The following is a 72,089-nucleotide window of genomic DNA, read 5'->3' on the forward strand; positions in this document are numbered from 1 at the left end:
ACTCATTTGATGTTGGAATGCTGCCCTCTGATTGGAGGATGGTGAGCTCATCATCGTCGGCATAACTGTGATATGGATCATGTGCTGATGTGTGAGCACATCGTGAGCGCTATGAGGCTATTTTTAACCTGTTTCAACACACAGAGATATCTGAAGATGAGCTCATTCCGAAATGTCCTCTGATTTCTGTGTTTTTGTTCTTCTAGTTTGTTTAAAGTTTTAAAATAAACAGACTACAATTGCAGTGAAAACCATGGAAAAAACATGTGTCCTTACTGTGAGCAGGCTTGCATCTCCACAAACCTGACTTTGTGACCTGAAGTGGGGCCACTTCCAGCTTGTTTCCATGGAAATGTTGTTCCTTTGGCTATAAACTTCCACAGTGTGCCATAAAATGTATCTATTTCTATGGAGAATATTCTGAAGTATGTTTTTAAGGGGTTGATGGGTGAGGGGTCTACACAGATCTGACGTGTAAATTGGCCTGGTGACATCACTTGCTTGTTTGATGGAGACACATTTAATGCCATACTGAGGTATATTCCAGGCAGGTGGCAAACCCTCCACCAGACAAATTACATAGCACAGTTTGAAATGTAAAATTGAGGGAGCCATGCTTGGACGAGATAAGCAAAAGATGGTTCATTTCTAAAACCTGATTGAAAGCCCATTATTGTCTAGACTAGTATCACTGTGTATTTCTTTCTACAGAGGGATAACCACTACTGGTCACCACTCCTTCCGTCACACAATTGTTTTTTGTTTGTTTGTTTTTTCAATAATGACCAGACTCACATTTTCGTACAGTATTGGAGAAGTGTGTGTTCTGGATCCAAGGCAAACCGCACTGATGTTCATACTATATTAATGTGTCATATTTTGGTCTAAAAATGTAAAGAATGAGAGTTGACACATGCCACATTCTGATGATGTTTGGGTCTCATCTAAGTTTCCACCTCCGGATTTGTTGACGCCTACGTTTCCATTCTGACGCCTGATTGGCTGACACTGATCCCACATGACCTCACACATCAGCGCTCTGTCCTGTAGGTCACACAGGAGCCCGTGTAACAAACAACAGGATAACACCAGCTGACACGAAGGCCACACTCCGACACCGAGTCTGGTATGGCACTCACCTTTGACCCCTGCCATCTGATCCCGCCCCTCTGTCTTGCGAAGAGGACATCACTGCAGGAGTGCCACACATGTCCAAGACGTTCCTGAGAATATGAGGGGCTCACTGTCTCTGTGCCTGGAAAGAAAAGCATCTGCTTGAAAAAGAGCTGATGTCATGGTTTAGTTCAGTCTTTGAGCACATTTCTTTTTAACACACTGATAAAACAAGATTTTTTGGGAGTGACTCCCACATTTGTGCACATTTGGTGGTGGATGAAAGTTGAATGAACCATATGTCCAAGCAGATGTCCAATTTGGGAGAATCTAGTGTCCAACTGGAAATCTTTAAGTGTGATGTTTTAATCAGTGAACCCTATCCCCAGGTCTTAAAATACTTGAAAACTGAAATTATCTACAAAAACTACAGTCTGCAGGTTTTGGCTTTTGAAATGGTCATGAAATGGTCCCCACATCCACCGCTCTGCACAGAAGTCAGTTATCCACAGGCGGAGCCCTGAGCACGGTCTGACAGACTGGCACTGACCGTAAAGGGGCAGGTGGAAATCAGCACTGCACTTTTCAGATGAAGTTACTGTTGTTGTCTCTGCCATTTAAAATTTTGAAAATATAAAATAATGACCTTTGAGTGTCATACATAATAACTATATACCAGACAGAAGCACAATATGTCATCTTTGTCTACCATTTGTAATTACACTGGCCGGTCCAGCCCTATTGTATTCTCACATATGACCACTAGATGCTGTCTACATCACTGCTGTCTGACAGAGTGCCAGCTTTGGTCTGACAGAAGAAGACCAGAGAGCACAGGTGAGTCTGAACAAAGAGCAAGTGAGGGGAGGGGGAACAGGTTTCACATCTGCGATTTACTGGTTATAAAAAATCAAATAAACTTACTGATGGTAGTTTTAACCAAGCTGGAAATGAAAACTAACAAAATGTTGTGTTTATTAACCACAGTTGTGTTCATAAAAAGCATTGCCAGCTTGAATGACTTTCAACATGATAGCATACTATAACAGAAAGAGTTTTTATTTAAACAAATTGCAGTAAACCAACACAGATTGTGTGGTCTTTCTGTGATGTCACCTTTTGACCCTGTAGGGGTCAGCAGCAGCAGTTGCAGAGAGAGGGGCCATCATTTTTCAATAGAGTGTTAATTGGACACGGTCGAGCAAAGTTGTGCACTTGCTAATTTTCTGTGCGGTGGCTGCAGGTTAACTATGTCCACTACACTCAGTGATAAACCTATATAGTTCTGTTTTGTTCTTTAAAGTAGGGAGCTCTACTTTTCTCTCCATTTTCTTTCCCTTTTCCCCTCTGTGTTAGCACAGTGAAACAAAGATATCAGTTTGTTTTGCTTTCTGCGAGATCTGGGAGTTACGCCAACAGCTCTTTGAAAGTTACGTTTTCAGTCGTCAGAGATGGCAGGGGGATAGGATGGAAGACTGACATAAAATGGGAGTTGTGTACTTTTGAATCAAACTGTGGACACACTTAGGCCTATAAGACAGTCACATTTGGATCACTCTGAGCTGGCCTATTTCACTGCACGACAAATTGCCTGGATGAGCAGTAATCACATAACAGAAATAAACCTGGCAACCCATGGGCCCGTGGTCATCACCGATTCAGAATCCCAGACTAATAATACAACATGAATTTATAGCAATCCAGGCCCCTCCCACACACGGCAGCTAATGGTTTGTTTTCTCTAATTCAATTTTAGACCAGGTTCAGTTTCATTTACATGTCTTTTTTATTTATGAAAACGTTACACTGTATTTTTGAAGGTTTTTTTTTACATATATGAGTCGGTAGTAGTGTTACTGGCACGATACTAAAATTTCAAATACTTTTATTTATACTTTTATTTATTTGATACTAAGGAATTGACTTGATACTCGACACCGATTCCGATGCCACTTTAATAATAAAAAACCCTCTTTATTCAAACACTTGAATGTGATTTTCCACATTAAATGGTAGTACTTTCCCATGTGGCCTTATATCTGTGTAATCCTTCACTATCTAGTATCAATAATAGTTTATCATTGATTAGTATCTGATTTTTGATACTTTTGACAACCGGAGTCTGAGACGTATTTTCATAAGAAATGTTTAAAAGGTAAATTCATAACCTGATTATTTCTATTAGTGACTAGACCTTAGAACTTGCTATAACAAAAATCTGTGTTTTTACTGTATTTATTTTTGATCAATCTGTGTCCTAAGATATACAGTAAACATGTACAAATCAAATATAGCTCTGACTGATAACAATTATAATGCAGATTTATTCTTAATTATAAAAAAAACAAACAAACAAACAAACAAACAAGCAAAACAAAAAACCATTGGACATGTTGACACAGTTGTTTGTTATAATTTGATGTTTTGGTTCTCAAGATGATTATCCAATGAAAAAGCTGAATGAGCCTCACCTGAGTCTCTCATTTGTCAGTTGTCAGTTTCAGTCATGTCCTGTCCATAAACTGAGAGCGTCTCTATCTGCAGGTTAAGGCTCTGGACACAGGTTCAGTCGGCACTGCTTTTTTAAAACCATTAGAGTGCAGGGTACATACAGATGAATAAATAGAATATGAATGTGAATAAATGAGGTGACAGAGGCTCAGAGGTTAGGGCACTTGTCCACCAACCAGAAGGTCTGAAGTTCTATTCTTGCTCGGACCAAGTTCTGTTGTGGAGTGCAGGGTAAATATACAGTAAATAAATAGATTAAAGGTCCTGTATTACACAAAGTGGACTCTTGTGAGCTTCTAGTCATGTTATAATGTTTTTACCTCCTCAAAAACAGACCTGGAGCTGCATTTTGTTTCATTAGCACATGTTTGGATTTTTAATTTTATTTATTTATTTTTTTTTTTTTTTTATTTAATTTTTTTTTTTGTGTGTGTGTTTATTTTTTTTTTTTTTTAATAACACTCTGGTAGAAACGTTCAGAATGTTTGCAAGGCATAAACGTTCAGACAAAATACACTGAAATAAATGCAAACACATGTACATCACATTTCAAATTGATAAGTGATCACATTTAAACTTAAGGCATGTTCCAGTCTAAGGCTTTAAAATGACAAAAAGCCTTCAGCCGATTGAATTAAAACAAACAAACAGTGGAGCACTTCCTGTATTACCACATGACATCACAAGGTGGAACAGAGAGTTTTCTGTTTTAGAGAAAAACACTGTCTAAAAATGCCAGGCTTGTGTGTTAAACATGTGTGAATGAAACAAAACACAACTCCAGGTCTGTTTGTGATGAGGAAACATTATAACATACATCAGAAAATAGAGTAAGAATAAGGGCCCTTTAATAGAATGCTTCAATCGTTAGTTTTTGCCAACATCACTTTAGACTGAACAGCAAAACAAGTCCATATCCTCCTGACAGCGTAAGCCCTACCGTGTAAATCTGTCATTCCCCGCATACGTGAATATAACGTACAGTTCCCGGCGGTGCATCCGAGACCCTGGCAGTCGATAAACAGCATATCAGCCCGTCATGTCATGCCATACCGCAGGGACCACTCACTTTGACACACCGGGACATAAGAATGACACCGCATACCTGCATGACATCTCTGCCCCGGTGACATGCAAACCCCCCTCTCCTCCCCGTGCCCCCGCCCCCTTCCCCCGTGCCCCCGCCCCTTTCCATAGCCAAGGATGGGGGGGGGGGGGGGGGGGGGGGGGGGCAGGGGACACGGGGACAGTAACATGAGCGGGCAGTCACATTTCGGAGGTGTGACGCGGGTATAAAGAGGCCTGTGGGGAAGGCGCACAGCAGACGCACACACAGGGGACAGAGGGAAAGGACTGTGGACGGAAGCTGAGCAAGGGGGCTGAAAAGAAAAAAAAAGGAAGAAAGAAAGCATCCAGGTTCTAGGACGATGGGACTGCACAGCGTGGAAGAGCTGGTAAGATAAGAGAGTGAAACGGCCTCTCAGGTTGATGGGTGTTTGGGTGATGGGTTAGTTGGAGACAGATGTCATTGTCTTTATATAGACCAGTTATGTTTATTCTTGGTGGAAGCTTCAGATCAAGTTTACTTTATTTTTCCTTTTTTTTTATAATGAACTGCTTGATATAAAATGATGTATAGGTTTATTTGGTTATCAAGTAGTTCTATATATTACATTTATGGTGATACTAATTATGATTTGTTGGTTGTAAATTTTGTTTAGTCCAGATTTAGACACATTTTAGTCAATTTAAGATGTTTACACAGAGAGGATATTGTATTATTTTGCTTCTTATACTGGGAATAAGTCTTTTAAAGCCAATAGTCAGATTAATAGCAAATATATACATTTTTAAATACAAATTATCAACAATGCTGAAGTTGGACTTACAATACCAGTATGAATATGAATGAATGAGGTGACACCAACCTGAAGGTCTGAGGCTCTATTCTTGCTTGGACCAAATTCTGTAGTTGTGTCCTTAGGCAAAGCACCTCATCCCACCTTGTCTCGTAGTGTGAATGTGCTGTGTGATTGGTGGTTGTGGTTGGAGATGGGCAGCCTCGTTCTGTCAGTCTGTGCCAGGGCAGATGTGGCTACAATAGCATCTTACCACCACCAAATATGGAATGAATATATGATGACTATACTGTACCTCTTTGAACGACCTCAACAAGCCTGTAAAACACATTATTAGACATTATTGTTACTGTGTTAGGTGTGCACTTCACATCGAGTAATTAGCCTGAGAATAATGAACACGTCTTTGTAATACAGGTTCATTACTGAATTTTGACACAGTAGAAAAGGATCACACAGGAGTCATCAGGAGCTCTGAAGCTGCATCACGATATCAATCATCAGTGTATCATTACAACTCTGCTAATCCGTGCGCCTCCCTGTGGTTACAAATGGTGCTGCTGGCAGGGTCCTGGCACATAAAGCCAGATTAAGGTTTATTGCCTTCAGAGACTTGTTAAACAGGAGTGTGCTGGTGATTACTGTCAGTGTGAGTGAATGATAGCGGTGGTGCTTCAGTGACTGGACATGAGGCAGCTGTGTTAATGTGGGAGCAGTTAGCCCCTGTACATTCTCCACACGACCCTTCATCAGAGCCTGATGAGAGCTGGAGTCCTCCTCACAGGACTGTCAGCAGGGACATAGATATTTACAAAGATTACTTACAATATTATATGTGCTCCAAAGTAATTTCATCATGTGATTTTCAGTTTTAAAGAATATTCACTTTTTACTTTATCTGTGCCATGATTTTTGTAAGTCAAACACTTAAACAGTTGTGAAACTAAAGTTTCAGGACATACAGAACAATGTGCACTGCTGCCACCTAGTGGTGACAATGACACAACACAGTTAAAAAAATCATTACTTTAATTCAATAGAGTTTTTAAAGGCGCTCAAGCTGACTTTTACTGGCTTACAAATATGAAAAACAGTTGGCACGAGTCAGTAACGTAGCGACTGGCGAGTGGCATCGTTCCTGATTCTCCCAAAAGAATAATAACTATAATGGCTTACACTTGTAATGCACTTTTTCAAAGCCTCTCAAAGTGCTACACTATAGTCATTATTCATTCATTTCCACACTTGGTGATGGTAAGCTACTACTGTAGCCACAGCTGCCCTGGGGCAGACTGACAGAAGCGAGGCTGCCTATCTGCACCACCGGCCCCTCTAACCACCACCTATCATTTGCACACACACCACTTTCATACTAGGCAATGTGGGTGAAGTGTCTGGCCTAAGGACACAACGAGCGGGACTCGATCCTCCGACTTTCGGGTTGGGGGACCAACACTCTAACCACTGAGCCTCTGTCGCCCGAATAGGACTCCCTGAACATGAGTGGAGTGACAAGTTTCACATGGATTTACAGGATTTGATAAAAAACACGTTCCAATTCAACAGCGTGACCACAAATTGGACCCCACTGGGAGTGAGGACAGACAAGTTTTGGAGTAGGCTCATGAAATTCAGAACAGTGATACAGCTCCAGGAGACAAGCCTAAAACTGAATCAGAACTCTGCCCTATGAAGAACAGGACATATTGGATTTAAATCCTGTTGTCACTTTGACTGCCTTTGTATGAAATCCAGTCCTTCGTTTTTTGGTTCAAATGAAAATCTATGTCTCTATATGTGGCATGACAAATTTGAGCTCAAGAATTTTCTGGGATACTCCTGATGGTTTCCACGTACCACAAGTGTGAAAAACACCTGAATTCCATGTTTCTTTGATTACTTCTCACAGCCACAGGCACTAGCTCAAATTTCAACCATTAATGCATGATCCCGGCCTGAATATAAAGCGCCTGTTAGAAAGGACTATATTCCCCTCTTGCGACTTTAATCCATTTAAACAGTTTGCAGCGGTCCAAGGTGCTTCCTGACATACCTTATACATTCTGAGCCTCCTAATCATTCACCGTGATAAGTTTGTAAGCGCTTTCAATAACCTTAAGACACCAAACAACTAGCATGCTAATGTGCACTTCCTGATTATTGACTAATAAAACTCTTTATAAAGATATGCAGAAAACACGCAGCTGACTTATTTAGACCTGTGCTTATACAAGCTTATAGCTGGGTCACAGGACAGTTTGCTTTTAAAATAAACAGTATACATCACGTTATCAAAGACTGCATTTTAATAGTACTATTGCCACAAACATTCATATTACTCTCATACTTAAACATGCAACAGTATCTAACATAAACATATTGGTCAGCCATATTTCAGTGATGTAAGGCCCATTTTTGGACTGCATGGACACGCTGGTGGTCAGGTTAATTTATTGCTGTCTCTCTTCTGTCATTCTCTGCTGGCTCAGGTGACCGGGAAGAGGTCAGAGGGCAAGGAGGCGGAGAACTTCCCAGGGGGTGTGTACGAGGCGGCTGTCAATCAAGAGAAGCAGGATGATCTGAAGTCACACGGTCCTCTGATGGGCGGGGCTCTGTGTGAGGAGAGTGACAGTGGAGGAGAGCAGGAGGAGGTCAGCGTGGCCGCACTCAATGTAAGAAATAAATCTGTTTAACACACAAACCCTGAATATTTAGGCTGAGTTCTTCTTTCAAACAGAAAACACTCTGTTCCACCTTGTGATGTCATGTGGTAATACAGGAAGTGCTCCACTGTGTGTTTAAACTCAATACACCTTCACTAGAATCATTTTGGTCTTCTCAGTCCTGGACTGTCAGTCCTTGTCTAACTTCAAAGACATAGCTATTGTTTTAGCAGATATTATAGGCTTTATACATTATATCTAAAATAAAGTTATATTTTTAAAGGTGCTCTATGTAACTTTTGTGGTGGAGGGTATGCCGCCTGCTTTTCTCCATGGAGATGTTATTGCTTTGCCTAGAATGTTCCACAGTATGGCATCAAAGTTATCATGCCATTATTTTATCGTGAAGACTTGGCTTTGTGGCATCTCATGTTTGTCTCCATAGAAATTGAGACGTGTGATAAATGCCTTTCTGACCCTTTCCAGAAAAGTTACACAGTGCAACTTTAAATATCCTCGACTGTTTTTTTTTTTTTTTTAATTACTAGCAATATTCAAGGTTAAAGTAATGACCGTGGCACAGTGGGTAAAGTTTTGGTCTACCACTGCGGGGTACCTGGTTCTAACCTCTTGCATCTTGTTCTGTCAGACTGATAAAACAGGCCGACTCAGGCTGGACACTGTGGATGACCTGTTCAACATTCTGCAGCTGAGGAAGAGGAGGAGGGAGAGGAAGGCCCCAACCAAGAAGAAGCCACAGCCAGCCCCCGAAACTCTGGTCAGTACTCTACTGTATGAATGCACAACAGCAGGTTAAGGCCCTGTGTGTCCAGAGACTTAACCTGCATAGAGACACAAATGTGTCTCATTCTCAGTTTATGGACAGGCCTCATGTGAAAGAACCTCCAGAATTCACCCACTGAGCTGCAGAGGCTGCACTAGCACTGAGTCATTGGCTGCAGGTGCTGGGGTTTATTTATTGTACCTTTATTTAACCAGGAAGTCCCATTAAGATTCAGAACTGGCCCGAGGTAACAGCCAACACAATCACCATAAACATTACATTAATATAATATTTTGTACTTTATTCAAGACCATGATGCCTGGTAGAAAAAAGCTGCAGGAAAAAATTATTAGGGAGGACTGTGTGTGTTTAGGTAGTGTAGGTAGTGTTTACACCATTAGATTTCAGCATTGAAACTCACAACCCAAATAAAAAAGTCACGTGAGGCTCATTCTACTTTCTGATTGGATAATTGTCTTGAGAATCAAAACATGACTTCACTACCAAGGACCACCACAAGCAATGGTATTCAGTTGTTCTGGCGCCCCCTGTAGATGGTGAGGTCTTCAGGCTGAATGATGAACAATGACACGGGGTGGGGTCGAGAGAGTGGAAACAGTTCTACTCCTGGGTTAATCATAAGTTGAACAACTTGGCCAGCATGTGTAATGGTTTTGTAATAAAGAATAAATCAGTTTTACCGTTGTTCTCTGTAAAAGATATATTTGATTAGAACAGCTTTGCTTTCTTTTCTTGCAGCCCGTGTTTGTGGATGAGGACATGTTTCTGACTGCAGCCATGGAGAGCAAAATGCCTGTGGTGGAGAAGTATCTGTCTGATGGAGGAGACCCAAACGTGACTGACACTGTAAGTTTAGACTGGCATGATTTAGATTGTATTACTGATGCTGGTGCACACAGCTTTAAGTAGTCACAGTACTGACAAAACTGTATTCACGGGGTAAATTATTTGGATGCAGTATCCTAAAAAAATACATTTATTAAATGCAAACCATGAAATATAATAATGTGAAAATATATTTACAATTTGGCTGAATAATAATGTTTGATTATATACTTGAGGGAAACTGCAGCTTAAATTTAAGGATTAAAATCTTCTGTGGTGGTGTGGTTTCAGTACATTGGACAGCGCCAAAGTGCAGAGAGCACATTCACAGGACCCATATTACACTGATGTTGTTTCCTCATCACAAACAGACCTAGAGTTTTGTTTTGTTTCATTCACTCTGCATGCTTAGGCAGGAGTTTTTATCTCAGACAGAAAACACTCTGTTTAACTTTGTTATGGCATCTAGTAATACAGCAATACTTGTTTTTAAACTCCATACACCTTCACTAGAATCATTTGGATGATTTCAGCCATGGAATTTCTAATCTCTACTGAACTAAAGGTAAACAGTAGCTTTTAATTGGTAAACTACCACTTCATGACATCACAAGGTGGAACAGAGCATTTTGAAGTTTGGAGATGTAGTAATATAGGACTTTTAACATAATCAGACAACAATCTGCATTTTAACCATATTAGCTGCCCTCAGTACTATGGGTATGAAATATTATTGACCTATATATAATATTGTAACATCAGTATTCATTTCATAGTGCTGTTTTTCACTTATAAGCTTATAGTATTAGATCTGAATATTGGTGTCTTTCAAATAGTAAAAAAATCTTTGATACAATTTGTACCTCTTTCAGTTCCAAAGAAGCGCTCTGCACAAAGCCTCCTTCAAAGGTCACACAGAGGTCATGAAGAGGCTGCTGGACGCCGGCGCTGATCTGGAGAAGAAGGACAAGGTACTACCCTCTACCTGTCTACTGTTTCATTTCTTTATAGTTGACACTCTACTATTACCAGAAGAGGGCGCCAAATACTAAACCTACTATTAATATATTCAACTGAATCAATACTTGTGCAACAACTGAAATGGGTACATCATTTTAAATCAAACAACGTCTCCAAATGTATTTTAAGGATCAAAGTACAACCATTGAGCAAGATTTCAGTTAAATAAATAAACTAAAATGAATATATATACATATATATATATATATATATATATATATATATATATATATATATATATATATATATATATATATATATATATATATATATATATATATATATATATATATATATATATATATATATATATATATATATATATATATATATATATATATATATATATATATATATGTTTTTACTCAACAATAAACGTGCTGTGTTTAGTCAAGTTTATTGGCTGAATTTCTGTTTTACACTGGATTAGTTTTGCACTGTTGGTCAGTCTATGCAACTGTTTCTACTATTCCTACTCTCTGTTTTATGTTGCATCATATTGCCGAAGCACATTCCCAGTTTGTGAATTTTGTTCACTGACCATTTCAATTAATCTTTTTTTCAAATTCTGTACACATTTACTTTATATGTAAGTAACTATGTTTGTTTTTTTATTTGTTTTTTTCCCTTTCAGCTGGATGCCACTGCTGTGCACTGGGCCTGCAGAGGAGGCAGCCTGCCCGCACTGCAGCTGCTCCTTGACCAGGGAGCCAAGTTCACCTCCAGAGACAAGGTACTTATGAAAAAACAGGGCACTTATGATGAGACAAGATACTTATGAGGAGACTGCTCATTGGACAAAGGCACTAAACTGGCCCATTCACATACACATATGCAGCTTATGTGGATTTGTACAAAAATTATTGATGTAACACTATGAAAGAACGTGTCATATTGCGGTACATTAAATGCTAGTAAGGCTTTATGGTCAGAATTAGAGAGGCTGGGTTACACACATGAAAGGTACAGGAGAATAAAGTCACCTTTAGATTAAGTAACATTAATATTATAAATATTTTTAGATGAGGATTTATACTTTTTGTTTGTTCACATCGTGTGACTTCAATACTTTGTTCATGTTCACAGACTTTGACCCAGACCTTGACAGACCACAGTTATGATTAAAAGCTGAGTATATACACAGAGTGTATTTAACCGTTTATTCTTGTGTTCATGGTGTCCAGCTGCTCAGCACTCCACTGCACGTGGCCGTGAGGACAGGACACAGCGAGTGTGCGGAGCATCTCATCCACTGTGGAGCCGACGTCAACGCCAGAGACAGGGTTAGAACCAACACTGTGCAATTCACTGCAAATCAGTCTAGATCTGATAAAATTAAAAATATTAAACTTCATTAAGCCTTCTGGATAGAGCTTTTCCAGAATATTCTTTTTAATATGTCATAAATTTGTTTGAAAAAGAAAAATTGTGTTGAAAGAAGAAATATTTTTGTTCTTCATTGATCGGCCATTTTTTTTATTTTTATTTTGAAAGCTAAATAATGTCATCTACATCATATACAGTAACTCATTTTGCATTCAAGTCATTTTTATTTGTTTGATGATGGTGGTGATATCATGACGTCGTGATGATGATGATTGTGACGGTGGTGATGAGGATGATTATGATAATGATTGTGATGATGATGGTGATTGTGGTGATGATTGTGACAGTGATGATTGTAATAATGATTGTGATTATGACGATGATTGTGATGATTATGGTGATTGTGATGATGATTGTGACAAAGATGATTGTGATGATGTGGATGATGATGATGGTGGTGATTATGATGATTGTGACAATGATGATTTTGATGATGATGATGGTGGTGGTGATGATGATGATGATTATGATGATGATGATGATGGTGATGATGATGATGGTGATTGTGATGATGATTATGATAATGATTGTGATTGTGATAATGACAATTGTGATGATGATGATGGTGATTATGATAATGATTGTGACAATGATGATTGTGACAATGTTGGTATGATGATGATTGAGATGATGGTGAATGTGATGATGATTGTGGCAGTGATGATTGTAATAATAATGATTGTGATTATGATGATAATTGTCAACAATAATGATTGTCATGATGATGATTATTACTGATGATTGTAACGATGGTTAATATGATGATGATTGTGGTGACGATGTAACTGTGATGATGATTGTGATTGTGACAGTGATGATGGTGATTGTGATGATGATGATTGTGATAACTGTGCTGATGATAGTGATTATGATAATGCTTGTGATAATGATGATTGTGATGATGATGGTGATTGTGATGATGATTTTGATAATGATGATTGTGATAATTATGATTGTGATGATGGTGATTGTGATGATGATTGGGATAATGATGATGATTGTGATAAAGATTGTGATAATGATGGTGATTGTGATCATGATGATAGTAAAAATGATGATGATGATGGTGATTTTGATGATTATGATAATGATGCTTGTGATGATGATTGTGACAATGATGATTTTGGTGATGTTGATGGTGATTTTGATGATTGTAATAATGATGATTGTGATAATGATGATGACTGTGATGATGATTGTGATAATGATGATTGTTATGATGACTGTGATGATGATGATAATGATGATGATGACGATGATGATGTCATGGTGATGATGATGAGGTGCCCCATGTGTCTTGTGTGCAGGACGGAGATACACCCATGCACGATGCAGTGAGGATCAACAGGTTTAAAATGATCAAACTGCTCATGATGTATGGAGCTAGCCTCAACACCAAAAACAGTGTAAGTATTCAAATGCTTCAAGGTATAGGTTCTACTGCTGATATTATAGGCCAATGAAATGTTGTGATATAATTTGGAACCTAGCAATAGGTGAGATGCAGAATACAGCACTACAGCAATTAAATATCTACCGCTTTGGCTAGACACTAGTTTTTCTCTTTTAATGTCATGTTGGTAGGGTTATTAGGCTTCTGGGATGGGTATGGGCAGGGATAGGTTTAGGGTATAGACAAAAGTGATGTTCAGATCTGTAGAGAGGCAAACCTTGTAACAGTAAGAATGCCTGTTTTTTCAAGGTATTTGTGAACAATACCTTGGAAACACCATTAAATCAAGGCAAATTAAACATACATTACATAACATACATTTCAGGCAAAGCAGTAACATCTTCATTGGGGACATGCGGGTGTTCAACCCCCCACCAGAAAAGTTACATAGTACACCTTTAAAAAATATTGAACAAAACATGGCTCACCTCAATGTTGGATATGATGTAGTGACCAGATTGTTGTGACCCTGTAGGATGGAAAAACTCCAATGGAGACGCTTTACTCTTGGCAGAATGGAGCCAAGAGCATTTTATGCAATGAAGAGAAGCCCACCTGGTGAGATCTGAGCCAGGATCTGAACTGGAGAAGGAGCCTGCAGGACCTCCATACGATATCAACATATCTCAAAGTATCTTTCTGAAGGCTCTAGTCCATTCTGTAGTGCTCACAAGTGCATCAGATTTGGGATAGCTGCATTTAGCTGGCAGGAGATACACTTTTACCAGACCTATTTTTTTGTTTGAAGGGGTTAGATCTGTTACTGTAGGTGTTTTCAACCAATGCATAGAAAAGAGTATTGATTGATGGATGGCAGGCATGGTTGACTGATTGGGACCCTAAATATGGAGTACCTGATTTTCATATGTTAGAGCCTGTTAGTACAGCCATTTCTACGTTTCATGGTGCAGGAGAACGCCAGTGATCTGCTCTGTGGAGGCTGTATTTTGACACATTTCTGTTTTATCAATATTTGAAACAAATGTGTCAAAAGTATTTTAAAATCTCACTGCAATGAAAAACGTAGTCATCCAATATCACAGCCCATGTCCAGCTTTAATATTTGGGAAAATGGCAGTGACTTAGAACATGTATGTGCTGTCAGTGCCTGGGATGAGAACATAAAAGACTAAATCAATATTTAGACATTGTTCTATGGATTTATATAAAAATGTAAAGCTGTATTCTGTCTGCATTTTCTGAAATCTTATCATACAAAGGACCAGACCAGACCTCAGTAATATTTATAGTTGATGTTACTAACCACAGATCCATCTTAATTCTGGTACTCGTTGCTGGATAACTGTTGAAACCTGTTTCTTTATTTATTTGAAGCTGAGTTTAGTCAGCGATGTTGCTTGACACATTGTCAGATGCCCATACAGGTTGGATTAAGTGATTCCAAGGATTTATTTTTCTTAGAATATAATTTATTTTGTTTATTAATCGATGGTAGCATTCGACATTTTATTTACAGGACAATGCAACGTGTTTCATTTGATGAGACTGGTTTAAACCGTGCATTGGTCTTACATGTTAAGAAATGGAAAAAAGGACAAAGCATGTTGTATTCTGATAGAATGTTTCTCTTTTTAAAAGAAGTCATGCAAAATATAGATGCAATTTTAAAGATACAGTGTGTAACATTTAGCCAAAAAAGACTGAAATACAAGTATGTTTTTAATTTTTTCCCAACGTGGTCATGTTTATTGCACTGAAAAACAGCGTCCTTACTTCGAGAGGACTTGCATCTCCACAAACTTGACTGAGAAAAGCTTTTTTGTGTGTTTCCATGGAAATGTTGGTCTTTTAGCTGTAATCATCCACAGTATGTTCCAAATTATGGTTTTCCATGGAATCAAGCAGGTGCCAACCTCCAGAAAGTTACACACTGTACCTTTAACTGCATCTAAAATCTCATTTTTCAGAGCCCGTAAAACAGAAACATCAATTTAAAACCACATGATGAGCTTGTTGGCTCTGCTGTTATTCACCAAACACTGGGAAACAGAATTCCCACTAGACTGCCACAGGGCTCAGATGTGTCTACTTAACTTTGATGATGCCGTTTGAGTTGTGGTTTATTTACATTATAATGTATCTCAAAGACTGAACACGACCTTCAGGTTTTTCTGGCTGGTTATGGCACTTATCTCCTGAGATCTTGTCATTTTGACACCTGGAGACAAGATTACTGCAATTAAAAGAGCCCACACCTGATTTTAACTTAGTGTTGTTGAGATAAATGCTCTGTACATCAAGAATTCTCTAGTAAAAGCTGCTTAAATAAGACAAACTGAGACTGTAAAATAAAGTATGCTTATTTTACATTGCATTTCAGGTAATAACTAATACAGAATCTTGGGTAATCAACTGCCCAAAACTATCCCCGGTGCATTTTCAAAAGTGCCAAAGTAAGAAGCAGCAGGGAGAGATTGGAGAACTACAAGAAAACAATTATATAAAACTATGCCAGACACTTTTTTCTGTGTCTTTGTTCAGTATCACAGTAAGGAATAAGTTAGCGTGGCTAAAAGTCCATGGTTTAAAATTAGTTTCTTTAAAACTATGCAAGAGAAGCAACTGATGATTGACAAGTTTAGAGCATGTTTAAACTGGTGGATATTTAAATTAAGTTTGTCTATCTTCAACTGAGCATTTCTACTTTTATTGTTTAACTGTCAACGTTCATTGTATTAAATGGATTTGAAAATTTAAACCAGTTTCTGTGACTCATCATTTTTCCAGCAACTGCGAACACAGATTTATTCATACTTTTTAAAAAATAAAATCAGTTAATAATGTTTCTATGAAAGCAAAATAAAATTATAAGGTGAATAACACACACACACATACATATATATATATATATGTGTGTGTGTATGTATATATATATATATATATATATATATATATATATATATATATATATATATATATATATATACACACACAAAAAATTTACAAAAACACATAAAATCAGACTCATATCTCAGTCGAGCTTGATGCTTGATGATGATGATCTAATTGAAATACCTCAAACCAAAAAGGAAAACTGGAATAAAACAAAAATATATAAAACATGCATAAATAAAATGACAGCATTGTAAGTCAGTTCAGACACATGAGACACTTCATTGAGCTGGAAACGTCACTTGTGACGACTGAATCTTTTGGGTGCATATATAAGCTGTATTCAGTTAAGTTGCAAAGCATTGTAGAATTGTGGATAAATACAGCCATTCGACCCAGACCTCAAAATGGTGGCTAGAGGGGTCTGAATCTCCTGAACTGTCCACATAATATCCACCAGCTCTCTAATGTTATCAGCTGAAGAATGAGAAGGTAGAAAACCGACCTGTGGTGGATCAAAGAAGTTACAATTATGTCTGGCCACTGTTTTTCAATACCAGTATTTTAGTGATACCTGTTTTTCGATACCAGTACCTGAACAGTTCTTTTTTCAGTGCCAGTATTTTTTTTTAAGTGTAAATGGATTTCAAATGGTATGGAAAAATATGTATCAATCTTGGAATTTCATAATAACTATGTACATTTTTATTTTAAACACAGTAGGCACAGAGGATTATATTGACTCGTTTGGCTGCAACTTTACACACATGCGCTTCATAATGGAAATGCACTTGGCTATGTATTTTAAAATGTAGTATTTTGTCATTGTACGATGCAAATTGAATCAGGGGATAGTTTTAGCAATCAGAGGGGTCTTTATACTTTTTAAAGATGTGATGATGGCAGAATTTGTTCTTCACGAAAAGCTTTTTACAAAGCTTTTCGCTTTGTAAAAAGCTTGGCTGTAAACTATCACATACACCAGTCTAGTGTGAAAAAGCATTTGTGGCTCTGCATTAACTTCACAACTGTGCTATTATGTCCCTGTGGTGTGAAAATTATTCATTTAATATTAAACTTTAATACTGCCGATGGTGAGGAGCTGTTCTTTCAGGGACAGGGGAGAGGAGAGTGCTTTTTCTGTCCGAGTGAGGGGAGTGCATTCAGAAGAGCGGATTTGGAAAAGGGCCAGACATTGTAACGTAAATCACATTCCATTTGACTGTTTTCAGAAAATTATAGTGTTTATAGTGAGTAAATTATAGCGGTAAGTGGAGACAGAGCATTGTGAACACACCCTGCACATTGTTTAACAATACTTGCACCAATGCCTTTAAAGTTGAATCATGTTGCACTGCATTCTAGTCTATATATGAATGAACTACATTTAAAATGTTACAAATAATGTCTAACTTAAGGACATAGAAAGTGCATTGAACAGAAGAGCACACGATCGTGCTTTTAGTAAATGTATTCATCTTATTAAGTCTAAATCATAGTTCAGAGTCACCATGTTTGGAAGGCAACTGATCACAAGTGAACACATTCTAGAGACCTCACATCTCCACTGACATTTAGTGACATTTATCAGTTACAGTTACTTTAGTGGATGTTCCCAGTAGAACTTTGAGTTCAACAGACCCAATGATTTTGGATGTTCTGAAGTCCTGGGTAAAAACTCAAAAACTCATTTGCTGCACTGGCTTTTGAAGCTCAGCTGGACTCTTGTACTGCATATTTTGTTTTATAAAATTACACTTTATATTGCCTTTGTACAGCATTTTGGGCAGCTGTGGTTGTTTTAAGTGCTTTATGCATGAATTTGATTTGATTTGACTTGTCTACTCCAAGAATCTTTATCACTCCAAATGACTGTGAAAGCAGGTTGAGGCAAAAAATGAACAAGGAAAAGTGGATTGTTTTCATAGCGACAACTGGCGGGTAAGCTGAAGTTCATCCTAAACCTTACTCCATAATCAATAATCTTCCACAGTTTGGCATAAAACATCTCTCTTCATGAAGAATGTTTTGAAGTTTGGTTTAAACGTTCTATTTACATCCAGAAAGTTACCTTTAAGTTAAAATACACTCATCAAAAACCCAAACCCAAAACAACACAATATCATATCATTCTCTTCTTACAACATATATTTGGGGTTCAAACTTTTAATCACGTTCTTATCATTGGCTGCAGAGTGTCCATGTTGTACTCTCCCTTTGGCACACTCAGATCCTCTTTTTCACCATCATGGTTTCTTCTTGATTGTGTTAATGTAGCTTTGACTTGAAACACATCCCATCTCTCTGGAAGCAGGCCTCGATTGAAGAGCAGAGAGGCCAGGTAAGAAAAGAGCAAAACTGAAGAGAGCGTCACCAACATGCAGATGGTTTTAACAGGAGAGTACTGAACGTAAACGCCATCCTCCAGAGTGCATCCTGGGAAGTGTAGTACTGCAGGTAACCCGACTGAAGGTTCTCCACACAGCAGCCGTAAAGGAAACCCCACCAGAAACCCCATGATGGCGCCATAACTATTTGAGATGTTGAAGAAGAGGACGCAAAAGAACTGGGGGAATACGACAATATAACCTATGTCAGCAGCAAGAAGCCAAAACAAAATGGCACTGTTTTTTAACATGGTCAGTGACGTCCCACATGCACCTATCACAACCACCGAAGCACGGATCACCCACTGCATTTCTCGCTCCGATGCCTAAAGGAAAGAAAAAAATAAAAATGAATAAAACAACACTTATGTAAATCTTTATGGCTGTGTCTGAATGTCCACACTATTTCATACAAGGAGCACTATTTAGGGTCAACTAATGATTTCATCAAATACTGATTTGATTTTTTTTCTATATTTACTTTGTGTATTCTCACCATGGGCCTCACTATGTTCTTGTAGACGTTTGCAGAGAAAACTGAGGCCGCAGCCATAATCGTGGAGTCTGCTGAGGACATGACAGCCGCGGCCACACAGCCAATCGCAATGATGGAGATGTAAGAGGGAGTGAGGGTCTGCAGCATGATGGGCAGCACCAGAGCGGCTTCTCCTCGTTCATAAGGAGAGGGAGACCCGTACGACGTCTGGTTCCAGTCTGACAATTAGATAACACTATATTATTTTTCCTAGGAAACATAGTTCTGACAAAGAATCAGCAAACCATTTAAACAATACAAACCATAATACAATACAATGCAATATACTTTATTGTCCCCTTGGAAGAAATTTATCTTGGACTCAAGTTGCATGTATAAGCCTTTTATTTAAGGAGCGGTCATAAACACACGTACACACACTTTGGAAATTGGGACTTATTGGGGAATAAAACTATACTGGACTAAACCAGGACTAGATCAAGACCAAATCAAATGTACATTAAGGCTTTGATGCCAGTGCTGGATGCTGGACTGTGCGTGTATGTTTGTGTGTGTGTACGTGTGTTTGCGTATGTTTGTGAATATGTGTGTGTTTGTGTATGTATGTGAGCATGTGTGAATTTGTGTGTGTGTGCAAGTTTGCATGTGTATGAGTGTGTGTGTGTGACACCTGCATCAAATTACGTAATTATTAATCTGTTTGTTGTATCTCTCCCTATTCAAATAAACAATAAATGAATCACCAATACACTGTGACGCTGCGTGGACCTTGTCTGGATTAGAATCTTTCACATTTACACTATTCAGTCCACAGCAAAATAGAGTTCGGAACATGTGCCATTTTCTTACAAAGTGCTGCTATTTTTTATGGAAAACAGAAAAGTTACTAACTTACAAAAGCCAAGTAGGACAGTGGTAACTCCTACCTGTGGAAGCAGCCGCTGCTCCAAACAAAACAGGAGGAATCCCACATATTAACAAGAGGACGGCGGCTACACAGCAGGTGATCTTGGCTGTACCAGTGGAGGAAGCAGACAGGGTTCTCTGATGCAAACACTGGAACGCCATGCTTCCAATGGACTGAAGACAAACAGATTAAATTATACACTTTTAATGTAACTGAGAATGTAAAGACATGGTGGACTCACCATTTGTAAGAAGTTGTCCAACATAATCCAGATCCTTTCTAAATGTGGTTTGCCAATCCAGGGTGTGTGCAGAGTGTTGTTCATCAGAGTCTCATCGATGTGGACAGTGTGAGGGTTCATCAGAATAAACGGAACACAGAGCCACTGAGAAAGAAACATTTTATATTTAAAGCAACACCATGCAATTCATAAGAAAACATGCATGCAATATTAACGGTTATAGTTATTATGTAACTTTTGGGTGAGGGTCTTCCACCGGCTTATCCATGAATACCTACAACAAAGTTATCTTTGCTATGTAATGCTATAAGCCATGTTGCTTAACCTCCTGCGACCTGGAGTCCACCTATGTGGACAACACATTTTGGGTTGTCTAGACCACAATACAAGTTTTTTCTCTACAATGTACTGATGTCCACATATGAGGTAATTAAACTGTCATTTAAAGGTTCAACATGAAGCAGTCTGGTGCCGTAAAGGCAAATATAATCGTGCACGATGATCATGATTAATAAAAGATGTCACGATTTATTAATTCGCGGACCTTTTTTATCGTGATTAGCGATATCCCCCTTCCTTCTTTGTCTGTGCCGGGAGCTGGGCAGAGATTCTGGGACCACGCACTACACACCTGCAGCCCATGAGCAATCAAGCCTGCACCTGTGGCGTACAAAGGCACCGAGTATCCAACACACATCGCCAGATCGTCCGTGTATCCCCGTGGTACAGTTCCGCTTGGCTCAGTCTAGTTTTTTGAGCGCATGATCTGTGTAATCAGCTGGTTATGTTCATTTTTAATCAGACCCCGCTCATTGGAACTACCCTGCACCTCCGACCCTGCTCACCTCGACCGGTACGAACACCCCAACTTCTGATCCCGCTACCTATGAAGGCTCGAAGATGTCAGTCTACGATCCCAATCTCTACTATCTGCTGTCAATCTACATTTACATTTCTGTGTTTGCAAATAACCTCAACTAAGTTCGACTTCCCCACCCTGAACCGCCACCTTAACGTGGTGGAGGGGTTTGAGTGCCCGAATGATCCTGGGAGCTATGTTGTCGGGGGCTTCATGCCCCTGGTAGGGTCACCCATGGCAAACAGGTCCAGGGAGATGGGACAGACTAAGAGTGGTTCAGAAGCCCCTTATGAAAAGAGTACAATCAAGGCAAGCTACATCGCCCGGCCCGTTACCGGGGCTCCACCCTGGAGCCAGGCCTGGGGAGGGTGCTCGACAGCGAGCGCCTGGTGGCCGGGCCTTTCCCCACGGGGCTCGGCCGGGCTCAGCCCGAAGGAGTGACGTGGGGCCGTCCTCATGTGGACCCACCACCCGCAAGAGGATCCGTAAGGAGCCGGTGCATGAAGATCTGGGTGGCAGTCGAAGGCATGGAATGTCACCTCGCTGGGGGGGAAGGAGCCGGAGCTTGTGCGGGAGGTTGAGCATTACCGACTAGATATAGTCGGCCTCGCCTCCACGCGCAGTTTGGGCTCTGGAACCCAACTTCTTGAGAGGGGCTGGACTCTCCATTTCTCTGGCGTTGCCCGTGGGGAGATGCGGCGAGCTGGTGTGGGCTTGCTCATTGCCCCACAGCTCAGCCGCTTCGTGTTGGGGTTCACTCCGGTGAACGAGAGGGTCGTGTCCCTGCGCCTTCGGGTCGGGGACAGGTCTCTCACTGTTGTGTCGGCCTATGGGCCAAACAGCAGTGCGGAGTACCCGGCCTTCTTGGAGTCCCTGGGAGGGGTACTATACAGTGCACCGACTGGGGACTTCAATGCCCATGTGGGTAATGACAGTGACACTTGGAGGGGCGTGATTGGGAAGAACGGCCTCCCTGATCTGAACCCGAGTGGTGTTTTGTTATTGGACTTCTGTGCTAATCACAGTTTGTCCATAACAAACACCATGTTCGAGCACAAGGGTGTCCATCGGTGCACGTGGCACCAGGACACTCTAGGTCGGAGGTCGATTATCGATTTTGTTGTTGTGTCATCTGATCTCCGACCACGTGTCTTGGACACTCGGGTGAAGAGAGGGGCTGAGCTGTCAACTGATCACCACCTGGTGGTGAGTTGGATCCGCTGGCGGAGGAGGAAGCCGGACAGACCTGGCAGACCCAAGCGTATCGAAAGGGTCTGTTGGGAACGCCTGGCAGAGCCTTCTGTCAGAGGGGTCTTCAACTCACCAAGGCCATGGTTCTTGACCGGAAAAAGGTGGTGAGTCTCTGCCCCAAGTGGAGGAGTTCAAGTATCTCGGGGTCTTGTTCACAAGTGAGGGAAGGATGGAGCGTGAGATTGACAGGCGGATCGGTGCAGCATCTGCAGTGATGCGGTCGCTGTATCGGTCCGTTGTGGTAAAGAAGGAGCTGAGCGAAGCTCTCCATTTACCGGTCAATCTACGTTCCTACCCTCACCTATGGTCATGACCTCTGGGTAATGACCGAAAGGACAAGGTTGCGAATACAAGCGGCCGAAACGGGTTTCCTTCGCAGAGTGGCTGGGCGCACCCTTAGGGATAGGGTGAGGAGCTCAGTCACACGGGAGGAGCTGGAGTAGAGCCGCTGCTCCTACACGTTGAGAGGAGCCAGCTGAGGTGGCTCGGGCATCTGCTCAGGATGCCTCCTGAACGCCTCCCTAGGGAGGTGTTCTGGGCATGTCCCACCGGCAGGAGGCCCCGGGGAAGACCCAGGACACGCTGAAGGGACTATGTCTCTCGGCTGGCCTGGTAACGCCTTGGGATCCTACCGGAGGAGCTGGAGGACGTGTCTGGGGTGAGGGAAGTTTGGGAGTCCCTGCTTAGACTGCTGCCCCCGCGACCCGGCTCCGAATAAGCGGAAGAAAATGGATGGATGGAAGTTCGACTTTTTATCCCGAGTCTGAATCTTTGATCTCCCCAGACATTACGACACAACTTTTGAACTCCCTTTTTTCTTCATTTTAAAATTAACAGCTGCTCTCAGGAGATCTACCTCCAGCATAAAGGCTTTTAGGATTTTACCTATTAGTTTTGTTGTTTGGGTTCATGGGGGAAACCAGAGTGCCCAAAGGTAGCCCACTCAGAGACAGGGAAAAACATCCACACACCAAGGCCTTGGTCAGCCTTGTAGTCACACCATCCAGAGCATTTTAGTCAAGATTGGATGGACTATGAAAGTGGGGCAAAATCTTTGGGGGGGCTATGGGGGTGTACTGGCCATTCTAGGGGAGGCTACGGTCAGGCCACTCCCCCCGGCACTGCCCCTTTTCACAACTATACCTGGGTTGCCAGTGCTTTCACCTGCATATGTCATCTCATGTGAGGCTCATACTACTTTCTGATTGGATAATCAAAACACCTAATTATAACATGAATAAATGAGACATCATGTCCAATGTTAAATCAGACCTATTGTGCTTGTATCTTCTCTATAGCTATAATCTATGAAACCCATGGATCATTATATTTGCATTTAAATTGCGGCGCATAATAGGAGCTGATGTTGCCGTAAATGTTATCACAACAAAAGGCTGCAAGCAGGTTTTTTTTTTTTTTTCCACATTTGTACGAAAATTACTACGCAGCACTGCTGAATCCTACGTGTATTAGCAATTAAGTTACAATTTATCTAAATAAATGCTCAATTTTTAAGTCTTATCAGTTGGGTTTCAGAAAAGTGCACACTCCTGTCACTGGAAACACAGGACCATGCAAATACAAACAAAACTGTGTAGCTCTGTTTATTGATTTAACTAAAGCTTTTGATTCAGTGGATTATAGTCTGAAGCATGTTGCATTTGACAATGCTACATGTAACTGATTCCAAAATTATCTTTCAAACAGAACCCAGCCCAGGCAGAAGTAGTTGATGGGTTTGAATCAATTTTTCTAACTTTAAGTAAAAGAGTGCCCCAAGGCTCAATTTTGGGCCTGATCATTTTTACTATTTTTATCCACTCCATTGGTTATAATTTATGAGAAAGCCACACACATTTCTATGGAAATGATGCTGCTCTATATGAAAGTTGATCTGCTGATCAGGCTATTTTAAAACTGCAACAAGACTTTAATGAAAAATAAAATTCCCCCATAAATTTTAGACTGTCAATGAATGCAAATAAAACATATATGTAAAAAATTATATAATTTTTTTTTTTTTTTTTCTAAAAAGACAAAAATATTTCAGTGATGTTGATGAAAGATGAAAATGAAGAAAGAGTCAACACTTATAAATATCTAGAGTTTTTGTTTAACGAATATACTTTTAGAAAGATATCTTGGAATTATGAAACAGTTTAAAATCAAAATGATCATTTTATTACACAAAATAAACATTATATCACAATAAATAACAGAAAAGAAATAGTGCAAGCAACCTTCCTCTCTGTACTGGATTTTGGAGATGTGGTGTACATGCAGACTTCTGCCTCTGCTTTGAAACTGTTGGAACCATTTTTTCATTCTGCTCTTCATTTCAGGTGATGCATTTGAAACCCATCACTGTATTTTCTGTGAAAAATGGGTTGGCCCCATCACTGTCTGATAGAAGAGAACAGCATGAAGTATGAAATGTATCTATAAGGGACACTTCAAAAACTGCCAGGATATCTCACCTTCTTGTTGATCATTGATACCAGAACAACTTTTAGAGGTTAAATTAGAAGGGAAACAACTCTCATATGTCTAAAAAAAAAAAATGCAGAATAGGTACCACTGAGGTGTTTGGCAAGCTTCTCAGTGGCAATGCACCGGGGGTGGATGAGATCCATTCATGTTAGGCTGTGTCCCAGTTTGGAAAAAGGCACAGTGTGATGTACCCTTCAAAGTACGCAGCCGACGAAGGGTACCCCTCTTTGTAGCCGCCATCATGCCGAAATGGGACAGGCCTACACCACAGAGTTTACTTCAACCACTTTCTGTGTGCTTACATTATGTAGCTTACGTTATGTCACTTACGTTACGTCGCCTAGCAACCGCGACCTGCTGACTAATGAGCTATACAGCTGTTGACTCATGACATAAAGGTGTAAAATGGACACTGAAATAATTTGTTTTATTTTTAATTCATAACCTTTTAAGTCATAACCTCCATTTTATCAAGCTCCTCGAGTAATATAATGAAATTCTTTTAAGATTTCAGTCTCATTCATTCTGGTGTCAACTGCACCCACGTGCACAATGAGCTGTTTAGCTCCTTGATATGTTGACAAAACTTTTTGCAGGAGTTTTGTAATCTCAGGGACAGTGTGACTGGGGTAAGAGCAAGTTTGGATTCCTCTGTGAGTCACATCTCTGATAGCACCATCTCCTAGCAGCAGCGTATCTCTGACCTTGACGTTTGGCACAGACCGCCTGTCTGCCGCCGCTCTTTTGCCAACTTCATTGCTCTTGTTTTGTGACAAAAATCAATTTTCTGTTTGTATATTAACATCAACATCAGTCTGACAGTGGTAAAAATCTGGGTGTAAGTTGTATTTTGGGTGATGCAACTATGTTAGCATTGTCTCTTATCACTTGTTGCGTTGGCTTTTCATTCTTGTCTTTACAAAGACACCGTATCACTCAGGTTTAAGTTGAAAGTAGCAGTTTTTTCACCCTCAACTGTGGGCTGCTTACCACTGGAAGTCACAGGGAGCATCTGGTGAAGTCCTTTTTTAGATTCTAAAACAAATATCCGTGCTTGTAGCTCATTAATTTGTTGTTGATAGTTCCAACAGCATTCGCAGAAAGAATTCCTTTGGTTTCTTCCCCCAGACATGTCGCTGGCTCGTCAGAAATTTGGTTAAAAAATGTAAAAATGGTTTAAAAGTCTTGGTTTACTTGAAAGACAATCGCTAACTAAACAAATCTTCCAGCACTGGAAGAGGTAAAATGATTATAAAAGTAAGTTAAGAAGGAAGCAGCAGGAGCAAGCAAGGTTTGCGTCTGCCCTCTTCAGAAGCAGGAAGTCAGACGTAACGAACTCCATTTTTTTCTCTTTTTTGCATAGACACTGTACATAATGGGATACAGCAGTGCGCGAAGTGTGCTCGGATGCACACTCGGATGCACATTTTTGGCCGCATTTGTGCATTTGGCGAATCGGGACACAGCCTTAGTCTCTGGATGTTGTGGGAATGTTTTGGCTGATACATCTCTGCAGATGTTGATGTTATAACCACGACTGCGTCCTCTTATACTCAGTAGTGAATGATTCCATTGGTTCATGATGTAAACATCACACCTGCCAGGTATATTGAATCACCGGCAAACATTGAAATCCCTGCTTTATCCAGCACTGGCGGTAGGTCATTTGTAAATTTTGTAAATAAAAGTGGACCTAGACAACTGCCTTGTGACACACCATGTTTCACTATTTGAACATCCCAGTATAAACCATTATAATAAACTAGTTGTTTTCTATCACATAAATAATTGCTGATAAATTACACAGCAGGTTTTGCAAAGCTTTTGTAAAGCCATAGCATTCAAGTTTTTCCAGTAAAATCTAATTATCAGTGAGATCAAATGCAGCTGAAAAGTCAAATAATACACTTCCTATATATTGCCTTTGTATATTTCCCACAACCAATCTGCTCTTGGGTTTTTGTGTCTGTGGCAGAAATTCGTTTCAATATTCTCATTAATTGTCTATATTTACATCAGTGATGTATAGAACTTCAAAATGTGTTATCATATTCTTTAACCACAGAATTTCTAAGTCTACGGTGTACTTTCCATTCAACATTCAGATGTTATTCTACTGTACTTAGCTGGATGTCTTTCCAAGTTCACATCCATAAATCTCCAAGATATCCAGATATCCAATATCTTAATATGTGCATATTTGTTAGTGTATTTTTATATTTGAAGAGCATTTCCAGGGTCCTTTTTTCTATCAGGACTAGACCAGTTTGCCTGTTTTATTACTTTTTTATTATTTTTTTGAGTTTTATTCAAGCTCTGAAAAGTTGATTTTGCGTAATAGATGTGCTTTAAAACCATTGAACTTTTCTAAGGTGTGAACTGATCCTGCATAATGAAATCAAAAGGTTGCTGAATTGTGCTCACCAAGCTGATGAATATAATGACGAGTTGGATGATGTCCGTGTAGGCCACAGAGTAGAGTCCTCCCATCAGAGTGTAGATGATGGCCACAGCTGCAGAGATCCAGATGCTCACAGTGTAGGACAGGTCCAGAACCACACTGACCGTGGCACCTGCAAATACAATGCACAACCTTACACTTAGCAAATATGGAGGTGTAACACGTTCTGAAATTAAAGCAATACATTTTATTACCCAAGCCAATGAATGTGGAGGCCATACAGAGTAAATCAAGACAAACTGAAACCAGGCAGAAGAAAGATGTAATCCCTTTCCCGTACTTCCTATGAAAGGGATCCATCATGGTGACACACTTTTTGTCTCGTAATGGTTTAGCAAACACGAATCCACCTGTGTCATAAAACATCATTATTCACAATCTCAGAAATGTCATGACACTGATCTAAAATGGGACTCACACAATAGAAATGATGTACTGTATGACAGGAATAATATTAGGATCATTGTTAGTCCCATTGACGGCTGGTACACAGTTTCAGCTGTGCCGACGATGAAGCCTCCTCCAACCCATGATGCTGTTATGGAGATAAAAAAGATGTCAAGATAAAATGCAGTTGAAAAAAATAGTATTATCAGTATAAAACATTAACAAATACTAAGGCAGCATGGGTATCAGAAGTGACTTATTTGAGCATTCAAAGCAGTTCAAGACATTTTAGGGGTCATTGAGTCGTAGAGTGAGCTGGGGGATTATATTAGCATATATAAACAGTTGTTTAGATCATTAAGAAATGGTGCTTTGCAACAAATCAGCAAAAACATTGTTTTATAATCATTTTGATCATGTTTTAATCTATCTTTCAAGTAGATCTATTGTGCTTGTCTCTGCTCTATAGTTATAATCTATGACCACCATGGATCATTATGTTGCACATTTTAAATCGCAATATTCATCTAAAATGACTTAATAAAAGAAACAAGTCTGCTGACTTATGTGTTGGAAACTGTGGTACCCAATGGGATTCAAATGTCGCTGTAAAAGTAATCATCACAAAGCACCACATGCTGTCGGCCTCTCCTATAGATAGCTGTGCATCACTCTGGCGAGTAGCAGATTTTTAAAAAAGTGACTTTGCGATGCTGCTGACTCCTACATACATTACTCATTAAGTAAATAAAATTGGAGAACAACGTAGGTATTGTAAAAGAAATCTTATGTAACCATTATTTAACTTTTTAGCACACCTAGCCATGTATGTAAGTTTTATATGTTACAGTGGGACCTGGCCTTAGTACGTTTCCACTATAGCCCTTTCACATAGATCCTTTTGATATAATTCAAATATTTGTTAGTTTCACTCAGTGGCAATTATCAAAGAACATTTGCTTTCGCTGACTGACTCATATTATTGTTACTCATTCCCAACCAGTTATGTTCATCTATATAATAAAAGGTCTTTATTTTCACTTCTGACTACTGGAGATTTCCATAACATTTCAGTGGCTGGTGGAGTCGACCGGCTTGAAAATGAATTCTTAAAGATTGCTCAAACATGTACAAATCACTCTCACTGATTTGATTATCTATACCCTGTGCCAGCTTTCATAAAGCCGTCTAATTCTGCAGGATGAGTGTGCAGCAGTTGGCAGTTATTGTTTTCTGTTAAGTCAATGTGGTCTTGGCTCTATCTGTGTTCAGTTTTATAATGCATGTACTTCAGCAGTATTTCCCATCTCATTCATACCTGTCATTGTGAAGACTCCCACCACCAAGTTGATCTGTCGGTTCCCCAGAAGAGTCATCTCTAGTTCAGACGCACCATTTTTCCTCTGCTTCCTTTTGGATTTGAAGGAAGCCCAGATGCCCGTCCCAAGCACCAGCAGATAGAAAAACACCATAGCAATCACTCCTGGTATGTTCACCGCCATAATGAACCTGACAACAAGAGAAAGACTACTACTACTACTACTACTACTACTACTGCTACTACTGCTGTTGCTGCTGCTGTACAACTATTATGAAGGCCAAAGTGGAATAGCTAGAAAATCAAGATCTCACTTTAATAATGCTCACTTGGGAAAGTGTCTGATAACATGTCAGGGTTGGACCGGTGTGGCTTGTTTGCATAGTACAAAGTCACAGTTATTGAAAAAGAAGTTATTGAAAGTTATTGAAAAAGAACTACATGTAATTAACTACTTTTATTACATTTTCATTTTGTGAGTATGTACATTACCATTCAAAAATTTGAACATAAAATTAAAAAATTATAATCATCCATCCATCCATTTTCTTCCGCTTATCCGGGGCCTGGTCGCGGGGGCAGCAGTCTAAGCAGGGACTCCCAGACTTCCCTCACCCCGGACACGTCCTCCAGCTCCTGCGGTGGGACCCCAAGGCGTTCCCAGGCCAGCCGAGAGACATAGTCCCTCCAGCGTGTCCTGGGTCTTCCCTGGGGCCTCCTCCTGGTGGGACATGCCCAGAACACCTCCCTAGGGAGGCGTCCAGGAGGCATCCTGAGCAGATGCCCGAGCCACCTCAGCTGGTTCCTCTCAACGTGTAGGAGCAGCGGCTCTACTCCGAGCTCCTCCCGTGTGACCGAGCTCCTCACCCTATCCCTAAGGGTGCGCCCGGCCACTCTGCAGAGGAAGCCCATTTCAGCCGCTTGTATCCGCGATCTTGTCCTTTCGGTCATTACCCAAAGCTCATGACCATAGGTGAGGGTAGGAACGTAGATTGACCGGTAAATGGAGAGCTTCGCCTTCCGGCTCAGCTCCTTCTTTACCACAATGGACCGATACAGCGACCGCATCACTGCAGACGCTGCACCGATCCGCCTGTCAATCTCCCGCTCCATCCTTCCCTCACTCGTGAACAAGACCCCGAGATACTTGAACTCCTCCACTTGGGGCAGAGACTCACCACCCACCCGGAGAGAGCAAACCACCTTTTTCCGGTCGAGAACCATGGCCTCGGATTTGGAGGAGCTGATTCTCATCCCAGCCGCTTCACACTCGGCTGCAAACCGCCCCAGTGCCTGCTGCAGGTCCTGGCTCGAAGAAGCCATCAGGACAACATCATCTGCAAACAGCAGAGATGAAATCCTGTGGTTCCCAAACCAGGCCCCCTCCGGCCCCTGGCTGCGCCTAGAAATTCTGTCCATAAATATAATGAACAGAACCGGTGACAAAGGGCAGCCCTGGCGGAGTCCAACATGCACTGGGAACAGGTCTGACTTACTGCCGGCAATGCAAACACAGCTCCTGCTCCAGTCATACAGGGACCGGACAGCCCTTAGCAAAGAGCCCCGGACTCCCAGAGCACCCCCCAAAGGGCACCACGAGGGACACGGTCGAATGCCTTCTCCAGATCCACAAAACACATGTGGACTGGTTGGGCATACTCCCATGAGCCCTCGAGGACCCGATGGAGAGTATAGAGCTGGTCCAGTGTTCCACGACCAGGACGAAAACCACACTGCTCCTCCTGGATCCGAGGTTCGACTATCGGTCGGATTCTCCTCTCCAGTACCCTGGAATAGACCTTACCGGGAAGGCTGAGGAGTGTGATTCCCCTGTAATTGGAACACACCCTCCGGTCCCCCTTCTTACACAGAGGGACCACCACCCCGGTCTGCCATTCCACAGGTACTGTCCCCGACCGCCACGCGATGTTGCAGAGACGTGTCAGCCAAGACAGTCCCACAACATCCAGAGACTTGAGGTACTCAGGACGGATCTCGTCCACCCCCGGAGCCTTGCCACCGAGGAGCTTGCCAACCACCTCAGTGACTTCAGCCAGGGTGATGGACGAGTCCGCCTCTGGGTCCCCAGTTTCTGCTTCCTCCTCGGAAGACGTGACAGTGGGATTGAGGAGATCCTCAAAGTATTCCTTCCACCGCCCGACAACATCCCCAGTCGAAGTCAGCAGCTCTCCACCCGCACTGTAAACAGTGTTGGTGAAGCACTGGATTCCCCTCCTGAGGCGTCGGACAGTTTGCCAGAATCTCTTTGAGGCCGTCCGATAGTCCTCCTCCATGGCCTCCCCGAACTCCTCCCAACCCCGAGTTTTTGCCTCTGTGACTGCCCGAGCCGCGGCATGCTTGGCCCGCCGGTACTCATCAGCTGCCTTAGGAGTCCCACGAGCCAACAAGGCTCGATAGGACTCCTTCTTCAGCTTGACGGCATCCCTTACTTCCGGTGTCCACCACCGGGTTCGGGGATTGCCGCCGCGACAAGCACCACAGACCTTACGACCACAGCTACGGGCAGCCGCATCGACAATGGAGGTGGAGAACATGGCCCACTCGGAGTCCATGTCTCCAACCTCCCCCGGGATCAGGGAGAAGCTCTCCCGGAGGTGGGAGTTGAAGACCCCCCTGACAGAGGGCTCCGCCAGACGTTCCCAGCAGACCCTCACAATGCGCTTGGGCCTGCCAGGTCTGTCCGGCTTCCTCCTCCGCCAGCGGATCCAACTCACCACCAGGTGGTGATCAGTTGACAGCTCAGCCCCTCGCTTCACCCGAGTGTCCAAGACACGTGGTCGGAGGTCAGATGACACGACAACAAAGTCGATCATCGACCTCCGACCTAGAGTGTCCTGGTGCCATGTGCACCGATGGACACCCTTGTGCTCGAACATGGTGTTTGTTATGGACAAGCTGTGACTAGCACAGAAGTCCAATAACAAAACACCGCTCGGGTTCAGATCGGGGAGGCCCTTCCTCCCAATCACGCCCCTCCAAGTGTCACTGTCGTTACCCACATGGGCGTTGAAGTCCCCCAGGAGAACAACGGAGTCCCCGGTTGGTGCACTGTCTAGTACCCCTCCCAGGGACTCCAAGAAGGCCGGGTACTCTGCACTACTGTTAGGCCCATAGGCCGACACAACAGTGAGAGACCTGTCCCCGACCCGAAGGCGCAGGGACGTGACCCTCTCGTTCACTGGAGTGAACCCCAACACGCAGCGGCTGAGCTGTGGGGCAATGAGCAAGCCCACACCAGCTCGCCGCCGCTCCCCGCGGGCAACGCCAGAGAAATGGAGAGTCCAACCCCTCTCAAGAAGTTGGGTTCCAGAGCCCAAGCTGTGCGTGGAGGTGAGGCCGACTATATCTAGCCGGTAACGCTCAACCTCCCGCACAAGCTCAGGCTCCTTCCCCCCCAGCGAGGTGACATTCCATGTCCCCAGAGCTAGTCTCCATGTCCGGAGATCCGGTCGTCGAGGTCCCCGCCTTCGACTGCTGCCCGGATCTCTCCGCACCCGCCCCTCATGGCTCCTCCCGCAGGTGGTGGGTCCACGGGAGGACGGCCCCACGTCGTTTCTTCGGGCTGGGCCCGACCGGGCCCTGTGGGGAAAGGCCCGGCCACCAGGCGCTCGCTGCCGAGCACCCACCCCAGGCCTGGCTCCAGGGTGGGGCCCCGGTAACGCCAGTCCGGGCGACGTAACTGGCCTCGTTGTTACTCTATTCATGATGGGCTTCTGAACCGCTCTTAGTCAGACCCGTCTCCGAGGACCTGTTTGCCATGGGTGACCCTACCAGGGGCATGAAGCCCCCGACAACATAGCTCCCAGGATCATTCGGGTGCTCAAACCCCTCCACCACGTTAAGGTGGCGGTTCGGGGAGGGGAAAATTATAATCATTTAAAATAAAACACTGAATGAGAATGTGTGGCCACATCGAATATATGAAGCAAGATACTAAATATTTTCGACAGCAAAATAGGGGAGGATACTTTGAGGGTTTAAAGATATATATATATATATATATATATATATATATATATATATATATATATATATATATATATATATATATATATATATATATATATATATATATGCTAATGGCTAACCAAAGGGCATACGATCCTGATCCAAAGGGTACAGCCCCATCCAACTCCAATGCTCATGTCAGGCATCATCGCAGCTAAGATAAGTGGGCACATGGATCAATACATCAGCACAGCACAGAAGGGCATCGGCAAAGATTCACCAGCTCCTGGTAGACTGAACAGTCCTCTGAGAACCCATAAGACCAACCTGTGCACTGCCTGGATTGATTACAAAAAAGCCTACGACTCAATGCCACACACATGGATCATTCAATACCTGGAGCTGTACAACATCAACAGGACTCTAAGAGCCTTCATTGCAAACTCAATGAGGTTCTGGAAAACCACCCTTGAGGCCAATGGCAAGCCACTTGCACAAGTGACCATCAAATGTGGCATATACCAAGAAGACACACTGTCCCAACTGCTGTTCTGCATAGGTCTGAACCCCCTCAGCCAAATCATCAGCAACACTGGCTATGGATACCGACTCAGGAATGGGGCCACCATCAGTCACCTCCTCTACATGGATGACATCAAACTGTACCTTAAGAATGATCGACACATCAGCTCACTGATCCACACCACCAAGATCTAAAGCACAGACACTGGAATGTCATTTGGGCTTGTGAAGTGTATCCGGATGGTGACAAAGAGAGGGAAGGTAGTCCACACAGAAGGGGTCTCCCTCCCAGAAGGGACAATAGCACACATTGAGGACAATTACAAGTACCCTGGTATTCCAAAAGCAAATGGCAACCTTGAAGAGGAAACAAGGAAAGCAGCCACGGCCAAATACCTCAAACGAGTAAGACAAGTCCTAAGGAGTCAGCTCAATGGCAAGACCCAGGCAATAAACAGCTACGCCTTGCCAGAAATCAGATACCCAGCAGGAACCACAGATGATAAGGCCCGAAAGCTCCTGACCAAGCACAGCGGGTTCCATCCCAAATCCAGCACCCTGAGACTGTACGCGAACTGTAAGGAAGGAGGCCGAAGACTAGTGAGTGTGAGAGCCACAGTCCAGGATGAAACGTTCAAGATCCATAAGTACATCAAGGACAAGGCCCCAACAGATGATGTGCTCAGAGAATGTCTCAGGCAGTGGAGTGCAGAGGAAGAGGTATTGGAGGAATCATCATGGGAGGACAAGCCCCTGCATGGGATGTACCACCTAAACATAACTGAAGTGGTTGATATCAAGAAATCCTCCCAATAGCTGGAGAAAGCTGGACTGAAGGACAGCACAGAGGCACTCATCCTGGCTGCACAGGAGCAGGCCTTGAGCACCAGAGCGATGGAGGCCCTGATCTACCACACCAGACAAGACCCAAGGTGTAGGTTCTGCAAAGAGGCCCCTGAGACAATCCAGCACATAACTGCAGGCTGTAAGATGCTGGCAGGGAAAGCATACATGGAGCAGCATAACCAATTGGCGGACCTAGTGTACAGAAACATCGGTGCAGAGTACAGACTGGAAAACCCAATCAAGGTGGGAAACACCTCCAAAGGTAGTGGAGAATGATCGAGCCAAGATCCTGTGGGACTTCCAGATGCAGACTGACAGAATGGTGATGAACCAACCGGACATTGTGGTGATGGATAAACAATGGAGCAAAGCCGCTGTGGTGGACATTGCAGTACCAAGTGATGGGAACATCAAGAAAAAGGACCATGAGAAACTAGAGAAATACCAGGGGCTCAAAGAACACCTGGAGAAGGCCTGGAAGGTGAAGATATCAGTGGTGCCCATGGTCATCGGAGCACTTGAGGCAGTAACCCCCAAACTGGAGGAGTGGCTACAGCAGATCCTAGGAAAAAAATATAATATAATAAATAAATAATAATATAATAAATGAATAATAAATAAATTAATATATGTGAAATGCAGAGTTGCTTCAGTTTTTTTTTTCTTTACTATAGAATTCCATATATCTTGCTTCAAGTTATTCAATAACTTTTATGGGTAAAGGCTAAGGTGAGATCGCAGTGAATCTTCTTTAACATTACTTTATGATGAGGAACCCAGAGACCAGTGATGTTCTGATTCTGACAGACTTTCATCTGTTTGGACCAGACTTTGGGCTCACAAGGACAGTTTCTGCACAGAGGTGGTGCCACGAGAACTGTTCAATGTCCAAACAATAAACCTTAGATCAAAAGCAACACCAGACACCCTCTGAATTTAAAAAGGTGTTTAAGGCTGGTGATCAGAATGTGGCCAAGAGAGGCTCTTTTAAAATGATTACATTTTAGAGTTAGAGAATCCAGAACTCCGATTTAAAACCACAGGTACAACTGAGGGGTGAGCAGTGAATTAAAAACCAAGAGAATAAAATGGTAAAGGGTTTGTTACACGAAAAAACTGTTAAAATCACAATAAAATAAATTACTACTAAAAAACTAAAATGTTACAGCAAAAAGGCTAAGAGTCTGATAAACCAGGATTCCCAAGTGACTCCTGCAGGCCCAGCTTGTTCCGGACTCCTCGACGACGTTGTGCCGATCCTGTAGGTCACAAAACACCTACCAGTGGGGAGTATAACTGACACATCATATAAGGTGACCAAAATGATAACTATAAATCATGAAACAAAACACTGAGGAGGTGTGGTCCCGGTAACTCCACGCCCTCTGTAACAGGTCTGACTCTGCGTCTGGCCTCACCACTGCAACACTACAGTATACCACACTATAATGAGGACATCTGCCATCTACAGGTTATAAATACAGGACATCAAATAAACTTACTAATGGTAGCTTTAACCAAGCTGGAAATGAAAACTAACAAAATGTTGTGTTTATTAACCACAGTTGTGTTGATAAAAAGCATTGCCAGCTTCAATGACTTTCAACATGATAGCATACTATGACATAAAGTGTTTTTATTTAAACAAATTGCAGTAATCCAACAAAGATTGTGTGGACCTTCTGTGATGTGACAACCTTTTGACCCTGCAGTGGAAACAGGATGAACTGTGCTGTGTAGTCATGTGTCTCTTAATAGTAGCATTCATACGTTCAACTTCACCCTGGTTCGAAGGATAGTAGATACAACCGGAACATTGACAAATGTTTAAGGCCTTTAATGTGTCACAAACTACCTTGGCTGTGAAATGAGTTACATTATCTGACCTAATTTGATAAGGGACACCAAATCTAAGGACTAGCACAAAATATTTAACAACTTCTTTCACTGACTCTGTTGCATGGAAACACTTCTACCCATTTAGTACATTCACATGCAATCACTAGAAGATAACGAAAACCGCAAATGAGTATGTGTACAGGTTCTTCTTGAGATTCAAGGTTTGCCAGGTGGGACAAGTGTCAATCCAATATTGCAAAAGCGATTTCATGTGTGGGTGCCACTAAAGGTCAATGTGTTTCAGGAGTGCTTCTTAGCTTCTGTGTGTTGACCCATGATATTCATCAAATAACATCTGTAAGAGTGGTACTGGTGCAACTTTTCCTTCATGGTTTCTCCATAGTCCAGCTTGATCTTTTTTAGCTCCTCTCTGTGTCCAGACAGAATGTTCATATGCTCCAGCTGCTTGATGGATTTCTTTTACATATGTTTTTTGATGATTCCTTGTGGTGCCATCTCTGGTGCTGTTTCAGGCACGTCTGGTAGTTTGTCTGGTGATTCTGTGTCATTGTCAAGATCCCAGTCTGTCCTTGTGTTTCTGTGCTGTCTTTCCCCTACTTTCTGTGTCTGTACTGGGAGCTGAAAACTGTGGATCCACCCACTACACACCTGCAGCCCATGAGCAATCAAGCCTACACCTGGGAGTACAAAGAGACTGACGATCCTGCAAACTCCGCCAGATCGTCCATGTATCCTCCGTGGTAGTTTGGCTTAGCTCAGTCTAGTTTCATGATTATGGTCATCAGATCCCACTCATTTGGAACTTCTCTGCACCTCCTCCTCTGACCTAACTAACCTCAACCAGTACAAACACCCCTGACTCTGATCCTGCTACCTACGACCAGCTCGACGATGTCAGCCTACGACCCGCTCTCTACTATCTGCTCCGTCAATCAACATTTACATTTCCGTGTTTGTAAATAAAGTCTGTTCAACTTTTTACCCCGTGTCTGTATCTTTGATCCCCCAGACATTACAGCAGTCATTTTCTCCATTTGTAGTTGAGGATCTTCCTGCAGCTATCGCTATTCTATTATAGTTGGCAATTTGTTTTGTAGCTGTGTCTGTGACATGATTTCCTTGACAAACTAGACTAACTACTTATGGCCATTCTTCTTGGTAGTTGTACTGCCTCAGTGTTTTGTTTTATCAGAGCCTCATGTTTGTTTGGCCAATTTGAAGACATTTCTAATGCAGCAAGAAATGGTTACTGTTTTAAATGCATAGACCAAATCTGTGTCGATGTTAACTGAGGGATTTTCAGATAGTTACAGGGTTCTCAACATAGCTGTCAGTTGAGCTACTTGTGCAGATCCATGTGGAATTTGTTGCGACTCCGGGACTTGATGTTTTCCTTGTGCGTTCTGCTGTATCACAGACTATGATGAAATGATGGAGCCACCTGTGGCTCTATGTGAGAATCCATCACAGAACAGCGTCAGTTTGGCTTCAAGCAGAGGTGTATTTTGTAGTTCTGCTCGTATATACATTTCAGTCTCCAAATTCTCCTCACACACGTGGTGTTCCTTGTGTTTCCATATTTGAGGCCATGTTCATGTTCTGTAGTCATTCATGCTTACTGCCACTGGTTCAATGAAATGCTTTTTTTCTGGTTTTCTCCAACATCCTGAAATGGCCATAGACTTTGTAGTCAGTAGAAATGGCTGTCTTATGCAGGAAACTGGCTGCATAAGACAGCCATTTGCATCCACTAAAAAACGTATCTTCTGTCCATTTATCACAGTTGCCACAGTTGTCACGATGAAGTGGCATCATTCTTGGAGCTTGGGATAGTCCATATTGTCTTGGACTTTGTTGTGTCATCATGGTTGGAGCTTGTTGAATGTGTAGTTGAACCTGTTGCATCGGTGGCTGAGCATTTTGCATGAAATTTTGATTGGACCCTTGTTGTGGCTGAACCTGATTGTACCTCTTGTGTGGCTGAATTTGTTTTTGTTTTAGTGGGCAGTCTCTTGACCAATGCCCAAATTCACCACATGCATAACATTGATTGGGTTGCATATCCATGTTTCTTTCTCTTCCTCCTCTTCTTCCTCCAGAAGTGTGTCGATTATAGCCCCTGGGTTCATTTGGGCTGGAGGAGGAGGTGGTGGTTGTTGTTGTACAGCTGGTTGTTGGACATGTGGAGCTCGGTGTTGTTGTTGCATGACCATCTTGATTGCAGCAGCAAGTTGATTGGTTGTGGCAATTTCATCTTTACCATCTTCTTGGACTTTGTAACTTTTTTTTTTCTTGTTTCCTTTCTCTTTGACATCTTTCTGGATTTTTTGAGTTATAATTTTAGTGTAGCCATTTCGATATATGTAATTTCTTTTCTTTTTCTTTCTTTTTCACTTTTGGACTGGAGCCATTTAGAGATATAGTGTATAAGTGGGTATACTACATGTCAAATTCTTCTTCTGGCTTACAGTGGAGACCCATTACTTCACTCAGGTGTTCTTGAACTTCTTTTGGGAGTCTGATCAGAGCTGAGAAAAACATCACTGTGGATCCAGTTCCTGTCTGCAGAATAGTGTCTTTGCTCTTTGTATGTGTGGTAATCTTCACTGCTCTTTATCTGCAAGGACAGCAGTCGGGTAGTGGTTTTTCAGTTATTGGACGCGACCAGGCCTGTGCTATTTTGAACTAGTACATGGAGCTTTCATTGTATTGCTCTGCGTATGTTTTCTGCAGTTGTCTCATCAGTGGCTCTCACTAAGACACTTGTATGTCTCCCCAGCAAAAGGCTTCTTCTGCTCTGTACTTCAGAAGGGCGCGGAGGTGATGTGTGGGAGGCTCATCATCAAGTAGTTAAAATCATCAAGATGGAATGGTTAGTACAGAGGCGTATGTCCGAGTACTAGTCATGGTGCAATGTGGGCTTCTCCCAGTGTTTCTCCTAGGTCCCAGTCCAGCAGGTCAGTTAGTGGTTCTTGGCACTTTCCATGGACAGGTGCCAGTTGTCTATTTATGAATGTGTCTTGGACGCTCTTGGTATCCACTATGTCAGTGAACATGCTTGTGATTGGCTGTGACTCCTCTGGTTTAGCTTGTAATGGTGGCAGTGTTGATGATGTAGCTCTTCTCTTTGGCATGCAGTGTCTGGTCAGGTCAGTCAGCGTTTGTGTTGTCGCCACGTGTGAGTCCAGAATGTTTGCTAGTGTATTGAGTTGGAGTTGGATATCTTGAAATTGTTTAATCTATAGGTGTGGGTCCACGTAAGGCCAGAGACAAGGCTCCTCCTTTCACTTCGTGTGTTGCTCCTTGTATCATTTCTTGGGCTGCGATGAGGACAACTTCTGATGGCTGGTATGAAGGTGGATAGGCTGGCGTAGAGCACATTGGAGTATTTGAGATGGGCAAAAATGGGTTGGTGGGGGTTGGAGGTGGTTGTGGAGCCATCAACCATTCAGTCGAGGTATGTCTGGGTGAAGTTCTAGGCTAGATTCAGCTACCATCATCAAATGAATTTCTACAAGGTCTCACAATTCTTTTTTAGTCACATCGCCTTGAATCTTCCTTTTTTTTCCCTTCATCATCACTTTCCAAATATTGGGTACACCTGGTGGTGCTTCCGGTGTTGTTTCTTGTGTACCCTTTAAGTACAGGGTAAATACCAGTGCTCATAGTTTCTTCTTCTGTTTCATCTTCTCCTTTGGCAGGCATTTTATTGAATGCCACCTACCCTGTCTTTTCTTTGGGTTTAAAGACCAGTACAGAGGTCAATGCTTGTTCATGCTTCTGGATTTGGAGCTGCTTAGCCCATTTTTCTATTTTTTGTGCGGCATCTAGTTTGTCTTGATGTTGTTTAATTTTGTCTTCATTCAACATCTTGCCATGGACAGTCCAGACTGGGTGTGTCTGATGATGTATGCTCTTTTGCATGTGCTTGCTCATAATTTTATCCGATTGTGCATTGGTTGGGGCAAGCGCATCATTACTGTAAGAGAATTCATTTTGAAATTGTACTGTCATTTTAAGAGGATGTATCGTGCAGCATGTAATCTATAATTAAAAAATATTTAAAAATAAAACACATACATAGCAGGTTTAATCACACAGCACCTTTAAAGGTATCTAGCACACTGTCGTAACGTCAGGTGCAGGTGCAGACCGAGGAGTGCAGACTCGGGGCAGATTTACAGTGTTTATTTACAATTTGAAGCAGAAACAGTTTCAATAGTTCATTTAACACACACAAGGAGCAGAGTCTTGAGCTGTGTCTAATGCAGAGTCTAGTGCAGAGTCTAACAGGGTGAGATTGTATTGTGTTTTATACTACTTCCAGAGTGGGGGCTACAGAGTGAGGGTTACACAATAAGAAATTTAAACCAAAGCTGAACAAGGTGAGTGTTTTATAACCCTCCCAGAGTGGGGGTCACACATTCCTGAGACGAGAGGGGCTACAGATAAGAAATGTGGCTTTAACCAAAATTACCTGAACATAGCTGTTGTCTTCCCTTAGTGCAGGAATCGGCAAACTTTAACACCCAAAGAACCCATTTTCCACAAAAAAAACAACAAAACAAAACAAAAAACATCTACAATGAAGATAACACTGTATATATTGTGTTTATTTATTTTTTTTATTTTTTACCTTTATGCTTTGTATAATTAACTATATAGTGTATTCCTTATGACAGGTCCCCAAATTTTTTTCACCATGGACTGGAAAAATTTTGGTTTTATTTTCACAGACCGGCCTCTACGCATTGCTGATAAATATGGCTAAAACAAGTTAATTGCATAAAAAATATAACTCACCATGTCGCTGAATCAGTGGAAGCCCTGCACTTAATTCGTTGCGATGAGGTGGTCCCATCAGGAATGATGGGAGACACTCACAGTGTACTTCTTATGTTCAGCCTGCTTCGTAACTTTGTCTTGGTTCCCGTCACTACAGAAAAGCCCACTTCACACAGATAGGATGTTGGAAATGGTAGTAAGGTTTTCAGTGGTCTTGTGGCGATATCAGAATATTCTATCTTAATTTTCATCCAGAATGTTAGTAGAGATGTTGTCTCAAACATATGTTTAAGACCACCATCATTTGCAATCTCCAAAAACTGATCCTCTTGTTGCACAGACATGCTCGATTTACCTGGTTTACTCAAAAAACTCAAAAGGCTTATCTTTTAATCCAGGATGCTTAGTCTCCATGTGCTGAAGCAGTTTTCTTTCTTTTCTTTAGCTAGCCTTTCCCCGCATATTATGCAGAGTGGACACGGTGCATGAGAGTCACCTGTAACAACAAACCCATATTTTAAATAGGACTTCTGGTATTGTCTGTTAGATTTAGCTTTCTTTTTCTTGGAGGTTGTGGGTTCCTCTTATGGCTCCTCAGTTGGCCTTTTCCCCTTTGCAGAAAAGCTCTCCAAAAGCTTTTGTTTGTGGCTCATTTTCGCTAACTTGTGAGTCTACTTTTGGGTGATGTGTCTGATACGTTATATGTGACACGCAATCGCGGAGGACAATCATCAATTATCAGGATTTCCATTATATATCTACAACATGACAACCAGTGTCATGAGGGGTCAGGTGAAAGTTATATTGGAGAAGATGTGGTTGCTGATAAATTTAGTAGTAGTAGTGGTGGTGGTGGTTGGGGATCACAGGCTTATGAAATCTATGAAGTGCTATAGAGACTTCTCCTCCTGAACCTCTGTGCACAGCCTCTGTATCGGGGCTGTTGTCTGTGAGGCCTAAGCGGTGTTTGATTTTAACATAGTTTGCTTATTTTGAGCGATTAAAAATAATAAAATATATTATTTTATGTTAATATTTCAAGATCACAATAATCTTCTATTTTAAACTACAATTTAAAAAAATAAACATACACTTCAATTAAATATGTATAATTTATTTTCCAAAGCCACACAGTATAAGGATGAAAGAGGTTACCGACTCCTGCCTTAGTGTGATATATGTCCACTGTTGCATGGGAAGCAGAATGTTTTGCACCTTTGTGTGGTGAAACGATTGTTGAGGCCTGTGCTGCAGGTGCGCTTACTTGGTTTCCCATGGCGTGGGCTGGTGGACTATATATTCGATCCCTTTCTCGTTGCTCCCCTTTTCCCACAGGCATTTCCGGGTCTGTAGGCAGCTCTGTCCTCCATTCCCAGGTAAAGCTCTAATCCGTTATTCTTCATTCATGAAAATATCCAAATTCCAAAATCACCTTTTAGTGCCGCTGTCTGACTGCGAGCTCAGCACCACTTCACTTTCACAACCCGCTGAACTTCGCAGCGTGTTCTCGTGCTCCCTCATCTTTGGCGGCAGGTAATTAATATTCACTACTCCTGTCCATTCACAAAATTGTCCAAACTAAAGCCCATGTTTCATGTAGTTTCTCTACTTGGCCGTGAAATATCGCACTTTGAGCCAAGTATGTGCGCCTTCATCTGCAGTGACAGGTAATGCCCCGTGGGACCTCTTCATTCATAAAATTTCCAAATTCTTCTGCATCTGTCCCTTGTAGTCCCATGCTCAGCTGTACTCACTGTACCAGGTCCATTACACAGTGGCGCACTTTCACCTGTAGAAAAAGGTAATGTAACTTCAACTCAGAGCATGTCCTCTAATTATTAGTTTGGTTGTGTGGTTGGCATTGTGCCAAGGATAAACAAGTCATCTTACATCTCATTATTTTAAACTCCAGAAAGCTCCGGAAAGCGGACTCCCAGTCCCACCAAACCTGGGATTGTGTGCTCACTTTACTTCATCAGTGGTATGTGTGCCTCCTTAATTGGATTAAGTTCCATTGCGCTGAAGGACTAATGTTAACTCCCTATTCATCTTTTTATCTTTTTAGGTGTCATCAGTGGTCAGCAGCGGCACCGCCGCCTTTGTTACTTTGTTTTGTCTTGCCTAGCCTCTGCTGTTTTGTTTTTCTTGTTTTGTGTTGCTCCACCTTTTGTTTCGTTTCACTTTGTTTTGCTCAATTTACAATTTAACTGCGCGGTGAGATCACCTCCTTTTAGTGGTGCTGTTCTGGGCCAAGCTCAGACTAGTGTACCTGAGCTCTGTGCACCGAGGTGTGTTGTGTTCTGTACATGGTCTGACAGGCGGTGCACTTAGGCTGGGTAAACTTTTAATGAACTGAATGAGTGTGTATGGATTCAGATGTTATATATTGTAGTTATTGTTAATGAAATTAAAAGTGCTTTCTTTAATATGTAAAATAAACATGATGTAAATTAAGTGAAACTTGGCTCTTTTATTCCGATATGCTTACCTGTGCGCCTTATACTTAGGTTGGCGTTGTTGCAACACTTTTTTGCAAATTTTTTTTAATTATTATCCTAAATTGTTAACCCCTCAATTGCCATTTGTTAGAAAGTAAGCAATGTATTACATTTGTATATTGTCCGCAGGTTCTATTCTTGCTTGGACCAAATTCTGTAGTTGTGTCCTTAGGCAAAGCACCTCATCCCACCTTGTCTCGTAGTGTGAATGTGCTGTGTGATTGGTGGTTGTGGTTGGAGATGGGCAGCCTCGTTCTGTCAGTCTGTGCCAGGGCAGATGTGGCTACAATAGCATCTTACCACCACCAAATATGGAATGAATACATGATGACTATACTGTACCTCTTTGAACGACCTCAACAAGCCTGTAAAACACATTATTAGACATTATTGTTACTGTGTTAGGTGTGCACTTCACATCGAGTAATTAGCCTGAGAATAATGAACACGTCTTTGTAATACAGGTTCTTTACTGAATTTTGACACAGTAGAAAAGGATCACACAGGAGTCATCAGGAGCTCTGAAGCTGCATCACGATATCAATCATCAGTGTATCATTACAACTCTGCTAATCCGTGCGCCTCCCTGTGGTTACAAATGGTGCTGCTGGCAGGGTCCTGGCACATAAAGCCAGTTTGGCTCTGTTTGTGAATGAGAAATGGTGCAAACCTGGACACTGTACAGTGAAGACGCCACTCTACTGCCCTCAGTGAACATCCAGGGAAGGGACATTGAGAGAGTGGACTCATACAAGTACCTGGGTGTTCATCTGAACAACAAACTGGACTGGACTCACAACACAGACGCACTGTACAGGAAGGGCCAGAGCAGGCTCTATCTCCTGAGGAGACTCAGGTCTTTTGGAGTGAGAGGGCCACTCCTGAAGACCTTCTATGACTCTGTGGTGGCATCAGCCATCCTGTACGGTGTGGTCTGCTGGAACAGCAGCATCACAGAGAGGGAGAGGAAGAAGCTGGACAAGGTCATCATACATAGGTATGGTCATTCAACCATACCTATGTGCAATACTCAAGTCACTTTACAGAGATGTTACATTAGAGTCTATTTTTAGTTTATTTTTAAGTCTATTTTTTAAATTATTTTAAGCTATTTATCTATTATCTTGTTTTATTGCATGTACCATTTTTCCTTCTGTTCTTAACTGTGCGGTGCAATACTAGAATTTCCCCACTGTGGGACTAATAAAGGCTTATCTTATCTTATCTTAACAAGTCCAGCTCCGTCCTGGGCTGTCCTCTGGACTCAGTGCAGGAGGTGGGGGACAGGAGGGTCCTGGCTAAGGTCATTTCTATGCTGGGCCATGAGTCTCACCCCCTGCAGGACGCTCTGTCTGCCCCGGAGAGCAGCTTCAGTGACTGATTCACCCTCGCTGTGTGAAGGAGAGGTTTCGCAGGTCTTTCCTTCCTGCTGCTGTCAGACTGTACAATGAACACTGTTAACACTGAACATGTGTCATTCAACCACACCTATGTGCAATACTTAAGTCACTTTACAAAGATGTTATATAGAGTCTATTTTTAGTTTATTTTTAAGTCTATCTTTTTAAATTATTTTAAGCTATTTATCTATTATCTTATTATCTTGTTTGATTGCATGTACCATTTTCCTTCTGTTCTTTAACTGTGCGGTGCGATACTGGAATTTTCCCACTGTGGGACTAATAAAGGCATATCTTATCTTATTAAGGTTTATTGCCTTCAGAGACTTGTTAAACAGGAGTGTGCTGGTGATTACTGTCAGTGTGAGTGAATGATAGCGGTGGTGCTTCAGTGACTGGACATGAGGCAGCTGTGTTAATGTGGGAGCAGTTAGCCCCTGTACATTCTCCACACGACCCTTCATCAGAGCCTGACGAGAGCTGGAGTCCTCCTCACAGGACTGTCAGCAGGGACATAGATATTTACAAAGATTACTTACAATATTATATGTGCTCCAAAGTAATTTCATCATGTGATTTTCAGTTTTAAAGAATATTCACTTTTTTACTTTATCTGTGCCATGATTTTTGTAAGTCAAACACTTAAACAGTTGTGAAACTAAAGTTTCAGGACATACAGAACAATGTGCACTGCTGCCACCCTAGTGGTGACAATGACACAACACAGTTAAAAAAATCATTACTTAATTCAATAGAGTTTTTAAAGGCGCTCAAGCTGACTTTTACTGGCTTACAAATATAAAAAACAGTTGGCACGAGTCAGTAACGTAGCGACTGGCGAGTGGCATTGTTCCTGATTCTCCCAAAAGAATAGGACTCCCTGAACATGAGTGACAAGTTTCACATGGATTTACAGGATTTGATAAAATGGGCATCAAGACAATGCCCAACACGTTCCAATTCAACAGCGTGACCACAAATTGGACCCCACTGGGAGTGAGGACAGACAAGTTTTGGAGTAGGCTCATGAAATTCACAACAGTGATACAGCTTAGGGGCGGGTGCGGAGAGATCCGAGCGGCAGTCGAAGGCGGGGACCTCGACGACCGGATCTCCGGACATGGAGACTAGCTCTGGGGACATGGAATGTCACCTCGCTGGGGGGGAAGGAGCCTGAGCTTGTGTGGGAGGTTGAGCGTTACCGGCTAGATATAGTCGGCCTCACCTCCACGCACAGCTTGGGCTCTGGAACCCAACTTCTTGAGAGGGGTTGGACTCTCCATTTCTCTGGCGTTGCCCGCGGGGAGCGGCGGTGAGCTGGTGTGGGCTTGCTCATTGCCCCACAGCTCAGCCGCTGCGTGTTGGGGTTCACTCCGGTGAACAAGAGGGTCGCGTCCCTGCGCCTTCGGGTCGGGGACAGGTCTCTCACTGTTGTGTCGGCCTACGGGCCTAACAGCAGTGCAGAGTACCCGGCCTTCTTGGAGTCCCTGGGAGGGGTACTAGACAGTGCACCAACCGGGGACTCCGTTGTTCTCCTGGGGGACTTCAACGCCCATGTGGGTAATGACAGTGACACTTGGAGGGGCGTGATTGGGAGGAACGGCCTCCCCGATCTGAACCCGAGCGGTGTTTTGTTATTGGACTTCTGTGCTAGTCACAGCTTGTCCATAACAAACACCATGTTCGAGCACAAGGGTGTCCATCGGTGCACGTGGCACCAGGACACTCTAGGTCGGAGGTCGATGATCGACTTTGTTGTCGTGTCATCTGACCTCCGACCGCGTGTCTTGGACACTCGGGTGAAGAGAGGGGCTGAGCTGTCAACTGATCACCACCTGGTGGTGAGTTGGATCCGCTGGCGGAGGAGGAAGCCGGACAGACCTGGCAGGTCCAAGCGCATTGTGAGGGTCTGCTGGGAACGTCTGGCGGAGCCCTCTGTAAGGGGGGGGTCTTCAACTCCCACCTCCGGGAGAGCTTCTCCCTGATCCCGGGGGAGGTTGGAGACATGGACTCCGAGTGGGCCATGTTCTCCACCTCTATTGTCGATGCGGCTGCTCATAGCTGTGGTCGTAAGGTCTGTGGTGCTTGTCGCGGCGGCAATCCCCGAACCCGGTGGTGGACACCGGAAGTAAGGGATGCCGTCAAGCTGAAGAAGGAGTCCTATCGAGCCTTGTTGGCTCGTGGGACTCCTGAGGCAGCTGATGAGTACCGGCGGGCCAAGCGTGCCGCGGCTGGAGCGTGTGTTCCAATTACAGGGGAATCACACTCCTCAGCCTTCCCGGTAAGGTCTATTCCAGGGTACTGGAGAGGAGAATCCGACCGATAGTCGAACCTCGGATCCAGGAGGAGCAGTGTGGTTTTCGTCCTGGTCGTGGAACACTGGACCAGCTCTATACTCTCCATCGGGTCCTCGAGGGCTCATGGGAGTATGCCCAACCAGTCCACATGTGTTTTGTGGATCTGGAGAAGGCATTCGACCGTGTCCCTCGTGGTGTCCTTTGGGGGGTGCTCTGGGAGTATGGGGTCCGGGGCTCTTTGCTAAGGGCTGTCCGGTCCCTGTATGACCGGAGCAGGAGCTGTGTTCGCATTGCCGGCAGTAAGTCAGACCTGTTCCCAGTGCATGTTGGACTCCGCCAGGGCTGCCCTTTGTCACCGGTTCTGTTCATTATATTTATGGACAGAATTTCTAGGCGCAGCCAGGGGCCGGAGGGGGCCTGGTTTGGGAACCACAGGATTTCATCTCTGCTGTTTGCAGATGATGTTGTCCTGATGGCTTCTTCGAGCCAGGACCTGCAGCAGGCACTGGGGCGGTTTGCAGCCGAGTGTGAAGCGGCTGGGATGAGAATCAGCTCCTCCAAATCCGAGGCCATGGTTCTCGAAAAAGGTGGTTTGCTCTCTCCGGGTGGGTGGTGAGTCTCTGCCCCAAGTGGAGGAGTTCAAGTATCTCGGGGTCTTGTTCACGAGTGAGGGAAGGATGGAGCGGGAGATTAACAGGCGGATCGGTGCAGCGTCTGCAGTGATGCGGTCGCTGTATCGGTCCGTTGTGGTAAAGAAGGAGCTGAGCCGGAAGGCGAAGCTCTCGATTTACCGGTCAATCTACGTTCCTACCCTCACCTATGGTCATGAGCTTTGGGTAATGACCGAAAGGACAAGATCGCAGATACAAGCGGCTGAAATGGGCTTCCTCCGCAGAGTGGCCGGGCGCACCCTTAGGGATAGGGTGAGGAGCTCGGTCACACGGGAGGAGCTCGGAGTAGAGCCGCTGCTCCTACACATTGACAGGAACCAGCTGAGGTGGCTCGGGCATCTGCTCAGGATGCCTCCTGGACGCCTCCCTAGGGAGGTGTTCTGGGCATGTCCCACCGGGAGGAGGCCCCGGGGAAGACCCAGGACACGCTGGAGGGACTATGTCTCTCGGCTGGCCTGGGAACGCCTTGGGGTCCCACCAGAGGAGCTGGAGGACGTGTCCGGGGTGAGGGAAGTCTGGGAGTCCCTGCTTAGACTGCTGCCCCCGCGACCTGGCCCCGGATGAGCGGAAGAAAATGGATGGATGGATGGATACAGCTCCATGAGACAAGCCTAAAACTGAATCAGAACTCTGCCCTATGATGAACAGGAAGTCGGACATATTGGACTTAAATCCTGTTGTCACTTTGGCTGCCTTTGTATAAAATCTAGTCATTTTCATTGGGACCAAAACCCATGTCTCTACATGTGGTATGACAAATTTGAGCTCAAGAGTTTTCTGGGATACTCCTTCTGGGTTTCGCGTAGCACAAGTGCAAAAAACACCTTCATTCCATGTTTCTTTGATTACTTCTCATAGCCACAGGCATTGGCCCCAAGATTTGAACCATTAATGCATGATCCAGGCCTGAATATAAGGGAGTGTTGGCAAGGGCTGTCATTGCCTCTTGTGGCTTTAATTCATTTTAAATAGTTTGATTGCTGACTTACCTTATACATTCTGAGCCTCCTAATTATTCACTGCGTACTTTCCATAACTTTAAGAGATCAAACAACTAGCATGCAAACATGCACTTCCTGATAATCAACCAATAAAATACTTTATAAACAGATGCAGATTGGCAAGGCAAGTTTATTTTTAAAGCACAATTCGTATACAAGGTAATTCAAAGTGCTTTACAGAATAAAACAGACATTACAATCACAATACCACACAAATCCAAACATAATCACAAATCATCATCATAAGATTAACATTAAAGGAGGAAAATGCAGAATAAAAACCTTTCAGTCATATGCAAAGCTAAAAAGATCTGCTTTGAGCCTGGATTTAAACATTGTCAAAGTAGAGGCCTGTCTCACATCTTCAGGAAGACTGTTCCAGGTTTTAGCTGCATAAAACTGAAACACTGATTCTCCATGTTTAGTCCTGACTCTGGGCACCAGCAGGAGGCCGGTCCCTGAAGTCCTCAGAGTGTGAGATGGTTCATATGGCACTAACATGTCAGAGATGTACTTTGGTGCTGGTTCATGGAGAGACTTGTTCACAAGCAGAGCTGCTTTAAAGTCTGGGCCACAGGAGCCAGAGACCTGAGCACAGGACATGTGTGAAGTATTTTCTGGTTCTAGTCAGGACCCGAGTAGCAGCGTTCTGGATGTACTGCAGCTGTCTTAACTCTCATTTGGAGAGGCCAGTGTTTGTTCATCTTCCTTCATTCTAATAATAATAATAATACATTTTATTTATATAGCGCTTTTCAAGACACTCAAAGTCACTTCACAATACATACAAGAATAAAATATCACAATATTTACAACATAAAATCAAACATTAAAAGCAATTTGTGCTATGCTAGAAAGAGGTCCACTGACCACTCCACTTTATCAAGCTCCTCAAATAATTTAATGAAATTCCTTTTGAAGACTTCAGTCTGTTCCATTCTGGTGTCAGCTGCACCCACGTGCACAATTAGCTGTTTAACTCCTTGGTATGTTGACAAAACTTTTGGTAGGAGTTTTGTAATCTCAGAAATAGTGTGACTGGGATATGAGCAAGTTTTGATTCCTCTGTGGCTCACATCTCTGATAGCACCGTCTCCTAACAGCAGCGTATCTCTGACCTTGACGTTTGCCACAGACCGCCTGTCTGCCGCCACTCTTTTGCCAACTTCATTGCTCTTGTTTTGTTTTTATGTTAACATCAATATCAGTCTGTGACAGTGGTAAAAATCTGTTTGTAAGCTGTATTTTGGGTGATGTGACTACACTTACAAAGCTTTGGAAAAGACACTGTATCACTCAGGTTTAAGTTGGAAAGTAAAACATTTTTCACCCTCTTCTCTGAAAGCAACTGTGGGCTGCCTACCATTTGAAATCACAGGGAGCTTCCGGTGAAGTCCCTTTTCAGATTCTAAAACAAATATCTGTGCTTGTGGCTCATTAATCTATTGCTGATAGTTCCAACAGCGTTCACAAAAATAATTCCTTTGGTTTCTTACCCCGCTGGCTCTTCAGAAATTTAGTTAAAATTTTTTTTTAATGTTTTAAAAGTCTCGGTTTACTTAAAAGCAAATCATAACTAAACAAATCTTCCAGCACTGGAAGAGGTAAAATGATTAAAAAGCAACATGAAGAATGATGCAGCAGAAGCAAGCAAGATTTGTGTCAGCACTCTTCACAAGCAGGAAGCTTTTTATAGTGATGGATAGTGAATGAATAGTGAATGGAAAGAAAAAACTAAAATCTGACCCATTTTGTACCTCTTTCAGTTCCAAAGAAGCGCTCTGCACAAAGCCTCCTTCAAAGGTCACACAGAGGTCATGAAGAGGCTGCTGGACGCCGGCACTGATCTGGAGAAGAAGGACAAGGTACTACCCTCTACCTGTCTACTGTTTCATTTCTTTATAGTTGACACTCTACTATTACCAGAAGAGGGCGCCAAATACTAAACCTACTATTAATATATTCAACTGAATCAATACTTGTTCAACAACTGAAATGGGTACATCATTTTCTTTCTTTAAAAGGTCTTTTTATTAAGCAGTAACTACTACTACTACTACAAACTACAGACCAGCTGTACAAAACAAAAAAGAGACATACATATAATAATAATAATAATAATACAAAATAAAATACAAATAAATAAATAGTGTTAAAAATGGGTACATCATTTTCTCTCTGTTTTATGTTGCATCATATTGCCGAAGCACATTCCCAGTTTGTGAATTTTGTTCACTGACCATTTCAATTAATCTTTTTCAAATTCTGTAGTTTATATGTGAGTGACTACGTTTTTTTTTTCCTTTCAGCTGGATGCCATGCCTTTGCACTGGGCCTGCAGAGGAGGCACTGCCCGCACTACAGCTGCTTCGCGATCAGGGAGCCAAGTTCACCTCCAGGGACAAGGTAATTATGAGGAGACTGCTCACTGGTCAAATGCACCATAGCGGCCCGTTCACATCCACACATGCAGTTAATGTTGATTTGATTTAATATGGGCAGTGGCACATTCATTAACATGTTTGAGTCCAGCTTTTAAGCGGGCAAAAGTGAGCCACAGTCTCATTTTAATCCATAGAGGAGGCAAGTTACAGAAACTTATAGTCAAACTTGTACTAGCAGTGTTGTTTGAGACCCAGGTACATATAGGTACGTAAATATGTACAAAAATAATTAGTACCAGTTACTATGAAAGTAATATTGCGGTACATTAAATGCTAGTAAGGCTTTAAGGTCAGAATTAGAGAGGCTGGGTTACACACATGAAAGGTACAGGAGAATAAAGTCACCTTTAGATAAAGTAACATTAATATTATAAATATTTTTAGATGAGGATTTATACTTTTTGTTCGTTCACATCGTGTGACTTCAATACTTTGTTCATGTTCACAGACTTTGACCCAGACCTTGACAGACCACAGTTTTGATTAAAAGCTGAGTATATACACAGAGTGTATTTAACCGTTTATTCTTGTGTTCATGGTGTCCAGCTGCTCAGCACTCCACTGCACGTGGCCGTGAGGACAGGACACAGCGAGTGTGCGGAGCATCTCATCCACTGTGGAGCCGACGTCAACGCCAGAGACAGGGTTAGAACCAACACTGTGCAATTCACTGCAAATCAGTCTAGATCTGATAAAATGACCTAAATTCAGAATATTAAATTTCATCAAGCCTTCTGGATAGAGCTTTTCCAGAATATTCTTTGTAATATGTCATAAATTTGTTTGAAAAAGATCTGAGGAAAATTGTGTTGAAAGAAGAAATATTTTCTTTTTCATTATTTGGCCAGATTATTATTATTTTTTAAGTCTTTTTTATTTAAATAAGATAATCTACATCATATACTCGAACTCATTTTGCATTGAATTATGTCATGATAATGATGGTGGTGATGATTGTGACGGTGTTGATGATGATTGTGACGGTGTTGATGATGATGGTGATGATGATGTGATGATGAGACGCATGGTCTAGCTCAGACATGGGATGTGGTTTGTCCATGTCTGGGCTAGATGCTAGTTGTTCTCAGAGTATTTTTTTCTGTTAATGTCATGTTGGTAGGGTTATTGGGCTTCTGGGATGGGTATCGGCAGGGATAGGTTCAGGTCATGAACAAAAGTGATGTTCAGATCTGTGGAGAGACAAGCCTGTTAACAGTAAGAATGCCTGCCTAAGTGTCATAACGGCTAGTGCGGGTGCGGACCAAGGAGTGCAGACTCACGGCAAGTTGACAGTGTTATTTTATTTGGCAGCACGGTGGCTGAGTGGCAACACTCATGCCTCACAGCAAGAAGGTTTGGTTTGATCCCCTGGTCGCTCAGGCCTTTCTGTGTGGAGTTTTGCATGTTTCTCCCCGTGTCTGGATGGGTTTCCTCCGGGTACTCCGGTTTCCCCCATCAACCAAAACATGAACGCCCTTCAAGACAACTGTTGTTGTGATTTTGGGCGTTACAAAAATAAAATGAATTGAATTGAATTGAATTTACAAAATGGTGAATTTCAGTTTTTAACAGTTCATGTAACACACACAGAGAGCCAGGGAGCGGGAGGCAGACCAGACGGGCGTAGTGCAGAACGGGGACGGGAAAGCCAGGACCAGAGCGAGGACAGGATCGGGACGAGACCGGGGCAGGCCGGGCCGGCGTAGTCCAGAGAGCGGGAGCCAGGAAAGGAGGCGAGAAGCAAGCCGGAGACCAAGACGGAACAGGAGGCAAGACAGAGGGGTGACTGTACCAGAGCTGGAGCGCAGAGGCAGGAGCAGGAAGGAGCGAGAGCAGGAATCTGGAAGGTGGCAAAAAGTCCAATGAGTAACAGGCAGACAGGTAACAAAGATACAAAAACTAGGCTGGAGCAGTTCGCTGGTCCGGACAGGTTTGACTTGGGAGAAGTGGAAAGTTGGATGGATCCGGAGAGACGGGGACAATTGGAGTCATACAGCGGACGGATTTATGATTCTGATAATCTTAAATGGCCCCAGGAAGCCGGGGGACAACTTGCGGGAGTCCGTCTTCAGCGGGATGGTTCTGGACGAGAGCCAAACCATTTGGCCAGGTTTGTATGCGGGCGCCGGAACGCAGTGGCGATCCGCTGCTGCCTTGGTGCGCGCCCCGGCTCGAAGGAGGGCCGCTCTGGTCTTGCTCCAAATTCGGGGCCCAGGGACGCTTGGAAGGGGGACATGTCGGTGGCTGAGCTCACAAGGGAATTATGAGCAAATTCAATCCAGGGCAGGTGAGAACTCCAGGTTGCGGGACTTGCGGAGACCGTACATCGTAGGGCTGACTCTAGGTCCTGGTTGGTCCGCTCCGTCTGACCATTTGACTGCGGGCGGCAGCCGTGAGACTGACCGTAGCCCCTAAACCATCGCAGAAGGCCCGCCACACCTGGGATGTGAACTGTGTTCCTCTATCGGAAACAATGTCCACCAGGATGCCGTGTAGGCGGAAGACATGGCGAGTGAGCTGGTCAGCGGTCTCCTTGGCCGTTGGGAGCTTAGGCAGGGCTATGAAGTGGGTGGCCTTGGAGAAGCGGTCCACCACGGTGAGAATTACCATGTTCCCCTGAGAGGGAGGTAGTCCCGTAACAAAGTCCACCACGATGTGAGACCAAGGCCGCCGGGGAACTGTTAGGGGACACAAGAGACCAGAGAGGGGTGAATGGGAGGCCTTGGCCCGAGCACATATCTGGCAGGCCGATACATAAGCCCGGGTGTCTGTGTCCATAGTGGGCCACCAGAAGTGTCTCTTGAGCAGGGAGAGAGAACGACTCGCACCGGGATGGCAGGCGAACCTGGAGGCGTGGGCCCACTGGAGCACCTGGGAACAGACAGAATCGGGGACAAACAGTTTACCAGGTGGGCTGTTATCTGGGTCAGAATCGTTGGTTTGGGCCTCTCGGATAGTGTCCTCAATTTCCTAATGAACCGCTGCGACAACGCAAGAGGGGGGAATGATGGTCTCCGCGGAACCCGGGCTGTCTTCCAGGGTGAATTGGTGGGAAAGGGCGTCCGGTTTGACATTCCGAGATCCAGGACGGTAGGTCAGGATAAAGTTGAAGCGGCTGAAGAACAGGGTCCAACGAGCCTGATGGGAGTTGAGTCGTTTGGTGGACTGAATGTACTCCAAGTTCTTGTGGTCCGTCCAAACCACGAACGGCTGCTCTGCTCCCTCTAGCCAATGACACCACTCCTCCAAGGCGAGTTTGACGGCTAGGAGTTCCCGGTCCCCCACGTCGTAGTTGGCCTCGGCCGAGGACAACCGACGGGAGAAGAAGGCGCAGGGGCAGAGGCGATTATGGTGTTCAAATCTCTGAGACAGCACCGCCCCCACTCCTGAGTTGGAGGCGTCCATTTCCACAATGAATTGGCGCAGGGGGTCGGGCTGGTGCAGGATGGGAGCGGAGGTAAACAGCTTCTTGAGTTTATTGAAGGACAACTGCGCCTCGGGGGACCAGGTGAACTACAACGAAGGAGAGGTAAGTTTAGTAAGGGGGAGATAACCCTACTAAAATCTCGTATAAACCATCTTTAAAAGTTAGCGAAGCCGATAAATCTCTGGAGCTGCTTATGATTGGCCGGGACGGGCCAATCCGTGACAGCCTTCTCCGGGTTGGCTTTCACTTGGCCCCGCCCCACTATGAAGCCCAAAAAACTGACCTCCTCTGCGTGGAACTCGCATTTTTCAGCTTTCACAAACAGTTTGTTCTCTAGGAGGCGCTGTAGGACCTGGCGCACATGATGGCGATGCTCCTGAGGGGACTGAGAGAAAATCAAAATATCATCCAGGTACACAAAGACAAAGCAGTTCAAAAAGTCACGAAGCACGTCATTAATAAGAGCCTGGAACACAGCGGGGGCATTAGTAAGACCAAAGGGCATAACCAAGTACTCAAAGTGGCCAAGGGGGGTCTTAAAGGCCGTCTTCCACTCGTCCCCCTCCCTTATGCGCACCAGATGGTTTGTGTTCCGTAGATCCAGTTTCGAAAATATGGTGGCTCCATGGAGGGGCGTGAAGAGTCCAGTAGGGAGAGCGGGTACTTATTCTTGACTGTGATGTTCAAGCCCCGGTAATCAATGCAAGGCCACAGAGGCTTGTCCATTTTGGCCACAAAGAAGAAACCCGCCCCCACCGGGGAAGACGACGGACGGATGATTCCGGCAGCCAGGGATCCACGGATATATTCCTCCATGAACTCTCGTTCGGGCCTCGACAGGTTATACAGTCGACTAGAGGGTAATGGAGCACCCGGCAGGAGGTCTATTGCGCAGTCATACGAGCGGTGCGAGGGTAAGGAAAGCGCTTTACTCTTGCTAAAAGCTCCGCCGGAACTGAAGACAGGTTGGGGGCGTCCAGGAAGGGCCAGAGATGGAGCCGGACCCCCCGGCGGGAGGTAGGGCGGACTGGAGACACTTGGTGTGGCACTTGGGGCTCCGCACCGAAACTCTACCCTGGGCCCAATCAAAGATGGGGTTATGAGTCCGTAACCAGAGGTAGCCTAAAACCAGCGGGGAGGCGGAGGAGGACAGAACATAGAACCGCCGGCTCTCACAGTGGTTGCCGGACAAAACCACGGTGACGGGTTCCGTGACGTGCGTCACGCGGGCCAGAAAAAGTCCATTGAGCGCCTGGGCGTTTAGGGGGCGTTCAAGGGGCTCCAGTCTGATGCCGAGCTGCTCCGTGACTTAGGCGTCGATAAAGTCTTTCTCAGCCCCGGAATCGACAAGAGCTAAAACAGGTAAAGTCTCCGAACGTACACACAGGTTGGCACTGAGCCGCAGTCTATTGTTCGTATCCGGGATGCGAGACTCACCCACCAGTACTCCCAGCGCTACTGGTGGGCGCCCCCTTTTGGCCGAGCTGGACAGGTGGCCACAAAATGCCCGCGCTCGCCGCAGTAGAGGCAGGATCCGGCAAGGCGACGCCTCCGCCGACGCTCCTCGGCTGAAACGAGCGTCCTGTCGATCTGCATGGGCTCCTCCGGAGGCGGCGGGGCAGTGCGTTGCTCTGGTGGGGCCAGTGACCGGCGTCTCTCTCTCCGGCGCGCCCACAGTCTATCCAGTTGGTGAGGGTGATGAGTGCGTGTAGATCTGAGGGTTCGTCACGGGACACCAGCTCGTCCTTCAGATGCTCGTTCAGGCCCCGTACGAAGGCGGCCCGCAGTGCGCTGTCCGTCCAGTCCACCTCAGCAGCATGCGTCCAGAACTCTATAGTATAATCTGCTACCATCCTGGAGCCCTGGTCAAGAGTCAGTAGGCGGGCAGCCGCGTTGTCCTGATAGTGCGGGTGATCGTACACAAGTTTGTAGGCGGAGATGAAGTCATTAAAATCCAAATTGTCCACAGGTGTGTTCGTTAATCGTGCCTCAGCCCACTGGAGAGCCTTCCCCCGAAGTAATCCACACACATAACGAATTTTAGCAGCTCCAGAATTAAAGCGGGTGGGGCACTGCTGAAATAGGAACATGCACCGGAACAGGAATCCCCGACAGAGGTGAGGCTGACCTGAATATGGCTCCGGAGGACGTGGTGGCGCCCCAGACGCAGCAGGTGGGGCAGCGAGAAGCACGGCCACTTGATTGGTGAGCTGCACCACTTGTTGAGTCAACATCTGATTAAAATCCAACAGTGTCCGAATAGATTGTTCGTGTTGTCCTATAATCACCTCATGGTGGGAGCATGCTTCTCGGAGTGACTGGTCTGGGCCCGAGTCCGCTTGGTCCATGCTGGCCAGACCGTTCTGTCATAACGGCTAGTGCGGGTGCGGACCAAGGAGTGCAGACTCAGGGCAAGTTGACAGAGTTTATTTACAAAATGGTGAATTTCAGTTTTTAACAGTTCATGTAACACACACGGGGAGCCAGGGAGCGGGAGGCAGACCAGACGGGCGTAGTGCAGAGCGAGGACAGGATCGGGACAAGACCAGGGCAGGCCGGGCTGGCGTAGTCCAGAGAAGGACAGAAGCCAGGGCAGGAGGTGAGAAGCAAGCCGGAGACCAAGACGGAACAGGAGGCAAGACAGAGGGGTGACTGTACCGGAGCTGGAGCGCAGAGGCAGGAGCAGGAATGAGTGAGAGCAGGAATCTGGAAGGTGGCAAAATGTCCAATGAGTAACAGGCAGACAGGCACCAAAGATACAAAAACTAAGCTGGAGCATTCACGTTGACACGCGGACGGTCTGGCTCCGAGTGTCTTCTGCCGAGCCCTCATATACTCGGCAGCAGGTGGAGGTAATTGTGCTGATGTGCTCCAGGTGTGCGTGGGAGGAGTCAGTAACTCCGCCCAGCTCCAGGCAGACAGGTAGGGGAGGGGGAGAGAAAACAGGAGGACAGGAAATGCAGGCATCATGACACTAAGGTATTTGTGAGCAATGAAATACCACTGAATAAATGCAAATTAAACATAATACCATACATGTCTGGAGACGGGCAAGTGTTCCCACCAGAAAAGTTACATAGTTCACCTTAAAAAAAAAAAAAAAAAGAAAGAAAAAAAAAAAACTTGGCCCACCTCAGTGTTGTATTCGATGTAGTGACTGAGTTGTTGTGACCCTGCAGGATGGAAAAACTCCAATGGCTTTACCCATGGCAGAATCATATAAAGGACCAGACCAGACCTCAGTAATGTTTATAGTTGGTGTTACTAACCACAGATCCATCTTAATTCTGGCACTCGTGGCTGGATAACTGTTGAAACCTGTTTCTTTATTTATTTGAAGCTCAGCGAAGTCAGCGATGTTGCTTGATGCCCATGCAAGTTGGATTAAGTGATGGATTTTTTTTTCTTCGATTATAATTTATTTTGTTTATTAATTGATGGTATTACCTACAGTTAGACTGGCTGATTAACAGAAGGACAGTCAGACTTTCCAATCAGAGAAATTTAGTTCTCATTCCCTGTAAGAAGATAACATCCAGTCCTAGTAAAACTAAAACTACCACTAAAATCTGAAATTTGCTGTGCTTAATGTCAGATTTTTTTGTAACAAGACATTTTTAATTAGTCATTTTATCTCTCCCCTCCCTGAACCGCCACCTTAACGTGGTTGAGGGGTTTGAGCACCCGAATGATCCTGAGAGCTATGTTGTAGGGGGCTTCATGTCACTGTTAGGGTCACCCATAGCAAACAGGTCCAGGGGCACGGGTCAGACTAAAAACGGTTCAGAAGCCCCACATGATGAGCAGTAGAACAAGGCCAGCTACGTCACCTGGACTGGCGTTACCGGGGCCCCACCCTGGAGCCAGGCCTGGGGTGGGTGCTCGAGAGCGAGCACCACATGGCCCGGCCAGGCTCAGCCCGAAGGAGCGACGTGGGGCCATGCTCATGTGGACACACCTCCCGCCCGAGGATCTGTAAGGGGCTGGTGCAGAGAGATCTGGGCGGCAGTGGAAAGTGGGGGCCTCGACGACCGGATCTCCGGAAAAGAAAACTAGCTCTGGGGACATAGAATCTCACCTCGCTGGGGGGGAAGGAGCCTAAGCTTGTGCGGGAGGTTGAGCTCTACCAACTAGATATAATCGGCCTCATCTCCACACAGCTTGGGCTCTGGAAACCAACTCCTTGAGAGGGGCTGGACTCTCCTTTCTCTGGCATTGCCCACGGGGAGCGGTGGCGAGCTGGTGTGGGCTTGCTCATTGTCCCACAGCTCAGCTGCCTCGTGTTGGAGTTCAACCCAGTGAACAACAGGGTCATGTGCCTGTGCCTTCAGGTCGGGGACAAGCCTCTCACTGTTGTGTCGGCCTATGGGCCAAACAGCAGTGCAGAGTACCCGGCCTTCTTGGAGTCGCTGGGAGGGGTACAAGACAGTGCACCGACCGGGGACACCATTGTTCTCCTGGGGGACTTCAATGCCCATGTGCGTAACGACAGTGACACCTGGAGGGGCGTGATCGGGAAGTACGTCTCACTAATCTGAACCCGAGCGGTGTTTTGTTATTTGACTTCTGTACTAGTCACACTTTGTCCATAACAAACATCACGTTAGAGCACAAGGGTGTTCATTTGGTTGCACGTGGACCAGGACACCCTAGGTCGGAGGTCGATGATCGACTTTGTTGTCGTGTCTGCGGCCGCGTGTCTTGGACACGAGGGTGGTGAATTAGATCCTCTGGCAGAGGAGGAAGCCAAATAGACCCGGGAGGCCCAAGCATATTGTAAGGGTCTGCTGGGACCGTCTAGTGAAGCCCTCTGTCAGGGTGGTCTTCAACTCACACTTCCGGGAGAGCTTCTCCTAGATCCTGGGGGAGGTTGGGGATATGGAATGCAAGTGGGCCATGTTCTGTGCCTCTATTGTCGATATGGCTGCTCGTAGCTGTGGTCATAAGGTCTGCGGTGTTTGTTGTGGCGGAAACCCCCGAACCCAGTGGTGGACACTGGAAGTAAGGGATGCAGTCAGGCTGAAGAAGGAGTCCTATCGAGCCTTGTGGGTTCGTGGGACTCCTGAGGCAGCTGACGAGTACCAGCGGACCAAGTGTGCCGCAGCTCATGCTGTCACAGGGGCAAAAACGTGGGGTTGGGAGGAGTTTGGTGACTATCGGACGGCCTCAAAGAAATTCTGGCAAACTGTCCGATGCCTTAGAAGGGGGAAGCAGTGCTTCACCAACACTGTTTACAGTGTGGGTGGAGAGCTGCCATCTTCCAAGGAGGAAGCAAAGACTGGAGACCCAGGGGCGGACTTGTCCATCACTCTGACTGAAGTCACCGGGGTGGTTGGCAAGCTCCTCAGTGGCAAGGCTCTGGTGGTAGAAGAGATCTGTCCTGAGTACCTCAAGTCTTTGGATATTGCGGGGCTGTCTTGGCTGACACGTCTCTACAACATCGCATGGTGGTCAGCAACAGTACTGCTGGACTGGCAGACCGGGGTGGTGGTCCCTCTGTGTAAGAAGGGGGACCAGAGGGTGTGTTCCAGTTATATTTATTTTATTTATTTTATTTATTAGTTTATTTGAATAGGGACAATGCACATTAATAGAGAATCACACTCAGCCTTCCCGGTAAGGGTCTATTCCAGGATACTGGAGAGGAGAATCCGACCGATAGTTGAACCTCAGATTCAGTAGGAGCAGTGCGGTTTTTGTCCTGGTCATGGAACACTGGACCAGCTCTATACTCTCCATCGGGCCCTTAAGTCCACATGTGTTTTGTGGATCTGGAGAATGATTTGACTGCATCCCTCGTGGTGTACTTTGGGGGTGCTCCGGTAGTATGGGGTCTGGGACCCTTTGCTAAGGGCTGTCCCTGTGTGACTGGAGGAGGAGCTGTGTTTGCATTGCCGGCAGTAAGGTCAGGACCTGTTTCCGGTGCATATTGGTCTCTGCCAGGGCTGCCCGTTGTCACCGGTTCTGTTCATTATATTTATGGACAGAATTTCTAGGCACAGCCAGAGGGCTGGAGGGGGGTCCATCTTGGGAACCACAGGATCTCATCTCTGCGTTTGCAGATGATGTTGTCCCGATGGCTTCATCGAGCCAGGGCCTGCAGCAGGCACTGGGGCAGTTTGCAGCCAAGTGTGAAGCAGTTAGGTTGAGAATCAGTTCCTCCAAATCCGAGCCATGGTTTTCAACTGGAAAAAGGTGGTTTGCCCTCTCCGGGTGGGTGGTGAGTCTCTGCCTCAAGTGGAGGAGTTCTAGTATCAGGGGTCTTGTTCACAAGTGAGGGAAGGATGGAGCGTGAGATTGACAGGCGGATCGGTGCAGCGTCTGCAGTGATGCAGTCGCTGTATCGGTTCCGTTGTTGGTAAAAAAGGAGCTGAGTCAAACGCAAATCTCTCGATTTACTGGTCAGTCTACGTTCCTACCCTCACTTATGGTCATGAGCTCTGGCTAATGACCGAAAGGACAAGGATCACAGATACAAGAGGCCGAAATGCGCTTCCTCTACAGGGTGGCCGGACGCTCCCTTAGAGATAGGGTGAGGAGCTTCGGTCACAAGGGAGGAGCTTGGAGTAGAGCCGCTGCTCCTACAACATCGAGAGGAACCAGTTTGAGGTGGCTTGGGCATCTGCACAGGATGCCTCCTGGACACCTCCCTAGGGAGGATATCCAGAACACTGCTGCTCGAGTCCTAATTAGAACCAGGAAGTACTTCACACATGTGTCTTGTGCTCAGGTCTCTGGCTCCTGTGACTCAGAGAATAAACTTTAAAACAGCTCTGCTTGTGAACAAGTCTCTGCATGCATCAGCACCAAAATACATCTCCCACATGTTAGAGCCAAATGAACCATCTCACACTCTGAGAACTTCAGGGACCGACCTCCTGCTGTTGCCCAGAGGCAGGAGTAAACATGGAGAATCAGCGTTTCAGTTTTATGCAGCTAAAACCTGAAACAATCTTCCTGAAGATGTGAGACAGGCCTCTACTTTGACAATGTTTGAATCCAAGCTCAAAACTGTTCTGTTTAGCTGTGCATATGACTGAAAGGTTTTTATTCTGCACTTTTCTCCTTTAATGTTAATCTTATGATGATTACTTGTGATTATTTATGTTTCGATTTGTTGAACTGTGATTTTAATATGTTTTTTATTTTGTAAAACACTTTGAATTACCTTGTGTACAAATTGTACTATACAAATAAACTTGCCTTGCCTTGCCATGGTAGCATTCAAGATTTTATGTACAGGACAATGCAACGTGTTTCATTTGATGAGACTGGTTTTAACCGTGCATTGGTCTTACATGTTAAGAAATGAAAAAAGGACAAAGCATAATGTATTCTGATAGAATGTTGATCTTTTTAAAAGAAGTCATGCAAAATATAGATGTAATTTTAAAGATACAGTATTTAGCCAAAAAAAAAAAAAAAAAAAAAAAAAAAAGACTAAAATACAAGTTTTGTTGTTTTTTTTCCTATTTGGTCATGTTTATTGCACTGAAAAGTGGGCTTGAGTGGGCTTGCATCTCCACAAACCTGACTGAGGAAAGCTCCGTTCTGCTTTTTTCCAAGGAAATGGTGGTCTTTGAGCTGTAATCTTCCACAGTATAGTTTTAAATTCTATTTCCATGGAATCAAAAAAGGTGACCACCAAGTTACACACTTACTGTATCTTTAACTGCCTCTAAAATCTCATTTTTTAGAGCCCGTAAAACAGAAATAATCAATTTAAAACCACATGATGAGCTTGTTGCTCTGCTGTTATTCACTAAACACTGGGAACAGAATTCCCACTAGACTTGCCACAGGGCTCAGATGTGTCTACTTTACCTTGATGATGCCGTTTGATTTATGCTTTAATTTTACGACTTACCGTATCTCAAAGACTAAACATAACCTTCAGGTTTTTCTGGCTGGTTGTGGCAGTTTTCATTTCGACATCTGTAGACAAAGTTACTACCATTAAAACACCTGATTTTAACTTACTCTTATTGAGATAAATGCTCTTTACATCAAGGATTCTCTGGTAAAACCTGTTTGATAAGACAAACTAAGACTGTAAAATAAAATATGCTTATTTTACATTGCATTTTCCCTTAATAACTAATACAGAATCTTGGGTAATCAACTGCCTAAAACTATCCCAGACTGATTCTCTGGCATGGTTTTTTTTTAATATCAGACCATTGTTTCTGTGTCTTTGTTCAGTATCACAGTAAGGAATAAGTAGGCGTGGCCAAAAGTCCAGGGTTTAAAATTATGCCCTTTAAAATTGTGCAAGAGAAGCAACTGATGATTGACAAGTTTAGAGCATGTTTAAACTGGTGGATAGTTAAATTAGGTTTGTCTATCTTCAACTGATCAGTTCTACTTTCATTCATTGCAATAAAATGTATTTGAAAATTTAAACTAGTTTCCATCTCATCATTTTTCCAGCAAACACAGATTTATTTATACATTTTTTTCTTTTTCTTTCTTTCTTTCTTTTTTTTACAATCACTTAATTATGTTTCTATAAAAAGCTAAATAAAAATGATACTTGAGTAGTATATATTTTTTGACTTTTTGAACTTTTATTTCCAAATAAACAAAATAAAAAAAATAAAAAAAGAAAGAAAATACATACAAAAACAAATAAAATCAGACTCATATCTCAGACAAGCTTGATGATGTGGATCAAATTGAAATACCATAAACAAACAAATTTTTATGTGCCTCCCTGGTAATTTCCAAATAGCAACTGCCACAGGTTCAGGGAAAAGGACAAACAGAAAGGGGACAATGGGTTCCCCTGTCTAGTGCCTCTACCTTATTCAATTAAAACTAAATCTTCTGGGTGCATATATAAGCTGTATCTAGTTAATTAAGTTGCAAAGCATTGTAGAATTGTGAAGAAATAAGCCATTTGACCCAGATGCCAAAATGGTGGCCTGAGAGGTCTGAATCTCCTGAGCTCCACATAATATCCACCAGCTCTCTAATGTTATCAGCTGAAGAATGAGAAGGTAGAAAACCGACCTGGTGGTGGATCAAAGAAGTTACACTTAGGGCTGGGGACCGTTTTTCAATACCAATATTTTAAAGATACCTGTTTTTCGATAACAGTACCTGAACAATTATTTTTTTGGTGCCTGTATTTTTTTAAGTGTAAATGAATGGTGACTATTATGGAAAAATATGGAAAAATCTTGGAATTTCATTATAACTGTGCTTTTTTTTTTATTTAAAACATAGCAGGCACAGAGGATTAGGGTGACTCATTTGTCTGCAGTGTGAGATGGTTCATATGGCACTTACATGTTGGAGATGTACTTTGGTGCTAGGCCATGGGGAAACTTGTTCACAAGCAGAGCTGCTTCAAAGTTTATTCTCTGAGCCACAGGAGCCAGTGCAGAGACCTGACACAGGACGCATGTGCTCATACCCGGTTTTAGTCAGAATCCGAGCAGCAGCGTTCTGGATGTGCTGCAGCTGTCTTAAGTCTCTTTTGGAGAGGCCAGTGAGCAGGTCGTTACAGTAGTCTAACCTACTGGAGACAAATGCATGGATAAGTCTCTGAGTCTGCTATTGACAGTTTATATTAGATTTTTGCAATGTTGTGTAGATGGTAAAAATCTGCAGATGTTATTGATTTGATGTGGCTGTTAAAGTTCAAGTCTAAGTCTATTTTTACTCCTACATTTTTAGCCTGATTTGAAGGTTTTAGAGAGAGAGACTGGGGGTGACTGCTGACACTTTCTCTATATTTCTGTGGATCAAAGACTATGACTTCAGTCTTGTCTGAGTTTAGCTGGAGAAAGTTGTTTTGCATCCACACACTGATCTGTTGGATGCAGTGGCAGAGTGAATCTACTGGTCCATATTATAAATTAATATTATGATTAATATCAACAAAGTACTCCCTGTCTTCTAGATAGGACTTGAAACAGTTTAGTGCTATACCAGAGATGCCCACGCAGTCCTCTAGTCTCTGTAAGAGAATCCCATGATCGACAGTGTCAAAGGCAGCACTCAGATCTAACAGGATCAAGACTGAGCCTTTGCCTGCATCAGTGTTCAGGCAGATGTCATTTGTCACCTTGATAAGAGCAGTCTCAGTGCTGTGGTGGGGTCTAAAACCTGACTGGAAGACATCAAAGGAGTTGTTCATGTGGAGAAAGTTAATGAGCTATTGGTAAACAACTTTGCCTAAAAGCGGCAGATTTCAGATTGGTTAAGTGGCATGTTAACTATGTAAATGAGTAGTGATAGCAAACTGTTGAGCACAGACTTTAGAAGTTTTGTTGGTAACACATCAAGGCAGCATGTAGATGAACTCAGACTGGTGACGATCTCTTGGACAGTTTTGTCAGTTACAGGTACAAAGTGAGTCAGCTCTAAATGTCTAGGTGGCTGCAGGGGTGATATTTGTATCATGGAATTGATGGCATTTTATTAACCTTGTCTTTAAAAAATACTGAAAACTCTCGCATTTAGATGTGAACATTTGTTCTAATGGCAGTGGAGCTGGAGGGTTTGTTAATCTGTTTAGTGTAGCAAACAGGACATGAGAGTGGTTACTGCAACTTCCAGTATTGTCAGAAAAATACCTCTCCCTCATTCTACATAAAGTGTGGTTATACCTGTGCATCGTTTCTCTGTAAATCTCATAATGATCCTGGAGCTTTGACTTGCTCCATTACCGCTTGGCCCTCCGGCACTCCCTTTTCTGTGCCCTGACCATTGTGGACACATTCTGCACATTGTTCACCAGTACTTGCACCAATGCTGTTAGAGTTTAATAATGTTGCACCTCATTATAGTCTATAAATGCATGAAATGAATTTAAAACATTACAAATAATGTTGAAAAACAAGCAAACATCTTTTTAGAGCAACAAACACTGTGCAACCAACTTAAGGACACAGAAAGTGCATTGAACATAAGAGTACATGATAGTGCCACATTGTTACAACATTCTGCTCTTACACGTATATTTTCTGAGAACGGAGCATAAACACAAACCTTTAGTCATGTTCCGCTTATTGGCTCCATGTGGCACTCTCCCTTTGGCATATTCAGATCCTCTTTTTCACCATCGTGGTTTCTTCTTGATTGTGTTAATGTAGCTTTGACTTGAAACACATCCCATCTCTCTGGAAGCAGGCCTCGATTGAAGAGAAGAGAGGCCAGGTAAGAAAAGAGCAAAACTGAAGCGAGTGTTACCAACATGCAGATTGTTTTAACGGGAGAGTACTGAACGTAAACACCATCCTCCAGAGTGCATTCTGGGAAGTGTAGTACTGCAGGTAACCCTACTGAAGGTTCTCCACACAGCAACCGTAAAGGAAACCCCACCAGAAACCCCATGATGGCGCCATAACTATTTGAGATGTTGAAGAAGAGGACGCAAAAGAACTGGGGGAATACGACAATATAACCTATGTCAGCAGCAAGAAGCCAAAACAAAATGGAGCTGGTTTTTATCATGGTCAGTGACGTCCCACATGCACCAATCACAACCACCGAAGCACGGATCACCCACTGCATCTCTCGGTCCGATGCCTAAAGGAAAGAAAAAAAGAAAAGAAAAAAAGAACACTTATGTAAATCATCATGGCTGTAACCAAATGTCCACACTATTTGGAACAGGGACCACTATTTAGGAGTCGTGTCAATTTTAGTGGTGTCCGAATGTTCAGTTGGTATAAAAGTAATGCGCTCAAAATTTCCCACAATGCACCTTGAAAAGCAATGGGCCTCAGTGGTCACTAGACCAGTCAATACAGACCACAATGCATTACGAAGAAAAAAAAAAAAAAGCACTGCAACAGGTCAGAACAAGACAATACATATACACTGATCTAAATGTAGTCGTGCTGTATTATGTACCTACCCACATCTCTCAAAGAGGTTTGATAAATGCAGTTAATGGCCTAGTGTGTCCACTGCAGTGGGTATTTAACATGTCAACTAGTGACTTCATTAAATACAGATCAAATGGCCCGTCAGTCCAAATTGGGTGCCAACGTCTGATTGGCCAGATGAAGTGTCTGTTCTGTGGTTATGTGCTCTGCTTGTGTCCCTGTATCATGAGAGGCATCCTCCCTATTGTTGTCTTGGGCCCCAGCAAACCTGTCTACTGACCAGAAGAATGGAACTTGATATTTTTCTATATGTAGTTTATGTATTCTCACCGTGGGCCTCATTATGTTCTTGTAGACGTTTGCAGAGAAAACTGAGGTCGCAGAGATAATCGTGGAGTCTGCTGAGGACATGACAGCCGCGGCCACACAGCCAATCGCAATGATGGAGATGTAAGAGGGAGTAAAGGTCTGCAGCATGATGGGCAGCACCAGAGCGGCTTCTCCTCGTTCATAAGGAGAGGGAGACCCGTACGACGTCTGATTCCAGTCTGACAATTAGATAACACTATATTATTTTTCCTAGGAAACATAGTTCTGACAAAGAATCAGCAAACCATTTAAACAATACAAACCATTTATACAATACAAGATACTTTATTGTCCCCTTGGAAGAAATTTTTCTTGGATTCACTTAACGAGTGGTCACAAACACACACACAGACACACTTTGGGATTCATTGGGGACTAAAACAAAAAATTAGACCGGGACTAAACCAGGACTAGATCAAGACCAAATCAAACATGCATTATGACTTTGATGCCAGTGCTCAGTGCTTTGACTCTGTGTGTGTATTTGTGTGTATGTGTGTTTGTGTGTGAGCATGTGTGCATTTGTGTGCATTTGTGTGTGTGTGTGTGTGTGTGTTTGTGTGCATGTTTGCGTGTGTGTTGTGCGTGTGCTTGTTTGCGTGTGTAATTGTGTGCCTGAGCTGAGAAAGACTGAAATGTGACAATTTGACATTTGATTCTTTTTCTACAAATAATCCAACGGTTTCCAAGTTTTAAAATCCCTTTTGGGGACTGGTGTTGCGAATTGGCCTTGGCTAAAAACATTGTGATACTTGCATCAAATTACGGAATTGTTAATCTATGTTTGTTGTATCTCTCCCTATTCAAATAAACAATAAATGAATCACCAATACACTGTGACGCTGCGTGGTCCTTGTCTGGATTAGAATCTTTCACATTTACACTATTCAGTCCACAGCAAAATAGAGTTTGAAGCATGTTACAAAGTGCTGCTATTTTTAGGGAAAACATTTACTAAATTACAAAAAAGCCAAGTAGGATGGTGGTAACTCCTACCTGTGGAAGAGGCCACTGCTCCAAATAAAACAGGAGGAATCCCACATATTAACAAGAGGACGGCGGCTACACAGCAGGTGATCTTGGCTGTACCAGTGGAGGAAGCAGACAGGGTTCTCTGATGCAAACACTGGAACGCCATGCCTCCAACGGACTGAAGACAAACAGATTAAATGATAAATTTTCAATGTAACTGAGAATGTAAAGACATGGTGGACTCACCATTTGTAAGAAGTCATCCATCATAATCCAGATCCTTTCTAATTGTGGTTTGCCAATCCAGGGTGCGTGCAGAGTGTTGTTCATCAGAGTCTCATCGATGCGGACAGTGTGAGGGTTCATCAGAATAAACGGAACGCAGAGCCACTAAGAATGAAAGAACATATAGAACAGAAACATTTTATACTTTAAGCAACACCATGCAATTCATAAGAAAACATACATGCAATATTAACGGTTATAGTTATTATGTAACTTTTGTTCATTTTTTTGTTCATTTTATTCATTTTTAAATTAACAGCAGCTCTCAGGAGATCTACCTGCAGCATAAAGGCTTTTAGGACTTTACTTATTAGTTTTATTTTTTGGGTTCAGAGGGGAAGCCAGAGTGCCCAAATGTAACCCACTCAGAGACAGGGAAAAACATCCACACACCAAGGCCTGGGTCAGCCCTGTCGTCACACCATCCAATCCATCCAATCTTGTCTAAATGCTCCATTTTGAAGTCTTATCAGTTGAGTTTCAGAAAAGCACACACTCCTGTCACTGCAAACACAGGACCATGCAAATACAAACAAAACTATGTACTTCTCTTAATTTATTTAACAAAAGCTGTTGTTTTAGTGGATCATGGAGTCTTCTTGAAGCATCTGAAGCATAATTGGATTTGACAATGCTACATGTACCGTATTTTCCAGACTGTATATCGCTCTGGATTATAAATCGCACCAGCGAAAAAATGCATAATAATGAAGAAAAAAACATATATAAGTCGCACTGGACTTGCGATTTATATATGTTTTTACAGTTGCATTTTTGGGGGAAATTTATTTTATAATATCTGAGACCAAGGACAGAAATTTTATCTTTAAAGGCAAGTTATAATATTAATAAAATAGAGAACAACAGGCTGAATAGCAGTACAATTCGCTAACATAACACATAAACAACAAACTGTCTGGTATGTTTACGTAAGATATTAACAGTTAATCAGATACGCTACACTAACATAACATATGCCAGCTTGTCCACAAACATGAGAGACATGAGAGTTCTTTTCACTGATGTTTACTGTGGTCTTACTTGTTCATCACAGTTCACACTGTAGAACTAGCAAACACATCAACTATAACTTAAGCTCTGGCTCATATTACATATACACAAAAAACTGCCTATGAAGGCATGGAAAATATTCATTACATACCACTTTCACCTGCTAGTTAACAAACCAGTGAATCAAAAACTTTATATTTTACTTTTCAATTGTTTCTTAAATAGTGCTCCGTCGGATAAGACTTCACGTTAGCGTAAAAGGCTGAACCAGATAACAGGAAGTAGTTTTCACAGCTTTAAACAAAACTTATGATAAACTAAACATTTACAATATTGTTCCAGTTTGGTGGGAAACAATGAGTTCACACTTGCTATGTACAATATCTGAACTTGTAAGATGCTCGACAGTCAGTGAGACCAGGATGTTCGGAGATAAAACATCAACTGCTGCCAACTGAATTAACAGCAGTACAGGTCACAACACAGGCACAACTGTGCCCTGCACCAAGAAATAGCACCACTCACGTTGTGGACATTGGGTTTTAACATCTGTACCAAAAGCACAGTGTATTTTCCTACCGGTAAAACAGAAAAGTTGAAGAAACAGTGTCTCCAATGCAGGACTTTTACAGTGTCTCACAGTCAAAGTGTTGTGCTCAATAATATCCACATTCAGTCACAGTCTGCAGTGTCCGTGCATAAAGTTGAAACCAAACACATAATATGAACCAAACTGCACCAATAATACTCCTCATCGGTCCTGGTAAAAGTGTAATTCCCAAGTAAATGTGGTATAATAAATATATATCCGTGTGGAGCATGCATGCGTAAAGACGCAGCCAAAGGAGTCCACGTAAAGTGCCATTATCATCCTTCTTCACTCAGGAAACCACAGAGTAAAATCTTAAAGTTATCAAAACAAAAACATGTGTTCTGCAGCGCTGCCTTTGTTATTCTCTATAAGGACAAAACAAAAGTGAAACCAGCTGGCAAATAGTAGTATAATAATAGCCTCATCATAATAACATAGTTATTGAATTCATGATTAGGTATCGTTACAGCTCCCTCCAAAGGATATTTCTAAATTCCATTGATATATTGTCCCCCCCTAGACCAAACTGATAGTTTCACCCCTGATTCCAAATGAAAAATGATCACCTTTGCTTACAATTTAAGAGAAAACCACAAACATTTATATGCAGATGACGCTGTTTTGTATGCAAGTGCTCCGTCTGCTGATCAGGGTCTTTTAAAACTGCAATAAGATTTTAATGAAATCTAAAATTCCCTCACAAATACACTGTCAATAAATGCAAATAAAACATATATTTTAAAAATTATATGATTTTTCTTTTCTAAAAAGACAAAAACATTTCAGTGATGTTGATGAAAGATGTAAGTGAAGAAAGAGTCAACACTTATAAATATCTATCTGGCTCAATGAATATCCTTTTAGAAAGATATCTTGGAATTATGAAACAGTAAAATAAAGTACATAAAATAAAACAGTAAATAACAGAAAAGAAATAGTGCAAGCAACCTTCCTCTCTGTACTGGATTTTGGAGATGTGGTGTATATGCAGACTTTGAAGGAGGGAGGAATACTTTGAGGATCTCCTCAATCCCACCGTCACGTCTTCTAAGGAGGAAGCAGAAACTGGGGACCCGGAGGCAGACTCGTCCATCACCCTGGCTGAAGTCACCGAGGTGGTTGGCAAGCTCCTCGGTGGCAAGGCCCCAGGGGTGGATGAGATCCGTCCTGAGTACTTTAAGTTTCTGGATGTTGTGGGACTGTCTTGGCTGACACGTCTCTGCAACATCGCGTGGCGGTCGGGAATGATATTACTGGATTGGCAGACCAGGGTGGTGGCCTGTCTGTATAAGAAGGGGGACCAGAGGGTGTGTTCCAATTACAGGGGAATCACACTCCTCAGTAAGGTCTACTCCAGGGTACTGGAGAGGAGAATCCGACCGATAGTCGAACTTCGGATTCAGGAGGAGCAGTGCAGTTTTTGTCCTGGTCACGGAACACTGGACCAGCTCTATACTCTCCATCGGGTCCTTGAGGGTTCATGGGAGTTTGCCCAACCAGTCCACATGTCCTTTGTGAATCTGGAGAAGGCACTCAACCATGTCCCTCGTGGTGCCCTTTGGGGGTGCTCCAGGAGTATGGGGTCTTTGCTAAGGGCTGTCCGGTTCCTGTATGACCAGAGCAGGAGCAGTGTTCGCATTGCCGGCAGTAAGTCAGACTTGTTTCCGGTGCATGTTGGACTCCGCCAGGGCTGCCCTTTGTCACTGGTTCTGTTCATTGTATTTATGGACAGAATTTCTAGGCGCAGTCAGGGGCCGGAGAACCACTGGTTCGGGAACCACAAGATCTCATCGCTGCTGTTTGCAGATGATGTTGTCCTGATGGCTTCTTCGAGACAGGACCTGCAGAAGGCACTGGGGCAGTTTGCAGCCGAGTGTGAAGCGGCTGGGATGAGAATCAGTTCCTCCAAATCTGAGGCCATGGTTCTCAACCGGAAAAAGGTAGTTTGCCCTCTCTGGGTGGGTGGAGAGTCTCAAGTGAGACTGACAGGCAGATCGGTGCAGTGTCCGCAGTTG

The 72,089-nt window shown here is 43.5% G+C and overlaps 3 protein-coding genes across 3 annotated transcripts in view; 1 reads left to right on the forward strand and 2 right to left on the reverse strand.

Annotated features, from left to right (window-relative positions):
- Positions 1-4,946: 4,946 nt before the first annotated feature.
- Positions 4,947-20,409, forward strand: LOC117382629 (ankyrin repeat domain-containing protein 1-like). The gene is made up of 10 exons (XM_033979836.2): positions 4,947-5,078; positions 7,973-8,155; positions 8,796-8,924; positions 9,690-9,797; positions 10,649-10,747; positions 11,431-11,529; positions 11,981-12,079; positions 13,490-13,588; positions 14,111-14,406; positions 20,399-20,409. Exons 1-9 carry the CDS (start codon positions 5,052-5,054, stop codon positions 14,195-14,197), a joined length of 930 nt encoding a protein of 309 aa, XP_033835727.1. The 5' UTR covers positions 4,947-5,051; the 3' UTR covers positions 14,198-14,406; positions 20,399-20,409.
- Positions 18,654-29,529, reverse strand: LOC117382901 (high-affinity choline transporter 1-like). The gene is made up of 7 exons (XM_055227035.1): positions 29,286-29,529; positions 27,775-27,930; positions 27,544-27,692; positions 20,520-20,663; positions 20,298-20,451; positions 19,372-19,589; positions 18,654-19,201 (listed from the first exon to the last, which is right to left on the reverse strand). Exons 1-7 carry the CDS (start codon positions 29,467-29,469, stop codon positions 18,659-18,661), a joined length of 1,548 nt encoding a protein of 515 aa, XP_055083010.1. The 5' UTR covers positions 29,470-29,529; the 3' UTR covers positions 18,654-18,658.
- A 36,480-nt stretch (positions 29,530-66,009) lies between these two features.
- The window catches only part of LOC117382902 (high-affinity choline transporter 1-like), an 8,049-nt gene continuing 1,969 nt past the window's right edge, over positions 66,010-72,089 (reverse strand). Inside the window, 4 exon segments of the mRNA XM_033980142.2 lie at positions 66,010-66,543; positions 67,176-67,393; positions 68,211-68,364; positions 68,433-68,576. Of these exon segments, the coding sequence (XP_033836033.1) occupies positions 66,010-66,543; positions 67,176-67,393; positions 68,211-68,364; positions 68,433-68,576 (1,050 nt within the window).

The sequence above is a fragment of the Periophthalmus magnuspinnatus genome, chromosome 15 (assembly GCF_009829125.3).
Source record: "Periophthalmus magnuspinnatus isolate fPerMag1 chromosome 15, fPerMag1.2.pri, whole genome shotgun sequence".
In the NCBI taxonomy this organism is placed as follows: Eukaryota; Metazoa; Chordata; class Actinopteri; order Gobiiformes; family Gobiidae; genus Periophthalmus; species Periophthalmus magnuspinnatus.

What these genes read in the sequence shown, in the direction of transcription:
- LOC117382629 (XM_033979836.2), top strand. Translation starts at nt 5,052, where the DNA reads ATGGGACTGCACAGCGTGGAAGAGCTG. An exon ending in ACCCAAACGTGACTGACACT is followed by an intron (nt 9,798 to 10,648) that starts GTAAGTTTAGAC and finishes TACCTCTTTCAG; the next exon opens with TTCCAAAGAAGCGCTCTGCA. An exon ending in ACGTCAACGCCAGAGACAGG is followed by an intron (nt 12,080 to 13,489) that starts GTTAGAACCAAC and finishes TCTTGTGTGCAG; the next exon opens with GACGGAGATACACCCATGCA.
- LOC117382901 (XM_055227035.1), bottom strand. Translation starts at nt 29,469, where the DNA reads ATGGCGGTGAACATACCAGGAGTGATTGCTATGGTGTTTTTCTATCTG. An exon ending in CTCCACATTCATTGGCTTGG is followed by an intron (nt 27,693 to 27,774) that starts GTAATAAAATGT and finishes TTGTATTTGCAG; the next exon opens with GTGCCACGGTCAGTGTGGTT. An exon ending in TCATTATATTCATCAGCTTG is followed by an intron (nt 20,664 to 27,543) that starts GTGAGCACAATT and finishes TTTCTTTCTCAG; the next exon opens with TGGCTCTGTGTTCCGTTTAT.